General features: G+C 56.9%; 3 protein-coding genes and 1 long non-coding RNA gene across 7 annotated transcripts; 1 reads left to right on the top strand and 3 right to left on the bottom strand.

Annotated features, from left to right (window-relative positions):
• Positions 1–7,760: 7,760 nt before the first annotated feature.
• CRABP1 (cellular retinoic acid binding protein 1) lies at positions 7,761–13,901 on the bottom strand. Its single transcript, XM_035024367.1, has 4 exons — positions 13,762–13,901; positions 13,100–13,278; positions 11,235–11,348; positions 7,761–8,031 (listed from the first exon to the last, which is right to left on the bottom strand). The coding sequence occupies exons 1-4, from the start codon at positions 13,829–13,831 to the stop codon at positions 7,981–7,983; spliced, it is 414 nt and encodes a 137-aa protein (XP_034880258.1). The 5' UTR covers positions 13,832–13,901; the 3' UTR covers positions 7,761–7,980.
• A 21,966-nt stretch (positions 13,902–35,867) lies between these two features.
• LOC118023211 lies at positions 35,868–37,516 on the bottom strand. Its single transcript, XR_004682690.1, has 3 exons — positions 37,200–37,516; positions 36,517–36,598; positions 35,868–36,132 (listed from the first exon to the last, which is right to left on the bottom strand). It is a non-coding gene; the product is annotated as an uncharacterized LOC118023211 (long non-coding RNA).
• A 303-nt stretch (positions 37,517–37,819) lies between these two features.
• WDR61 (WD repeat domain 61) lies at positions 37,820–55,017 on the top strand. 3 transcript variants are annotated; one of them, XM_035024308.1, is made up of 12 exons: positions 37,820–37,876; positions 40,380–40,429; positions 41,206–41,233; positions 42,706–42,811; positions 43,192–43,364; positions 49,308–49,456; positions 49,645–49,738; positions 50,535–50,628; positions 52,020–52,112; positions 52,643–52,723; positions 52,819–52,897; positions 54,768–55,017. In XM_035024308.1, exons 2-12 carry the CDS (start codon positions 40,418–40,420, stop codon positions 54,855–54,857), a joined length of 999 nt encoding a protein of 332 aa, XP_034880199.1. In that variant the 5' UTR covers positions 37,820–37,876; positions 40,380–40,417; the 3' UTR covers positions 54,858–55,017. The 3 variants fall into 3 exon arrangements, with proteins under 3 accessions (XP_034880199.1, XP_034880201.1, XP_034880200.1); XM_035024309.1 differs by having other exon boundaries at positions 37,868–37,946; XM_035024310.1 differs by lacking the exon at positions 52,643–52,723 and having other exon boundaries at positions 37,822–37,876.
• Positions 55,018–56,841: 1,824 nt separating this feature from the next.
• Positions 56,842–66,507, bottom strand: DNAJA4 (DnaJ heat shock protein family (Hsp40) member A4). 2 transcript variants are annotated; one of them, XM_035024307.1, is made up of 7 exons: positions 65,646–66,507; positions 63,521–63,701; positions 61,705–61,809; positions 60,696–60,923; positions 59,489–59,719; positions 57,366–57,466; positions 56,842–57,262 (listed from the first exon to the last, which is right to left on the bottom strand). In XM_035024307.1, exons 1-7 carry the CDS (start codon positions 65,667–65,669, stop codon positions 57,044–57,046), a joined length of 1,089 nt encoding a protein of 362 aa, XP_034880198.1. In that variant the 5' UTR covers positions 65,670–66,507; the 3' UTR covers positions 56,842–57,043. The 2 variants fall into 2 exon arrangements, with proteins under 2 accessions (XP_034880198.1, XP_034880196.1); XM_035024305.1 differs by lacking the exon at positions 65,646–66,507 and adding an exon at positions 64,191–65,422.
• Between the last annotated feature and the right edge of the window lie 1,586 nt (positions 66,508–68,093).

Genomic DNA, 68,093 nt, shown 5'->3' with positions numbered 1-68,093 from the left:
TCCCACAAAACAAGATCATCATCACTCATTTTTTGTTAAACTTCACATCGCTTGAGCATCTTTCCACACTAGTACACGTATGACCACCTCGTTCTGTTACACGGCTAAAGAGAATTCTAAGATTATCGTGCTTAACGGGACCGCCCCGCTGTGGGTGGACGCCGTGGGCTCTCCTCGGCGAGGCCCATGCTCCCAGTCCAGTCTCTGTCCCCTGCTTTGTGCAGAGGGGCAGTGGGAGGGGCGCAGACAGGTCAGGATCTCAGGGCAGGTTAGGGGCAGAGCCAGGGTCTACAACTCTGTTCCCCAATGTGCTCTTGGCATCGAAACATGCTACACGTTTATTTTTTTAAAAACATGGTCAAAGGGAACTTAATATTCTTCTGAACCTCTTCCTGACAGGAGAGAAGAAAACCCAATGTTAACTATTCCACACGTTTCTGAGAATTGGATTTTTTCTCAAACTTTCTCAGAGTTTTCACTTTTCATTATATTCTTTGCAAGAGTTCATGACTCCATAAATATTTCCTATACATTGTTTCTGAAGCGAATGTTGTTTTATGCTGGCATCCCAAAATCCTACTTCCCCTGAGTACAACTGCTCGGAGGACGTGGTCAAATCCCCCTTTAGGAGCACCCCAAGCCCCTCCCTTTCATTCACCATAATTGATGAGCCTCCCTCTCTTGTGGAACCAGTGGAATTATAAACTTGTGGCTGTCATCTATTTTTTTTACTAAGTAAATTTCCCCAAGTCCTGTAGGTAGCTTTCCCAGAAAGATAAATTACCCAGCTGTCAGACACAGGACACGTCATGTTTGCAGAATCCTTGTGAGAATTTGCTCTTTGCCCAGAAATTGTGCTCACTATTCCTACCAAGCAATGGACCATTAAGCCTGCCTCCCATGAGGAAAGGGAGCTTGGTTGGAAGTGACCCCTGTCCATCCAGTCACATCCTTTTTGAAGCGGTTGCCCTCAGAGCTTGGTGCTGAGCTGCCCGCAAGGGTTTCCAAGTCTGCTGCCTCCACCCCGTCCCCTGTCACCGAGGGGCTGGTCGGAAACTCTCAGATTTCTGAGTAAAAAGGAAGAGAACCAGCCGCCCACAGTGTTCGTAACATCTGAATGTTGTTAGCGTTGTCTTGGGCAAAAGACAAAGGGAACAAAGGACAGAGTAGCTCTTTTGTGTGTGTGCGTTTTTTAAAGATTTTATGTATTTATTTGAGACAGACAGAGATAGCAACAGAGACAGTGAGAGAGACAACGAGCAGGGGGAGCATCAGGCTGAGGGAGAAGCAGACTCCCCGCTGAGCAGGGAGCCCGATGCAGGGCTCGATCCCAGGACTCCGGGATCATGACCCGAGCCACCCAGGCATCCCCAGAGTGGCTCTTTTCTGTGTGACCTGCCTCTTGGGTCCTAAAACTCTGGCTTCTATCCTCGAATCAAAAGTAGACCCCTCTCCCGGCCCCTGGACTGTGCCTCCTGAAAGCAGGGCTCCTTGGACAAATGGCTGGTTCCAGGGCCGAAGCAGGAAATGTACCAACCGAACTTGGGGCATCTTGTCACACAAATGGCAAGGAAGTTCTCAAAAGCAACTAGGGTCCTACTAAAAGGCTTCAGAGTGAATTCCAAGAGGCCCCCACTGGCCAAAGATGGACGACCTCTAGCTCCTGTAAGGACAGCAGCAATGAAGTGAAATGAAAATATATTTCAATCGACAAACTCATAGTGACACTCTAAAAAGATAAAGGTTAAAAAAAAAAAAACCCAAAATGCATTGGTTACCTTTGAAGAATGCCAGGAGAACCAACTTATTACTTTGAAAACTAGTAAGTACAGGAAAGAATCAAACATATATTCTGCTTTTCCTATTTAAACTGCACCTCAGGGGCGCCTGGGTGGCTCAGTTGGTTAAGCGACTGCCTTCGGCTCAGGTCATGATCCTGGAGTCCCGGGATCGAGTCCCGCATCGGGCTCCCTGCTCGGCAGGGGGTCTGCTTCTCCCTCTGACCCTCCTCTCTCTCATGCTCTCTGTCTCTCATTCTCTCTGAGATAAATAAATAAAAAATCTTTAAAAAATAAAATAAAATAAAATAAAAAAATAAACTGCACCTCAGGATTACCGCATAGTAGCTGAGGGGGAGTAACTTCTTTTGGAAGAATTCCAGCCCAGAAATGAAGAAATGAGGGAATTAGAATATCCCCATGTTTTAACCTCTAGTGAAACCATGGATCTAGGCAGTGATCACCAGTGGCTGATAGCGTCATAGAAAGAGAGGAAGCGGACGTTACGCGTCCTCTAGGGAAATGCAGCACACCACCTCTGCTGTGTTCTTGCCAGAAAAATCAAACCTGAATCTGACCGAACTTCTAGATGTAACTACCAATTTACAAGAAATACAGCAAACAACACTGTGGAAATGTAATCACCAAAATCCAGACTGTGAGAAACTTTACAGGACAAACAACCAGTCTCTCCAACAAATATACCTAAAAAATAAAATGAGGTAGAAGGGAATTTACAGATCCAAAGAGACTTAAAAGAAAGATCAACCAATCACGACGTATGGTCATTTTCAAACCTGATTGGCAAAGGAAGTTTGAGACAATCAGGAAAATTTGAATATTGACAGGATATTTAATGATATTAGGAATTACTTTTAATCTTTAAGGTATGATAATTGTAGTTATTTTTAAGGTAATTGTCAACTTTCATGTTTTATTTTTATTTTTTTTAAAGATTTTATTTATTTGTTTGACAGACAGAGACACAGTGAGAGAGGGAACACAAGCAGGGGGAGTGGGAGAGAGAGAAGCAGGCTTCCCACGGAGCAGAGAGCCCGATGCGGGGCTCGATCCCAGGACTCCGGGACCATGACCCGAGCCGAAGGCAGACGCTTAACGACTGAGCCACCCAGGTGCCCCAATTGTCAACTTTTAGAGACATACACTGAAATATTTATAGGTGGAATCATAAAATGTCTAGGATTTGCCTCAAAGAAATCCAAGAGAGGAGAGAGTACATGAAACAAGGTTGGCGTCAAAGGCTGTTGACGTGGGGTGGTGGGTGCATGAGGAATGATTATACTATTCTCTCTACCGTGGTGTATGCTTGAAATTTTCTGTAAGAGTTTAAAAAGGGGGGCACTGTAGAGAAGGAACCCCGGATCTCGACAAGCACCTGAAACGATGACCCTGAAGGACTCATTCCCTGGGTGCTAGCTCTCCACACCTGGGATGCTTAAAAGCGGAGGGGCTCGGGATGCCTGGGTGGCTCAGTTGGTTAAGCGTCTGCCTTTGGCTCAGGTCATGATCCCCGGGTCCTGGGATTGAGTCCCACATCGGGCTCCTTGTTCAGCGGGGAGCCTGCTTCTCCCTCTGCCTTCCCCTCCCCCTGCTTGTGCGTGCTCTCTCTCTCTCTGACAAATAAATAAATAAAATCTTAAAAAAAAAAAGGCGGAGGGGCTCTGATGGGTTGGGATAAGCACAGCGGTCTGTCCAGTTTAAGAGTGTGCCGTCAGAGGGGATTTCAGATGCACTCTGGACTGCATGTAATGAACTCTTTGGAGACTTCATGAAGACTACTTTTCACCCAATGACATACTGCATTTCTTTCATCTTAGGGCACAGTGTTCTTAGACTTTAGGTACGAGGGACGTTCTCGACAGGACTGAGGACTCTGCCGGCACTAAAGGGCTGTTGCCGTAAAAGTGCCAGGAAGGGAAGATCCCTGGAGTGCCCTCCTCGTGGGCTGTCTCTGAAAGGCGCGGGTGGGGTCAGGTTGGTGGTTTGCAGGCTGCCTTTGCAAGCTTGTTGCCCCACGTTGTCTCTGATCACATCCTTGCTGTTTACTCCTACATGCCGGCTGCCATGGTGACGAGAGGGGGTTGAAGTAAGGGGACTGAGAAGGATGTTACAATATGAACCGGGGTCTTGCATAAAATATTTCAACATTACTTTTTCCTTCGAGCAAGATGGCACATTGTCTAGTTTCATTGTGCTCGTAGTCATCATGAAGACAAGACTTCCTGGAAATCTGCAATCTGTTGCCTTGGTGTATTAGTTAGGAATGCTTTTACTTGCAAGTATGGAAGCCACTGCATAACTGGCTTAAACAAAGCAGGGCTTTTTCTTTAACCACACAGCAACACCCCCAAAGAGGGGTGGGGACTGTATTACCTCAGTGGCCTCAGGCTGGCATCTCCCAGATTCCCTCGGCCCTTTCCTCAGGGGTATAACATGGCTGCCCCAGCTCCAGGCATTGCGACCTCACGCCACACTCTGAGACAGGAAGCGCAAGTTAGCTTCTCGGGCTCTCCTCCCTCATCAGGAACAGAACGTGTTTCCCAGGAGCCCCTTAGCCGACGTTCCCTTAAGTCTCCCTGCCAGACGCAGCGGCACCGGCGGCTCTAGCTACGCGCAGCACTGCCGTCTGGGGCCTCTGGGGTGGGAGGCGGCCGAGGAGCGGGCTGGGAAGGTCCGGCCACCTGCCCCGAGACCGACGAAGTACCGCGCGCACGCTCCGTGCCCGAGGGGCCGGGGGCGCCGGGGGCGTGGGGGCGCGCTCCCGCGTCCACGGGCCTGCAGGACCGGTGCGGGGGGCTCAGCCGGCCGTCCCGCGGTCAGACGGGCAGCACGTGTCACGGAGCGCGCCAGCCACTCGCCGTGCGCCCCGGGGGCGCAGAGACGTCCCGGCCTCAGGGGCCACGCGGGCGGGGTGGCCGGCAACGACGGCGGCTGGGCCACGTCGAGCGACGACGCCCGCCCGCCGCGGGAGCCCGGGCGCGCGGGTCCGGCCCGGAGGGAGGCGGGCCCGAGCGGGCAGAACCATCCGAGGCCCGGGCGCGGGGCGCGGGCTCGGGCCAGGCGGCGGGGCGCCGGACTCACTGGCGTCGCTGAGCCCCTGCGCACCGAACCCTCAGCCCAGCCAGGCGGGAACCCGCCCAAGGTCTGGCCGCCCGCGGGAGACCCCTGGCCGCCGCCCTCCCGGCTCCGCCAGCAGGCTCGGCCGCCCTGCGGGGCCGCGTGACGCACGCTGGCGCGCGCCCCCGGGGGCACCGGTCCGGGCGGGCACGTGAGCGGCACCGCCCGGCGGGAAGGCGAAACGGCCCGACAGGCGGGAGGGCGGGCTTCCCGGCGGGCCGACCTGCGACCTGCGGCGTCTTGGAGGTTGGCCCCGGGGCAGCGCGAGGCCCGGCGCGGAGGCCTTGAATGCCGGGCGGAGTGCGACCTCCGCGCGCTTCCCCGCGAGGACTGCCGAGGGTGCCCCGGCAAGACGATTCCGGTGCCCGTGACCGCCCACATGCGTGTGTCAGTTACACGCGCCACGCAATGTGTGTAACGCGGATCGCAGCCGCCGTCCCCAGACTGGGTTCCACGGAGCGCTCCTGTCCCTGCACGGTGTTCAGGACAAGTGGGAAACACGGGGCCTTGACTTCAGAGAAACAGGCCACAGCCGATGTGCTGAGCGAACGCCGGTCCTGCGGTGGGCACACCTCGTCATCCAAACCTCCCCGCGCTGGCCTGGGCCTGATGTGAGGGCGAGAGTTGGACGTCTCCAAAAAAGGCTGGTCGGAAGGAGGGGCGCCCGGGTGCCTCAGTAAGCCTCCGACCCTGATTGATGCTCCGGGTGGGGAGATCGAGCCCCGCCCCGGGCTCTGCGCTCAGCTCGGAGTCGGCTGGAGCTTCTCCCCCTGCCCCTCCCCCCGGAAAAAACCCAAAAGGCAACACATGTGCCCCCATGTGACGCGTGGTAGCGAACATGGTGGAGGTGGCTGAATTCCCGGAGTCGGGCAAGTGGAAGGTCCTCTCGCATCCTCGCTTCCACCGGGAGCCTGCCCCTGCCCAGTGTGGGGGCTCTGGAGGAGACTGGGCAGCCCCGGGAGCCAGGCAGCGTGTCCGCCAAGATGGCTGGGCCCGCTCAGTCCATCTGCAGTGAGGAGCACCCAGCACCCTTGGGTGGAGTCCAGGCACGCCAGCCCGTGTCCCTGTACCACGACCTGCCTGTCACACCTTCTCTTTCGTGGCCAGCCTGGTCCCTTCTCTTGCATCAGGTCTGGCATACTTGCGTGCAGGCCGGGCCTCCACATTGCCCCCTCTCCACTGCATACCAATCCAGGTGCTCCCCAACCTTACAGGCCCATGCAACCCCCCTCCCCCAGGGGGGCATCTAGCCCTTGCTCTCTGCCATATGAAGCTGCGGGGTAGGGTACTGTGCACGCACTTGGCAGTTCCTAGCAAAGAACAAAACGGAAGGAATGTCCCAGTGTCCATACCCAGTGACTAGTGGCACTGGGGGTGTTTTCATGAAGGGCTTTGAGAAGTTCTGGGGACCAGCAGAGGTCACTTGGGGTCCTGGGCAGTATGTATAGCCCAGCGTTAGGCTTTCTTCTACTCTGACCCATAATCCAGCCCTGCTCTGATAGGTCAGGGCCCCGTGGCTTTGGCACTGAGAAACAGGGCTGTTAACAGAGCCGTTGGCGCTTTCGTGGGGGGCAACACGACAGAGGCAGTCCACAGAGCCCCAACAAGCAGGCTGCATTCCAGATTCAGCAGGAGACCCCCTCCCCACAGTTCCATGTACGCAGCAGAGTATTTGGGAAGGGCTGAGGGCCCGCAAGAGCAAAGTGGGGTCCTGGACTTCAGAGGTGTGAGGATTTAGGTACATGTGTCCTCATTTACACTCAGGTAGTGGCGCCTGGGCCTTAGATGCCTGCCCCATGAGACTGTGAGCTCTTGGAGGGTCACCTTCTCCTGACCTCAGACACGCCTGCACATTGCCGCTCAGCTAACTGTAGCCTGGCTTTGCCAAGAGCCCATGTGCCTAGGAGAGCAGGGAGAGGTGCCTGCGAAGCCAGGGAACGGTGTAAATGAGGACAGGGACGGTGGCAAGGTCCACCTCAAAGGGGGGAAGCCGTCAGCTGTTAACCCTGTGGGAATGTCGGTTCAGGGATTTTCCCGTTTTTCTCCTAAAGAAACAGAAATCCAGATTTTCATGTGAAATCGGATTTTAAAATGTAAGAGTTGGCAACTGTGGATTTACATGTTCAGATCCATTCGGCACCTGGCTATGTCCGGGGAGGGTGACTCACTGCCCCCTACGTTCCACTGGGTTTGGCCAGTGCTCAGCACAGGTGGATCAGAAATCGAAAGCTGGGCGGTCAGGATACTTAACCCCGTAGTTCCAAACCGAACTCCACCTCCATGCCCCCCCACCCCCCGGTACACTGGGGCCACGGTGTGGACAGTGGCTACCTTCCTCCACATACTGCCACAGCTCCTGCATGGTGGGCTCCCTCCCAGGCTATAGCTCTTCTGTCTGGTGACCCCTCTGTCCCTTCCGTCTGCAGACAAAGGGGAGCAATACCTCCCGTGTTGCTGGTCCGAGGGCCGCCCCATCCTTCGCCGATTTGCTTCATCCTGTCCCTGTAAGTGTCTGTGTAAATAGTCCCTTTATTCTGGCCTCCCCTCAATTAACCTTCTGAATGTGCCCCCCTTTTCCTGCTAGGAGCCACCACTACAGACTAATTCCTTTCGGAAACGACACCGTGAGGTCCAAACACGCCTAGCTCTGCAGTCTGGATCCAGCTGGAGGGAGCCCGGCTTGCCACCCTGCTGTAGGCTCCAAGCAGGGGTCCTAGGCAGCAGGCTGAAGCTGAAGACACTACCCAGCCCAGCGCGGTACTAAGGACAGCAGGGACACGATAACCCCAGGCTGCAACTGAAGACGCAGCTCAAAGAAAGGAAAAGCCTTGCAACGCAGCCAGCCAGTTTAATGACAGGCAAAACCATGCAGATGCCAAACTACAGAGCACCAGGGACTCAGGGGTACAGAGGCCTTGGGGGGAAATACTACAACACCATCACGGGGGAAGTGGGGTCACCTAACGTTGATGTGGGGTGGGGGGGGTCCACTGGCAGCTCAGACCTATGCCATTTCTCAGGGGAACATGCATCCCACCCCAAAATAGGAGCAAGCCGGCCGCCTTCACTCCCGAACATAAATCCTCGTGCAGACCACGTCATCGGCGCCGAACGTCTGCAGAGAAGGAAAAACAATCAGAGCAGATGCCTGTGCAAATATGTTTAAAATGTATCACTAATAAGGCCACTTACTGCCCTGTTAAAAGCCCTTTGTAACCAACGTTCAATTTCCTCTGCCACATGCTCACACTAACTGCTAAGGTCTTTTCTTCTCCCTTAAGCTCCATACACGGGCAGAGAGCAACTGGGGTGTAGAATTATATGCAATTTTCCTTTGTTTCTGGATCCCATGAGTGCTGACATGGGAAATGTTTGGTTTGAAAAATTAAACTGAAAGGGGGAGATGTCACATTGGACATTTCTGAGGCGGTTCTGTCTCTTCAAATGACTTCAGTAGGGCGCAGGGCCTGGGCAGCTGGAGCCCAGGGCTCGCGCGCTGACCAGCCAGACGGGGCGGCGTTGGAGAGAGCGGCTGCCCACCCTCAAGTTATCTGCAAGCTGGAAAACGGGTATGAGCTGCAAAGGCACAGCACTGGCCTGGACCCAGCTCTGCAGCCCCCGGAGCGGGGAAGGGGGCCCGGCGCTTCCTCTCTTGCTGGTGCGGAGTGGAAGGGAGGGGGTGTCAGACAGGGCTGGAATGGAACAGGACGATCCCCAAGGCTCTTTCCAGCCAAAATTCTACGGCTCTTTGTTTGTATGTCTGTTTGCTGTGCGGTGGGCACAAACCTCCCCAGACGGAGGATTTTCTTCTGGCCCCTGAAGTGGGATCGCCTCTAAGTAAACTATCTTAACTCTCCCCCAAACTAGCAATTACTCAGGGGCCTGCTCTCCTGGGCTCTTACACGCAGTTGGAACAGGGAAAGCAATATGTTTGTTTCACACACAAAACCAAACATCAAAAATCCTCCAGTCTGCAGCCCCGATGTGGGCACGTCTGCCGACGTACGCTTTTCTGCAGGAGCGCCCCTTGCTCTCAGATTCTCAAAGGGGCTTGAGGCCCGGGAGAGGCTGAGAGCCTGGCTAGACCTGACCTTCAGCTTCCTGCCCTGGCCCGTCGGCCGGCTGAGAGGCTCTCGGAGCGCGTGCTAGGACGTCCCAACGTGTGTCTCAGGGAAACACTAGTCATGAGTGACACCAGGAAGCAAACAGCCATCAGCAGCTTTTCCAAGTGGGGGCTCCTGGTCACGCAGGCACAGCTGTACCTGCTCCGGACACCTCTGTCTGCAGGAGATGCTGCGCCGGGAGAAGGGCAGGGGGGCAGGCGTTCCCACCGGAATTTACCTCTAGGGGTGCTGACCTCTCAGCTCCAGGGACATGGAGTGTGTGGGATTAGACTCTTCCCATGCACTGTAACCACCCTCGGATCTGACGCCTCCCCCAGGCCCCCAGGCCGACAAGCAGCTTCCAGATACAAGAAGAAATCCCATTTCCAACCTGATCTGAAACATCCTTCTCAGCCGGCACCCATGCCGAAAGATTCCTGAAAGAAACTCTAGACTGTTCCAGAGCGGTTTGAGGGAAGATCCTCCATTTTCACAGAAGGCAACTTACAGCCCCCGGGGGACCATTTACTGTTGGCCCTGGGAGAGCTTATTTCAACTTAACTAGGATAATTTGCCTCTTGTTATAAGGAGATAGCATCTCCCTGCGTTTTGGATTTATTAATGATAACAACCCTTGAAACAAAAGCCCATAGATCAAGTCTCAAATGCCAAGAATTAATGCTCCTTTTGAGGCTTGTCTGGTCGGCTGAGCCAAGGAAGGATGCACGGGTGGAGCTGGGGGGCGGGGGGTGGGTGTTGGAAGTCATGCAGTCCTCGCAGCAGAATGTTTTCTGGTTGCTCGGGGATTACAAGGTTAATAAAATCACACTTTCTCACGGAGCAAACCGAGCCTGCTCGACCCTCAGCCACGCTCCAGAACTCAGAGCTTTGCTGACTCAGGTACCAGCGAACCTTTTGTTCCTTTTTCTCCTAAATTCCATGTCTCGGCCTCAAAGTGCTCCTCCAACCCCATCAAGTAGTCCTTCCCTGGAAACGGCATTCACCAGGTTGCAAAGGAAGCCAGTCCCTTCTCTATGAAAGCAGACAGGACTGGAAGTGAGGGCCGGGAAGGACAAGCGGCCTCAGCTGAAGTAACAGAGACCGCTCCATGCAGGGTCTGCTCACAGGATCAACATGCAGTTTCAGGGCTGAGAGCAGCCCAACCGGGGATCAGACTTTAGCGGCAGCCCTCAGGCCACAGCCTGGGAAGGGAAGGGCCACGCCTCGGTCGCACAGCGTGGCGGCTCGCGTCCCACTCTGCCGGCTCCCTCCTCAGTGCTGCAGGGTGCCATTGGCTAAGACGGGGCAGGCGGGCGTTCTTAGAGGGCAGATGGTAACATATGCCTCGTGGAGAACAAAGGATATCATTTCCAGGGCACCCACACAGCTTTTCCCTTTCCTTGCGTGTGTGCGTGTGTATGTGTGTGTGAGTGCGTGCACATGTGAGCACGTGTGCGTGGAGAGTGTGCGTGTGTGAGAATGTGTGCGTGTGTGCGTGGTGGGGGGCGGGGGCGGGGCAGGGAGAGCCTGCTCTATTCTGAAGTACAAAGAAGAGTGACTGAGCCTTCCCTGTCCTCCCCGACGCCCTCTGCCCCCAACACCTAAAATCAAGGACGAGGCAGTGTGTGATTAAACCGTGGGGGTTTCTAAACTGGCCTCACCAGGTAAAGTTTGTGTGGCCAGGATTGTTTAAAATGTTTTAACCTGAGTGCCTCGAAGGGAGGGCCCACCCTTCCCTGTTCTAAGGCCCCAGCCGCAGACCACGGGACATGCAGAGCCTTCGGCAGCCACAGGACTTGCCTGGCTCCTGAAGGCCACTCAGTTGGTAAGTCTAGCGGTAAAAATGCTCTCTGAGGCTCCCAGTGCTGACGCACTAAAATTCCTGAAATCTTTCCCTGGTAGCAAAATGGGGAACGAGAAGGGGAAAAAAGTCCCTCTGCAGAGTGAAAACCCCTGGGGCCTCCCGAGCCCATGCACTCTGGCCCATTGGGAAGGGAGGCTGGCTCGAGCCGCCACGGAGCCGCCATGGGGACGCTACAGCCTGTCACAGCCCTGCTCCTCCCAACCACGGAACGATGAATGCCTGTGACCTCCACTGTCACCTCAAGCTTTCCGCTCAAATTTTAACGCACGGCCGACGGGGTCCCGCTCTCTGCTGAGGGAGGACGGCACCATCTGGGGACTGTAGGCGTGATTCAGGGGCCCAGGACCTCACCAGGATGAGCTCGTCGTTGGCCAGCTCGCGGGTCCAGTAGGTTTTGGGGCCATCCCCCTCGAGGAGAGTCTGCGTGCAGTGGATCTTGTTCTCATTCTCCCAAGTGGCCAAACTCTGCAGGCAGGAAAACCATTAGTGACATTAATTATGGTCTTGGCAGCAGGAGCGGAGACAACAGTGCGCACGGGAGGGTCTCGGCTGTGGAGAGAAGCAACACATGGTCCCTGTCAGCAGGGCACAGAAGCCTCTGCGGTGCCCTATGGAGTCCAGATTCGGAGGGCCGGCCATGGGTTTATGGGGAATAAATAGACCTCGTGTCCCCCCAGAGCGCCCCCCTCCCCACGCGCACACACACACTCTCCGAACCAGCGGAGCTTTGGGCTCTCATCTCCAGGAATAAAATGCAGAGCATGCAGTGATTCATTGTGTCAAAATGGACTATCCCTTCAAGCAACTAGCATATTAAGGGCAAGAACCTTCCCATCAGAACTGTACCACGCTGGAACCTAAGACACTGTATTTATAGCCACACTGTAGCCAGCAACAGGAGCCCTCTCCACTGCACGGATTTGGGGATAACCCCTTCCTTTCCGTGTGTACAGACTGTTGTGACAAACCTGAGTATCTCTGAGGACAAAAACACTACCACCTTCCAGGGTACGGCCTCTGGAAAACATTCAGACTCAAAACAAATCAACCGTCTTCATGCTCCTGGACGTGGGAGGCGGCACAAAGCAGTGCCCGCCAGCCGGGTGGGGGTGTCCACGTGGAGCACGCACGCACTTGCTTTCTAACGGACACTTGCCAGGCTGTCACGTGAACCTCTGATTTTTTATCGGAGCCGTGGTCTGTGGCAGTGGCCACCGCTGGACGTCCCCAGCTGAGTCCTGCCGACGGCCAGGCCAGCTCCCCGGGACTCCCGGTCACTCTTGTTTTTACAAACAGTGCCGTGGGGCTCAGACCCTGCCCTCTGCAAGCCTGGACATCATTTTCTGGCTGTGCCGATTCTGCGGGCCCAACCGGCCATGTGGGGCCACCCCGGCGGCCGAGTCTCCGTGTCCGGAGGGTCCAACTCTGCAGATCAGAAAGGCCCCCTCAGGAAACCGGAGACTCAGTTCCTCACTTTCTGGAACCTTATTCGTGTTTCTTTGTTTTGAACGCCGGGGAAAGGGAGGGAGACATTTTGTCGCCTTTTGGATAACTGACTGCAGCAGCGACAATTTTCCATCCGCCCTCAGAATACACACTAACCGACCCTTCATTTGTTCAACCAAAAGCGATTTTCGCCACGGCAAGCGGGCATGTACTGTCGCTGGCTTCCGCCACTGTTCATCCCCGGGGCCCAGCGCCGCACAAACACACACTCTTGCCCTTGAGGACTGAGCGAGCACTTGGTCCATCTCCCCAGCCAGCATCGGCCTCGCTTTGGGAAGGACGCCGCCTTTCCTTCAGAAACCAGGCTGAGGGCCGAGCGAGAGGTGCTGGCCCACGACACCGCTGAAACCGGATCCAGGGCGTCCCCTGGGGCCCGGGGACCCGGGGCCCGGGGGGGGGGGAAGCGAGCGCCGCCGTTCCACCCGCGACAGGAGACGTGGCGGCGGCCCGGCCCCCCGCCGCCGCCGCCGGGGTCCCCCGCCCCTCCCGGCGCAGCGCGGAGGAGGCGGCTTGGGGTGGGGTGGGGTGGGGTGGGGTGGGGTGGGCGCGCACTGGGGAGGACCTTCTCGCGAGCCCAGGGCAACCCGCTCGCACGAATCCTCTCTGCGAACCGCCGGCGCACCGCCTTGCAGGGAAAGCGCGCCGCCGGCCGCAAAGGCAGGCAGGGGCGCGTCGGGGACCCCGCAAGCCGCCCGCCTCTGGGGCCTCACCCTGCACTTGCGTCCGTCCACGGTCTCCTCGTCGAAGCCTTCTCCGACCTTGAAGCTGATCTCGGTGGTGCGCACCGTGGTGGACGTCTTGATGTAGAACTGATCCCCGTCCTGGCGGATCTCCACGTGCGGCCTGGACGCAGCCGCCACCGCCACCTTCCTCAGCATGGCGTTCACACCTGCGCAGGGAAGGAGGGCGGCGCCGCGGGCTCGGTCGCAGCGCCCGCCCGGCACTTCCCACCCCCCCGCCTGCAGACGGGGACCTCAAAACACCCGCTCCCCCAGCCCCCGCCCCAACCTTCCGGAGGAGACACAGGCTCGGAGGGTACGCGGCTCTCCCCGCGCAGCACGGTGCATTCGTGGCGGGGCCTGGCCTCACACCGAGTCTCCAGATGTAAAGTCCCTGATCCTCCTTGCACTCCGGAGAGCACCCCCCGGCGCTGATCCAGCACGAGCCGAGGCCGAGCCGTCGGGGAAGGCGCCAAGCCTCCAGCGAACGTCCGCGGGGCGCGCGGCTCCCGGGCGCCGCTCGCCGCTCCTGCCGGGGCGGCCTTGGCTCGCTCCCCTCGCCCTCGCCCCGGGGACTCCCTCCGCCGGGGCTGGGCCCGGGGCACCTCGGCGCCGCGCCTCCTCGTAGGCGCGCACCGACCGCGCCAGCTTACCCAGCGCCTTGAGGAGCTCGTCGAAATTCTCGCTGCTGCGCATCTTCCAGGTGCCGGCGAAGTTGGGCATGGCGAGGCGGCGGGCTGCGGCGGGCGGCGGGCGGACGGACGGGCGCGGAGAGCGGCGGCGCGGCGGGCTCCCTCCCGGCTGCAGGGCGGAGACTGACGCTCGGCCCCCCGCCCGTGCGCCCAGAGTCCCTGGGAGGGAGCCCCCCGCCCGCCCCGCCCCGCGCCCCGCCCCCGCCCGCCCCGCCCCCCGCGGCCCTCCCCGCGAGCCCCGCTCCCCGCCCGCGGTGCCCCCCGCCGCGGTCCGTTCCCCAGCCTCGGTGCGCGCGCCCGGCGCCCTCTCTTCTACAGCCGGGGGTGGGCGCTGGCCCAGAGGGGACAACTGTGGCAGCGGGGCGGTGGGGACGTGGGGAAGCTCTGCACCATTCTCTCTACTTTGGTGCGTGTCTGAGAACTATAATGGAAAGTTAAAATACAGCGGGTGGTGGGCCGGTCAGTGTTGGGAGCCGCGCTCTCCCCACTCCGGGTAGTGCGTTCTGGGCGTGCGCAGCCGCTTTACCCCCACCCCAGTGAGGGATCCTATTCCGCACCCCCACCCCCCCCACACACTGGCGCAGGGCCAATGCGAGCCGGTGGCGGGAAAGCCCCATGCCCATGACCCCCGCCCGGGCCCTGCTAGGAACCAAGGGGCGCGCGGGATGGTGGGCTCTCCGCGCGCGCGGGGCAGGAGGCCGCCCAGGCCTCAGCGCTTCCGGACTGCGGTCACGAGGGCTGGAACCCGGGCTAGGAGCGGCCCGTTCTGCGGGGAAGTGTGGCTCCATACTCTGCAAAGGAGGTCTCCTTCCTTCTCCCATTGCTCCCAAGTGTGCACCATGCTTAAAGCCCCCTTCGGTGTCTCCAGCAAGAGGGTACACACACTTCACCGCGGCCCTGTGAGCCTCCACGGCTGACGCCAAGTTTTCCTTCCAGTCCCTGTCCACTGTGCCATCATCCCTCTACCTTAGCCAAACTGCACAACTCAGGATTCTAGAATCAGCCATGCATCCTCCCACCTGCAGCCTCTGCCCATGCTGAGCCCTCTCCCGGGAATGCCCCTTTCCTCTCCGGGTTCCTAAGATCTTGCCCATTCATCAGAGTCCATCTTTAGGGTGTCTCTTTTGTGATACTCAGTTTCCTAATCAAATATGATTATTTTTCTGTGAACCCGCAGAGTCTGTGTTTGGTTTTGCTCTTGCTTAAGTATTAATCCTGCTATAAACTGAGCTCCTACAGGGCAATGACTTGAGTATTCATCAACGTGTCCTCTCTTGCTCAACCTCAGCCAGGTGGGGCTCAATAAATAAGCATTGATTTGAGAAGGATATGAGTGCTCTGCAGCCGGAGGGCATGTGGGGGGAAGACCCCCACAGGGCTGCAGGAATCCATGCTGACAGCCTGCTGAACAGGGCTCTGGGCGTCTGGAGGGGGCTGGGGCTGGGCTCCTGCCTGGGGCCCTGAGGAGCTGTTTTAGAAAGCAGCTGAGGATAAGAGAGGGGGGAGAGACCGTCTCCAGCTGGAAAGAGATGTGGGCAGGGCTGGCCTTATCAGTGTGAGACCTGAGCAGTCCCACAGGCCCACGTTCACAGAGGGGCCTGGTGGTTGGTTCCATGCTCTGCTCTTGCCATCTTGAAATTCTTAATCATTTTTCAACAATGCATCTTGCGTTTTCATTTTGCAGTGGGATCCACAAATTATGTAGCTGATCCTGAGTGTGGGAGGCAGGGGGTGGGCCTGCTACAGAATCAGACTCACTTCACAGAGGGTCAGGCAGCTCTCCAGTGAGGGGGCAAAACAGGGCTGCCATCCAGCTAATGCAAGCCTCCCCCCAACCAACACTGCTCCCCAGCAAGGCTTCTGCCATCTTAAGACTGGGGCTGGGGAGGGGCAGGAGGTCAGCAGAGTGGGGAGTCAGGACCATGGGGACAGCCTGTGAGAATAGTCAGAGGGCCGTGGATAGGGCGTCAGAGTGACTAGCAGGTCTTGCAGCAGGTGGGCAGAGGGGGGAAGGAGAAGGGCTGGGGGAATCATGGTAAAAGAACCAGAGGGATGGGGCAAGAGGGGCAGGTGAAGGCGGCCCACCCTCCAGCCAGGGCTGCCCTGACAGGAGCACAGCGGGCATTGTCCAGTCATACGTCAAGCATGGGAGCAGGGTCCAGGAATGGGGAGGGCACGGCCACTTCCACATCCGCATGTGAGGAGGTCCTCGGGTCCTTGCAAGCCTACTGTGCTCACTCATGACGCTTGGAGGTGGCCAGAACTTCTTAGAAGCCCCAGACCTCATCGGGGGGCACATGGAAGGGAGGGCAAGCTCCCGCCACCGGCCTGGCTACTTACAGGGGGAACCCAGAGTGAAGAGGGCAGCAAGGACACCACCATCACAGTGCTTCTGTGGACCCAGCCTCAAGATCCATGGAAGGGCCTTGCTGGGTAGAGATCCAGCTCGTGGCCTGGGCCTCCAAACAGGTTGGTGGAGTCACCATCCTCTGAGCCCCGCTGCCATCCCTCCTTCCTTCTCCTGTTTTATTCTCTTTTTTTTTTAAAGATTTTATTTATTTATTTGAGAGAGAATGAGAGAGAGAGAAAGCACATGAGAGGGGGAAGGGTCAGAGGGAGAAGCAGACTCCCTGACAAGCAGGGAGCCTGGTGCAGGACTCGATCCAGGGACTCCAAGATCATGACCCGAGCTGAAGGCAGTCACTTAACCAACTGAGCCACCCAGGCACCCCTCCTGTTTTATTCTCTTGTTCACCACCTCTTTGAGCTGGGAACTGTGCTCAGCACTGGGGGGAGTGTCCACTGAAGATCCAGGTCCTGTCTTGAGGGTCTACTGTTTGACCAGGAGAGAACCTACCACGTCTGTAATCACTCACCCGAGGGGCAGGCAGTTAGCCTGGCCTGGGCTGAGACTGGGAGCCTATCCAGGGGGGTGTGATCAGAAAGAACCACGTGTGGAAAGACAAACCCTGCGTGTACTTGGAACTGCATCTCTCTGCGTGGCTGGAGTGCATAGTCCGAAGGCGGTGAGGCAGGAGATGCCGGGAGGAAGCCGACGCCCAGTGCAGGCAAGCAGCGCGGGAAGAACCGGGGTTACTGAATGCCAGCCATCACAGCAACATGGGGGAGCCTTCTAGAAATTCAGATTCCCAGGCCCCAGCCCTGGAGATTCAGATTCAGTAAGTCAGGGGTAGGGCCCAGGAAGCTGTGTCTGGCGAGCTTTCCAGGAGACTCCCCGTGTACAGTCGAGTGACCGGCTGCATCTGCAGGGGAGGGGAAGTGGGGACGAGAGCCCGGGGTGACTCCCACTGTCTGGGTTGTGCACTTTGTCTCATTTGCTGCTACAGGGAGCTCAGGGGCAGGAGGCCAGGTCTGTGTGGGAAGTGCCTGGTCTGTGTTGTCTGGGGCATCCAGGACCCAGTGGGCAGTGCGGTCCTGGAGTTCGGGAGGGAGGTCTGAGCTGAGATGGGCGTGGGGGTCACCCGTGTGCAGGGGGCAGGTGAAGACACGAGTGTGCCCGAGATGCCGGGGGACAGGACACAGCTCGAGAAGCACAGAAGGCCCTGGTAGAGAATCTCGGTGTTGAGGGGCAGCCGGAGCAGGGGAGGGCAAAGGAAGTGGGAGAGAAACCAGGGTGTGACGTCCTCCTAGCAGCCGGGGGCACCGTGTTTCGCAAAAGGAAGGACGGCCCAACAGAACCAACTGCTCCAAGAGGCTCCTGGAGGCAAGGGCCACCAAATGTCCCCTAGAGTGAGCAGCAAGACAGTCTTGGTGACTAAAGCCAGAGCTGTTTCTGGAGGTGGGGCTCTGGAGGCGGGCTACAGGGGGCCGAGTTCAGAATGGAAAGAGTGAAACAGGAAGCAGAGACCTTCTTTCAGAAAGCACAGGGGGTGTAGGGGAGGGGAGAGAGAGTGGAAGGTAGGAGGGGACGTGGTGTCCAAAGGACTAGCTGGGGTTTTGTCTGTTGGCCTTTGGGGGGAAGAGATTCGGTGTTTACTGTCTCTGAAGGCAGATGCAGGAGAAGTGGAAGATGGTGCGGCTGACAACGGGGAGAGGACGGGGCGCAGAATGCAGGGCCCCGAGCTGGAGGGGGCGGGGGCCAGGGAACCAGAAGCTGGAGGCACCTGTCTGAGTCGGGTCCTTTCCCTGGCCACTAGGAGACGGGCCTCCGCGGGGCTGAGGAGCGGTGCAAGGTGGGGTCCCAGGCGGAGCCTCAGCCGAGTCCCTTCTGGGAACAGGAGAGGTGAGTGGGGCGGCACAGGGCCCCGGGCGCTCCAGCTCTGGGGTGGGGTGTGCTCTCCGCCTGCAGCTCGGGGACCCCAGCGTGCAGCGTGGGGGTGGGAGGGCACGATGGCGGACCTGTGAACCCATGCAGGGGCAGAGAGGACAGCTGCCAGTGGGGGCAGCCAGGATGGGTTGTGGGGCTCGGGGCCTGCACCCCGTGAGGCTGCAGAGTGTGTACCCTGGGGCGGCAGGAAGGCAGGCAGAGGTGAAGGCGCTGGAGTTGAGGAGGAGGAGGGATGCTGAGGCACATGGGTGTGCAGCCTCTCTGGTACCCGTGGAGCCTCCTGCGGAGCCCGCTTTGGCCGGTCCTGTGGGGCCGGGGGGCCGGCTGCGGGAGGAGAAGGGGGGCTGTGCTGCTGGAGTTCTAGCGAGATGCGGCGCGGAGGCCACTCGCCCAGCCGGTGGTCGGCAGCTTCAGGGAAGGCTGCTGAGGTCCGCCTTGGGTAGGACAGCTCGGAGGCTCATAGGGACGGACAGACGGAACTGTGCAGACCATGAGACTCGGGGCAACCACAGGAGACAGCATTCTGGAAGCTTCCCCAGGATGAGGAAGCCAGCTGGCCATAGTCAGGGCTCTGGGGGTAGAGAGCCCACTTGGCACGGGATGAAGCCATGGGGTATCGTGGGTCACAACGTTTGGGTTTGGGGGGCACTGCAGGCCCCAGAGTGCAGTTCTGGTGGGCGGCGGGGGCTGATGACAGATGCTGGGGGGCCGGATGGAATTCTACTCACACGTGCTCTCGGAGGTTGGCAGTGCCCGGTGCGGGCGGCCGGAGGGGGCCCCCAGCCCAGGCCCTTACCGCTTGGCCCAAGGAGCCCAGCTGGCACAGCAGGTAGGCAGAGGCGACTTCCCGGCTGACGGCAGCTGCACACGTCCATGTCACGTCCGTGGGTTCCGGAACATTCCCAGGGGCCCTGTGTGCCTGAGACACGCTCGCACACATGCGCTGACAGTCAGGATCCCCTTTCTGTTTTGGTTGGAAACATCGATCTTTGACTGTCTGGAGCAGAAAGACCCATGGAACAGAAGATCCCTGTGGCTCGCCTGGTGTCCTTGGAGAGATACTGTGGGCCCGGCGTGGAATTCAGAGGTGAGCAGACATGGCCCTGGGATGCACGGCTGCTGGGGAAGATAAAGTTTGGGACCACGCAGTAAGTGCGTTGCAGGGGGAGGGAGGCACTTCAGGGGGGCCCAGGGGAGGACAGCTGAACTTCCCAGGGAAGGAGACATTACACTTAGCAGGGCTCTGAAGGGTCATTAGCGCTCCCACGCGGACCAGGGGGAAAGGGCCTCTGGGCTCCAATGGGGCAAATCCACCAGGAGCCCTCTGTGGACACTGCACCTTGGGGTGCAGGGATCCCAGAGTCCGGGCCAAGCGGGCTGTCATCAGCCCGCTGCAGTTGCCTGGGGGTGTGGCCAATCCCTGGTGTTTCCTCTCCGATGCAGATTCTCAGAAGCAGGCGCTGGGGCCTGGGCCCTCTCTCCAAGACCCCTTTGTTCTCGGGCTGGCAGTTCCTGCCTTTGCAGACCCCATGTTGCCCAGCTCCTCCCAGGCCACTGACCGGCGTCCCTATCCGGGGCATTTCTGCTGAGCTTTGCTACTTTTGCCTGGAGGCAGGCCAGAGCCTCAGCTTCCCGGGGCCGCCGGCCTGGCCCCATGCCCTTAGACGGGCCGAACTCATGCTGGAAGAATGGGGGTCAGAGTTCAGCCCCTGCAAGCTGGGGGCTCTGGAGAGGGTCCCAGTGGGGGTCTTCAGGACAGCTCTCTGTGGTGGGGGCTGGGGCCCCTGTGCTGGGACAATCCGGGAGTCCGCAGAACAGGACAAAGAAGAGCTGATGTCTCTGGACGACTGGGGGCAGGGCCCGTGCCTGCTGGGTGAGTTTCTTCTAGGTTAGTGGAGTGGAAGGAGCACTGGACTGGGAGTCAGGGGGTAGCATCACCGGGGCTGGAGAGGTCCTGGGGACCATGGAGTCCTACAGTAGGAAGAATACAAGTACATTTCCTGAGCTTTTACTAAGAACCAGGCATGGGAGTGAGTGCTTCATTCATTCGTTCAGTCGTTGGTTCGTTCATTCTTTACCACTGTCCTGGGAGAGGCACTCGGTCCTAAATGAGGAAGCTGAAGCACAACCAATAAAGTGCCCAAGGTCACTCAGCCCACTGAGACAGACCTGGGAGGGAGCCCGGGAGGGCCGGCCCCAGATGCGCACCCTCACCAGCCCCTCTGCGGTCTTAGTGGGCAGATGGGGACTCGAGGCCCCGAGGGGGTTTCTGGCCCCTGGCCAAGCAGTGCCCTGCCCACCAGCCCTGGTCGCCACCGAGCGGCTGTGCACCATGGAGCAAGTCACAAGCACCATGAACCTCAGCCTCCTCCTCGGGCGGGGGCTGTCTCTACCTCCAGAGGAAACGAAAGCACTGCCAAGCCTGCTGGTGGGCCAGCGGCAGACACCCCGTCTTGTTGAGCCCCGCAGAACCAAGCTCTGAAGGGGGGCTGAGCTGGAAGGGACCCCCCCCCCCGACTGACCAGGCCCTGTGGTCTGGGGACCAGCAGCAGCAGAGTCCCCTGAGAGCTTGCTGGAAATGCAGAATCCCAGGCTCGAGCCTGACCTGATGAGTCAGAATCTGCATTCTAACAAGACCCCCAGGGTATCTGTATCCTGGTGGAGGGTGAGAAGCCCTCGTGCTTGAAGTGGGCTGCACGCTGGGATCTGAGGACTGCAGGTGAACACTGATGTCTGGGCACCACCCCACCCCCCCGAGATGCCAACATAATCATTTGAGGGTGTGTGGCTTGGACATCAGGTTTTTAAAAGCTTCACAGGCTATGGTAATGTGCAGCCAAATTCAGGAACCACTGGCCTACTGTAGGCATTTACACCAACTCCCTTTTCCATTAAAAAAACGTGTATAGCAGGGGGGCCTGGGTGGCTCAGTCGTTAAGCGTCTGCCTTCAGCTCAGGTCACGATCCCGGGGTCCTGGGATCGAGCCCCGCATCGGGCCCCCTGCTCCTCGGGAAGCCTGCTTCTCCCTCTCCCACTCCCCCTGCTTGTGTTCCTCCTCTCGCTGTGTCTCTCTCTGTCAAATAAATAAATAAAATCTTAAAAAACAACAAAAAAAGTGTATAGTAAATAACAAAACTAGAGCCAGGGGTCGGGGGGGCGGGGTTGGAGGGATGTCCAGGCAGAGTCCCAGAATGACCCAGGCCTCCCGTGGCCGGGCCCCTGCAGGTGGTCCCTGACTGGTGAAGGCAAGATCAGAGCCCTGTTTGGGTGAGCTGAGAATAGCTCTAGTCCTTGGGCTGTGGCATTTAAGGCCTAGGAGGGACTTGGAAACGCTGCCTAAAGCCCGAAGAGGTGACATGACTATTCCAACAAGCCGTGATCTGCAGGTGGCTGTGGGGGTCCCCCACTGGAAAGCTCTCTTGCCCGAAGTCATGAAAGGGGTCATGGCCCAAAAGCATTGGGAGTCCCTGCTGTGAAATCCAAGGTATGTCCAATTCTTCTTCTTTCTTTTAAGATTATATGTTTAAGCCATCCCTACACCCAGCATGGGGCTCGAACTCACAACCCCGAGATCAAGAGTCGCAGGCTCCCCCAGCTGAGGCGTCCAGGTGGCCCTAAGATACGTCAGGTCCTGAGGAACCTCAGGAGAGGCAGACGGGCTGCCGCTGGCTCTGAGGACCGGGTGGCTCTACAGGAGGCCGAAGGGAAGCCACTCCTTGGAAACCAGCAGGAGACCCACAGAGACCCTGCTCCCACATTGGCGCGTGGCCCCCGCCCCAGCTGAGCCGTGCCGCGGCCGTTGGTCAATGTGGTCATTAGCTGGAGCTTTCAGGGCTCCAAGGTCGGACCTTCCACTGATTACATCACCGCCCATCACTGTTTCTCACCGAGCAGTTGAGACAGTAGGAAGTGAGGGAGCGTCAGGGAAAGAACATGGGCTCTGGGGTCCCTGGGACCAAGGCCAGAGACCCTCACTGTGTGCCTTTGAGCGAGACGCTCAGCCTCTCTAAGCCTTGTTTCCGTGTCTGGGAATTGGAGGCGACGGTGATGCTTGTCGACCCCACGTGGTTCTGGAGGGTCACATGAGATGGTGTGCGTGTATTCTGTAAAGAGCAGCGCCTGCGTCAGGCCGATGTCCGTGCGTGGGTCCTGTTCGGGGTGATGCCCAGGACGTCATGCCGCGCACCTGAGTGCAGACGTTTACACACAGGTCCGGGTTTCCTTCTCTGAATCCCTTGGGGCGAGGTGTGTTTCTGATTCCGCACTTTGCAGATTTTCAAAGCCAGTACGAGGCCCGACAGTCGAGCACCTTACTATTACCAGAGAGGACCATGAAGAGCCACACAAAATTAGATGAAGAATCCGTTCGGGTCTGGTTATGCCTCTTAGTACGTGAGGAAGAGCAGCTCTGTTGTCAGAATGCCTGGGGTTCCAGAATTTGGGGAAAGGGGCTGCAGATGGGGGTCCGAACAGCTGTGTGGTCCCATGTGCCTGGGCTCCCCACGCACGTGCCCGGGGACGGAGCATCGTCAGCTGCACAGGGCGGGCCGTGGGCAGAACGCCTCGCTCGGGGCGGCCATGTGGCCACGTCCGCCCGCCCCTCCCCCTCCCGCCCCCGAAGCTCTTCTGTGGCATCAGAGCAGTGGCCACATGCCAGGAGCCCACGGACTCGGTGGCTGCTTTCGTCCCTTCCAGATTTGCTGGGCCTTTGTTCTGTCGTCTGGGGGGGTGCTCACGCATGTGCGGCCTTTGTGCGAGTGTGGTCTCTGGGCTGGGGGGGGGGGTGTGTCCCTGCTCCGTGTGTGACTCGTGGTGTCTGCCCGTGTGGGTCTGTGTGTCTCCAACGTAGGGTCACCAAGTGTCCCCGTTCGCCTGGGACTGAGGGGGTTTCCAGGACACGGGACGTTCTGAGGTCAAGCGAGAAAGTCCTGGACGAACTGGGCTGACCTGGGCCCCCTGTGTCCAGCGGCGTCTGAGGGCCTGGGTGGCCATGCCTCTTGATGGTGCTTTCTGCCCGCGATTCCTACCCATCTGCGCGTCTGTCCGCAGCATGCACGTGTCCACTGTGCATTTGCACTTGTGCGTCTGGGGTGTTCTGTCCGTGTGTCCCCGAGTCCCCCGCCCGAGAGCCCGTGTCTGAAGGGCTTGAGTGGACACGGGGCCCTTCCCGGCTGGCCTGTCCGGTCCTGCCTGTCCCTGCCGTGGGCTCGTTGCCTGGCCAGCCCTCCTGGGGCTCAGCCATCTTCTCTCTCCGTCCCCAAAGCCTGCGTTAGACAGACCAGCCGCTGTCTCCACAGGCCGGGCCCCAGGCCGAGCATTCCCTGTCCCAGCCCCCCCCCCGCGCAGGCTGAGTGGAGACAGCCCGCCGACTCTCCCAGCTCTTCCCTCAACGCGCTGCATCATCCGCGAGCCCGTCCTCTGTCTCCACGCACGCCCTGCCCTTACAAACCCCCACTCTTCCCCAGCCCCCATTCTCGAAGTCGCACCCCTCATCCCCTGCTAGCACGGCCTTCCTTGTGCACCCCCGTGCAGCCCAGCATCCGTCCTCTGCCTCCCACAGTCCAGGGTGGGCTCGCCACAGGCAGCAGGAGCAGAGGAGAAAGAGGGAACTCACCATCTATTGTCCCCCCACCCCCAGGTGCCAGGCACAGGGCTGGGCCCTGAGCTGCATGGTCATTTAATCCCTACACCAGTCCTGCAAGGTAGGTGTCCTCGTGGCTCCTTTTCGGGTAAAGGGGCTGAGGCTCGGGCCCAAAGCCACACAGGAGGTGGTGTTGCTGCTTCCGGAGTCCAGCCTCCGTCCAGCAGGCAGCCCCGCCTTCGTGAGTGCTGGTGTGTGTGTCTGCCAGTCCCCCCGGCCCAGGGGCCTTTTGCCGGCCGGGACCACGTTCCGTCTGCCTTCCAGTCGGCATAGGCCGGGGCACCTAGCGAGCACTTGGTGAAGGTTTGCCGAATGAATGCCTGCTCTCAAAATGACAGCTTCAGCTTTCATTAGCCTGATTTATACAAGTGCTGGGCTGCTCTGGGCTGGGGAACGGCTGGTTATAATTTATCAGGAAACACGGCAACTGTCCCAGCTTCCCTTTCAGTGCAGAAGGAGAGGGTAAATTGATGGCCAACAGCCCTGCTCGGGAGGGGCCCCCAGTCTGGCTCACAGTGCGGAGTCGGTGCCGAGAGGCCCTCTGGCCGTCCCCCACGTGGGCCCATCCACCTGCTGCCTGGAGGTGGCCGGGGGGGGGGGGTCAGCTGCCTCTCATCGATCGCCCTGCTCAGCATGCCAAATGGTGCCTTTGAAAGTCCATAAAGAAAGAGACGCCCGTTCATCCCTGACCGATCTCCCCTTGCTGCCCGTCCTGCGGCACGTGTGGGCCCAGCACAATGCCTGTCCGTCACGGGTGCTCAATCACCGTCGCCCGATTCATGGTCTTTCAGATGAGAGCAACGCCCGCCTCTTTCTCCCTCATCCCCCAGCCCGGCGTTGCCAGGACAATGCTGCGGTGACCCTCCTTAATCGAGACTGACGGATGTGGGGCGTGTGGGTCTCCAGAAACCCCCGGGCTCCTCCAGCTGCCCCAGCCTTCCCAGATGTCTGGGAGCTTCTATTCTCTTCTCCCAATCAATGAGGCAGCTGGGTGAGCCCTGGGAGCCCCACCTGAGGGGCCTCGGCCTCAGGCCTCCGCCGGGCTGGGTCCTCAGACCATACAGCCCCTCCCAGGAAGGCCTCTGAGCATCAGAGCTGGGGCCCTGGGCTTGCTTCTCCCTCCCCCTGCCCCCGACCAGTGCCAAGCTCGGTGAACCCTCTTCCTCTGTGGCCGCCCAGCCTGGGCTGTGAGTGATGAAGAGGGCTTTCCTGGCCTATGATGGTGATTGCATTAGTGATGGTAACGCGAAATTAATCCCAGTAATAAGCCCTACCAGGCTGCTGAAGGAGCCCCACAGCAGCCCCGAATTCCAGCAGCACCGAACTTCCTGCCAGCATGTCCTCATCCGCGGGGCTCCCTGAGGCCCCGCAGGATGTGAATGTTTAATTAACGTCCCTCTCCTGCTCACTGGAGTGTTTGTAAATATAATCCATGGGCCGTATTGTTAGCTCAGCTGAGCATTCCCAGCCCCCCTCCGCCGGCCAGCAACCCCCGGGCTGAGCCTGCCACCGGGCAGCGTGCCCCCTCCCAGAACTGCCCACGACCAGCCGCCCATGCGGGATGGGGCCTCATCCCAGGGGGCCCTGGGCCTGGACACCACCCACCTTCCCTTCCCCAACCCCAGCACGGAAATCACAGGCCTCACTGTTGGGACCAGCAGTTGGCTGACGGGCCTTTGTAGAGAGGCCCCCAGGAGCGCAGGCCTGCTAGGCTGGTTGTTCTGGGGAGCAGGGAGGGACCCCGAGTGGAGGCATGACTTCTCCCCACCCCCCACTTGGAAACAAATACGCTCAAGAAAACGGGGATGGTTACTGAGCACCTTCCCACCAGCGCTAAGGAGGCAGATACCCGCACTCTGCACAGGTCAGATGAGGGAGCGGGAGACCAGGGTGCTTTTCCAGGCTCTGTCGTGGGCTTGCTGACCGCGGCTGGGTCATCAGGCCTCAGTGTTAGCATGTGTCTTGTGCATACGGGAACACCTCACAGGGTTCGGAGAGTGTGGGGGAAACTATGAAGCTCCCCGCACAGCTGAGGATGTGGGGGAGTCAGGGCTGGGAGGATGGACTCTCACGGTGCCGACGGGGAGCCCGATGCCCCAAGAGGGAGCGGGACTCGCCTACCAGCCCAGCCGAAGCGGACACTGACTGTGGGCCTGCTGACGCTCAGCCAGGGCCTTCTTCTGCAACAGAGTTTGGAAGTGAACCATTTCATTCTCTCAGCCCCATGTCTGGTTGGCTTGGTGGTTGTCACAGTGGGAACCATGGGGGGCACGGCTCCCCCAGCCGCAGTGGGTTCACCGGCTGCTGCAGCCAAGGCCCGTGGCCACCTGGTGGGCAGCAGGGGCAGCTGCCTGTCTGGGCACGTCCTCCGTCTTGGGGGTTGCCATGCGCACCCTGGCGGCCTCTGCAACCCCACTAGAGCCCAGGCAGGCTGACCTTGGGGGGCACCATCCAGCACCAGGACCTGGCTCGGGGAGTGGACGGGCTTTCCCTGCCTCACAGGACTGACCCCTGTGTCCTTTCAGCTGCTGCCCTGCTGGGCCTCATCCTCATTCTCCACAAGCACCGCCCCCCCACCAAACACCCCTCTGCAGTGCCCCAGCCTCAGAATCGACACTGGCCCCGGGGGCCTTTGTGATCCAGGCCCCTGCATGCCCCCTTGCCCCACTCTCCCCCGAAGCTGTATGCCCGTCCACGAATGTGCTTCGTGCTGCTCTCCCGTCCCTCGGCCTGGCAAAGCCCCATCACAACTCACACCCAGCTCTCATGCCCCTAGCTCTGGAAGCTTCCCCAGCCCTTGCCCCTGGCCCCTGCGGCCCCTGTCAGACCGCTCTCAGAGCGCTCATCCTATTTATGTACACGTCTATCTTCCCCGCCGGCTGTCCCTCTGCGAGCAGCCTCAGGGCCGGGCGCCCAGCCCAGGCCACAGCACAGAGCTGTGATGGCCCCTGAGCCGTGGGACGTCAGTAGGAGGATTCTGCAGGCGGTTCTTACGCTGGTCGCACATGCACGCTGGCCCATGTCGCAGCTGTTCCTGGGGCTGCACAGTCCCTCCCTCCCTCCGCAGGCCTTTGTCTGCCCTGTTCCTCAGGCCCAGGAGCCGGCGGGGCCCTGACGAGGGGGTGGGAGGGCAGAGGAGAAAGGAGAGGTGGGGGCAGAGCACCGTGCATCTGCAGCCCCCTCCAGATCGATGCAGCTTCCGGGAGCCCGAGTCCAAGGGAAGGCAGCTTAGCGGGCTCCTTATCTATCCCCCTGTCCCGGGCGGGGCAGGTGGCCACGGTGGTCGGGGGCCTTTGTCTGAGGCTTTGGATCAGCCTGTACGCCCTGCCTTCCCCAGGGCGGAAAGAAGCCAAAACGGGATCACAGGAAGCTCTGCGGGGAAGCACCTGGCTTCGCAAGGGGACAGAGGCACTCAGGAAGAGGCTGCTGCCTCCACGAACTGGAGGTGGTCTGGGCCCTGCTGACCGGGGAGGCCCTTCCCCACCTCCTTCCCCTCCTCGAAATGCCACCGTCATTGATTCTGCCTTTGGCTTGTTCCTGATGAGGCTCTGGTGCGTCTGCCCCCTAGCACGAGTGCCCCAGAGACGGGAGAGTGGGCCGGGTACGGTGGGGCGGGGGTCCCGGCCACAGTCACTCCGAGGGGCACAGATGAAGGATGGCGGGTTGGGCTGCCCGTCTTCAGGGACGCTGGGCCCTGTGGTCATTAGAGCCGCCTGCCCCCAGCCCGCGAGGGGGACTCGGACTAGCTCATTACGGATGACCCATCCATCTTGTCTCTGCCCTGACGTATCCATCGCCCCGGGGGGCGGACACAACTGTCCGGGAGGCTTCACCCTCCGTGTGGGGTGGGGGCTGTGGTGGGAGAATGAAGTCCGCTTAGGAAATGCCTTTATTGTTCCAACCACATCAAATCCGCAGAATGCTGCGGGGTTGGGACTGGAGCCTGGGGGGCACCCGGATGGACGTAGGCTGCGTGGCTCTCCTTACACATGGCTTTGGGCAGGTCACTTCTCCTCTCGGGCAGCCTCAGCCTCCCCTCCAGACGGTTTGGGGACTAGCCCCTCCCTTGACCCAGCGTTTGCAAGGTTGGTGGGGGACAAGGGATGGGAACACCAGGGTTGTTGAGCTGAAAACGGCCGCCGTCCTGTGGGCCAGCCTGACCTGGAGGCTCACACCCCAGGCCACACGTCCTGAGTGTGATTTGTGGAGGGGTTGGAAGTGGTCAGGAACCCACGAGCTATTTGATATCCCCCAGTTGTCTGTGGTTCACTCACCCGGACCCAGCGGCCCTCGGGGTACTCGCCAGAGACCCTCCAGCGGGCACATCCCCCCGGGCCCAGACAGGTTTCTCAGCTCTGTGCTGGAGCCTCAGAGCTGCAGATTCCCAGGCTGGACTGGACCTCTCACTCACACGCCACCTGCACCCCAGGAGCACCCGGAGCCCAAGCCGCCAAGGGCCAGGGGCACCGCCTGCGAGCAGCCGCCCTTCATCTGCCTTCCCCTGCACAGCGCTGCGGCCGGGGGCCTCGCCCCCTCCCCAAGGCCCCCGTCTCCAGCCCCCAAGGCTCTCCCGGCGGGACACGGCCAGTTTCCCTCCGCAGCCTGGTCCTGGTCTCCCTTATGCTTTGTCAATGTCCCGCTCCTTAAAAATATGTCTGTGTATTTTAAAAATTAAAATATTTTACAGAAGAAGTAGAAAATGGAGAAGAGAAACTAAACCCACTGTTTGCATCGTTAGTGTCCCTGTCCAGGTCCCCATACCTGCTGCGGTGCGGTCAGACACGTGGGGTCATGCACCCCATTCTTCCCTCCCTTCCGGAGAATCAGCAGTTCCCACGCTGCTGATGGTGTTCACTCTGCTTTTCCCTTAATTTCCCAAACCAATACAACGATGGCTCAGTCTTTGTAGAGCTATCAGTTCTCTCTCAGCAAACTCTGTAAATTCAATTCAAGCCCAACAGGAGACTTTCCATATTTGGCAGGTTTGGCTCTAAATTTTATATTAAGAATAAATATGCAGGATAAGCATGACAACTCGGAAAAGGAAGGACAGAGAGGAGAAACGTGTCCCACCAGATACAGAACACGATCGTACAGCTCTAATATTTTAAAGCCACGGAAACTGGCAGAGGAATAAACCAGCAGATCAGCAGCATCATGCAGCTGCGGGATTGAGGCCCGTAAAGATCTGGGCCCTCAAAGGCGCTCACGAAGCGTCCGGCTGTGCCGGAACAGGGCACCTGTCTGCTTCCCGTTCGCCCTCTGGCTTCCGTCGCCGGTGTGGACGGCTGCATCATCAGGGGGCATGTGTGTCCCCTTCTACTGGACGCTTAGGACGGGCCCACTTTCAACGGTATGAGGGGCGCTGGGATGCAAATGAGCATCTCTACACACTTTTTCTTCTGTGTTTGGGATTATTTCCTTAAGAAATTGTCCCAGAACGGGATGACTAGGACAGAGGGGAGGACCAGGGGAAGGCCCTTGGCAATTATGCCCGAAATGCTTTTCCACGGTGTCGGGCTCTTCGTGGTTTCCTTCCTTCCTTCATTTGTTCACTGGGCACCTCCACTGGTGTGGGGACTGGGGACCCAGGTGAGGCACGAGTGTGCGATCCAGTGGGAGGAGAGACGTGGAAGGGGGACTTTCAGAATCAGGGCAGTGAGTCCCCAGGGGTCAGTGCTGGAGCTCTGTGCCGTGAGTCCACGGTCTCCAGAACGGTCTGGCTAGGTGGCTGTGGGAGGTGGGCCACGGCAGGCCTCAGGTGCCAGACCAAGGGGTCAGGACTGTGCCCTGCGTGCATGGGGGAACATGGAAGGTTGGCAACTGCCCAGTGAGGTCTCCGCCCACCTCGTAGCAGCTCCCTGGCTGCAGGCCTCCCCACAGCTTCTCCGGCTCTGCCCAAACCTGTGAAACAAGAGGGCCCCGTGCACGCACAGGCCAGCCTGCCCTCAGGCTCAGGAGTGGGCAGGAGCCCCGTTCTGCCCCCAGAACCTAGGCTTGGAGTCATCCCCCAGTGGGGTGGAGGTGTCTGCGAGCTCATCACGTCGGCTCCCACCATGGCTGGGCTGCTGGCTGCTGCCGTGACCTTGGGCATGCCTTGGTTTCCCTACCACAGAGTGAGGCGTCTGCGTCAGCTGGTCTGAGAACTCGGTCAGCCTGGGCTGAACACAGAGGGAACCCCCAGCTGCACAGGCTTCATCAGCCTCTGGGGGGACACCCGGCACCGGCCGAGCAGAAACCCCACCTGACTCGTACGGCGTTGCTGGCCTTCCTCCTCCTTATGGCCCATCAGCCGTCTCTGCTCAAACCTGTTTGATCTGGTTCTGTCCACGGAGGTACGCACAGGCCACTTTCTACCCAACACCCAGCCCAAGGTCGGTCCCCGGTCCCCGAGGTCAGTCCCCAGCCCCTGACGTCCCCCAGGCAGCGCAGCCTAGACAGGCCTCATCCATCTTCCCCACCACGCCTGAGACAAAGGGCCTGATGTGTGTGCAGATGGGCCTGCCCCCAGCACCCCCACATCATCCCTCACGACCAGCACCGATAATGGGCCTCCAATGAGTCCCCTGTGGCCGCCCACTGCCTTGGGGGGGGGCAATGACACAGGCAAACACAGGGGCTAATGACAAAGCCAGCCTCTGGGGGAGGGCCTGGGGAGGGGAGGCATGACCACAGCTCCGTGGAGAGCCCCATAACTCATTTCTGACACGGATATATTACGCCTCTCAAGGACCACTTGCCCCGGACACTGAGCTGCCAAATTAATTGACAAGGGGTCTTCCGAGGCGGCCACGGCAGGCCAGCAGCCCCCTCCCCAGAGGCCTGGCCCAAGGAACAGCCTGAGTTCCTCCTGCCCCGCCTGGGCTCTGAGCCCCTGCGGGTCGCCACGGAGGGTCCAACGTGCATTCAGAGCCCATCATCCGGAGCGTGGCCCCGCCCCCCTGGCCTCTGGGTTCTCCCTGCAACCAGGCCCATCTCCCTGACGCCCTGCCCGCCAGTCCCAGTGTCACTGTGTGCCCTGCTGGGTCACATACCAAGGACACGGAGTCCCGGGGACAGCTGTGCCGTGCCCCCGCCCCCGCCCCCAGCCCGTCCTCCCTGCCCGGCCAGCCCAGGGCCCGGACTCCTCCCTTGGCGTAGCCTCAGAGGCAGGGACAGAGCGAATGCGGAGCGTGGGGTGCTGGTCACAGCTGGCCACTCCCGGAAGGCCCGAGGACCTGCATGGGGGGCTGCAGGGGACTGCGCCCAGGGCGTGGGGGCCCAGCGTGAGCCCGCCCCCTGCCCCCGCGCCCCACGCCCCCGCAGACCCTGCCGACCCTGCCGACCCCCACCCCGCCGGCTCTCGGGTCAGCCAGCCCTGTCTCTGGACCTCGGTTTCCCTCTCAGCAAAATGAAAGCTTGAGAGAACTGGTGGTTCCACAGGCCCCTCAGCTTTCAGAGACTTCGGGGGCCACGCACCTTGTTCATTTCATCTTCGTGACAACCCGCGGGCCGTGTCTCCGTCACAGATGAGAACACAGAAGTCTCTCAGAAGTGGCTGAGCCCCGGTTAGGACCGGCCGGACACGAAGTGTGTGTCCCCACCCCGGGCTGCCTCTGGCCACTGCTCTGGCTTAGGCACTGGGGACAGGGGGCCAGGAAACCAGGAGGGACAGGCTTCCCGAGGCCGTTTTGGCCAGGAGGGCAGGTGTGGGGCAGGGGGCTCCAGAGTGGGCAGGCTCACCAACCACCAGGCCCAGGCCCCGGAGAGAGGCACGATGCCAAGGGGCTGTGTGCATCCCCACCCGGAGCTGCCCAGCCCACCTGCCGGCAGGACTCCCTGGAGCCCGCTGCCTGTCCCTCCCCACAACAGGCACCCTCAGCCCCTCCTGCAGTGTCATCCCCACCCTGTTGTCAGCCTGGACGTCACAGACGTCTCTGAGCACTGGGGACAGGCCCTGGGCCCAGGTTATGGAGTCTGGTGCCCTTGTTAGCTCATGGCTGGGCACATCTAGTCCTGTCTCCAGGACCTGCGGGGAAGGTGCAAAAGGAGCCTGTGAGGGAGCTGGGCCCCAGTGACACTGGGACTGGCGGGCAGGGCGTCAGGGAGATGGGCCTGGTTGCAGGGAGAACCCAGAGGCCAGGGGGGCGGGGCCACGCTCCGGATGATGGGCTCTGAATGCACGTTGGGAAGGGGGGCGCCTTTGCCTGCATCCTAGGGTTCTGTGAGGCAGACGTCCACAGGATCTGGTTGCTGGGGGACAGGTTCCACGGATCTGCCCTCACCCTGCTCTCAATCCTCTGACCGCCCCCAACTCTATAAACGAGAGCCCCTGCCTTCCCAGCACTTTCACACCCCCTCCTGCCACCATCTGCGGCTCTCCCTAGAGGACACCGTTTCCAGGCAGCCCTGGGACGGACAGTGCACGGTGTGTTCACCCCATGCACGCTGGGCCAAGGTGGACAGCTCGAGAACGTGCCGGGACCACTGGGTTGCTGGAGCGGGCACAAACGAGCATACTGACCATCCCAGATTCCGTGCGTCATGCTGACAATGTGATCAGTGACATCCACCTGCCCCCAGGAGCCGTCGACACCCCAGCGATCAGTGAGTGCTGTCAACCGGTTTGGCTTTTTTCTCCTCAAGAGCCTGTTATTGAACACTTCCCAGCACAGGGAGGGGAACCTCTCCTCCTTTGAGCCTCTGGTCATCCAGGTGGACCCTTCGACCGGCTCACCAGGCCCCCCACCCCTGTGCCGCTGGCTCACTGCCTCCCCACCCCGTTCCTGCCCCCCTGGGGCCCAGCCTCCTCCGGCAGGCACATTAGGAGCCTCTTGTTCTCACCCTCCCACAGAGGATTTTTTTTTTTTTTTAAAGATTTTATTTATTTATTTGACAGAGAGATAGACAGAAGAGCACAAGCAGAGGGAATGCAGAGGGAGAGGGAGAAGCAGGCTCTGCACTGAGCAGGGAGCCCGATGCAGGACTCGATCCCAGGACCCCGAGATCATGACCTGAGCCGAAGGCAGACGCTTAACCATCTGAGCCACCCAGGTGCCCCCACAGAGGATTTCTTTAGCAGCTGTTTGGTAGCCTGCCTTTGCAGCTTCCTAGGTCAGTAGGTAGATGCCGACGATGCCCAGAAGGTCACAGAGCGGGCCGGCTACGGCAGAACTTTCTGTCCTTCCCCAGAACGGGCCCGTCTCCCCCAGCTGCACTGTGGCCCCACTGGGCCCGACTGTCTGCAGCGTGGGGGAGTCCGCGCTGCCTCCTGCCCGTTTTCAAGGGGTGTAGGGCCTGCAGGCTGGTGGAGGGGGCGCTCCAGCCCTCAGGGACAGAGAGCCTGTGTGGGGACCAGGGGCCTGGGTTCCGGTCCCCACTCTGCCACGGCTTTATTAGGTGCTCCGGATTCACCAACTTTCCTCTTCCACAACATGGGGTAATAGAATCGCCCGGCTCCGGGGAGTCAGACGGGCAGCTCTGACTGGAAGGCTGGCACCTGGGGAGGAAGGTCCAGAGTCCTGCCAAGAGTCACTGTGAGCTCCTTGCGGGCAGGGGTTCCGTGGGCTTCCTTTGTGAATCCCCAAGCTGGTGTTTTGGCCCCCATTTGCTAGGTGAGGGGAGATAGGCCTGCGAGGCCCTTGCCTGGGGTCCCCTAATGACTCAGTGCTGGCTCTGGGGTCTGCAGGAGCTGAGGAGGACAGGGACCCGCCAAGTGGCCGAGAGCAAGTGGTGACTGCCCCCCTCTGGTCAGCAGCAGTAAAGCCACGGGCTGGGGCTCTGCTGCCTGGGCCCCTGTTCCCCATACAGGGGGCCTGCCCGGACCGGCTGCAGGGGCTTCCTGGCTCAGCCTCCCCGGACCAGCTGGTGAAGGAGCGACAGGGCCCCCACCACTGGCCCCATAGCAGTCCTGTCCTACCCCGGCCACACTTCCTTCCTGGGACCTCCTGCTCCCCACCTCCCCCTCTCCCAACACGCTGGGATTGGGAGTGGAACACGAGAGAGCCATCCCCCAGTAGCCTGGGTTTCAACCTCACGGTGCACCTGCTGGCCGAGTGACGCTGGGGAAGTCACTTGGCCTCCCTCGGGTCGGGCTCCTTCCCGGTCAGTCCCGACGGGATGAATCCCTGTGGATTATGGCAGAGGGTTGCTCATCACGGGTATTCTGCACACGTGAGCTTCTCAGCGTCGGGCTCGGTCCACTGTAGCTCTCCAAATGTTTAAAACCAGAACAAAAATGTGGAGGTGCTGGGGTCTCCAATATGGGATTTCTGTGCCCTGATGGTGAGCAACACCGTCTACTGGGATATGGGAAGAATATATTAGACCTTCAGATTATATTTACTTTTATCTCATCCTTTTTAAATCCTGTTTTTGTATTTGTTTTATAATATGTATATTAGCAGGATAGGACATACACATAATTTATAAATAACGTACACATATCAGGGTGCATGGTAAAAAATTTTTAATGATAGGTATGTGGGGTCACTGCTTTAAAGGAGAGAATCCCCACCGCTTTCTAAAAGTTTCCTTCTGAGGAAGTGCCCAGAATAGGTCATTTCCAGGTGAGGCCCGGGAGTCGCCCTGGCTGTCAGCTTCAGATGAACGTGCCCTCAGGTGTTCAGGGAGCCAGTGAAGGAAGGAGACCCTGGGCTCTCGGGCCTTCCCCAAAGGTGGGCTGTGCATTTAGGACTTCCCAGAAAAACAACAGCGTTTTCTCCCCATATCAGCCCTAATGGGAAGGCACTATCGTCGCATTATCCCCATTTTAGGGATGAGGAAACAAGGCCCAGGTTAGGCTGCGGAGTGTAGCTGCCATGAGTGGGCCCAGGAGCCCTGGTGCTAGAGCCCGCATTAACCCCTGTGTGCCCAGCCCAGAACAAGAAAGGCCCGGGAGCCTGTCCGTGGGGGCAAGGAGCACAGAAGGAGGTGCGGGTCCCTGCCAGAGTGGGAGTCTTGGGGCAGAGGGAAGGGCGGAGGCCCTAGAGGGAAGGGCACCAGTGAGATACTGTAGCCTGGGGCGGGGTGGGGTGGGAGACCAGCTGTGGGTCCGGGGGCACCTGGGACGAACATGGGAAAGAGGATGAGGTTCCTGCCATCAGGCTCTGCCAGACGGGCTTCCGAGGAGGGCCACGGAGAGCCCCACACAGGGCAGACACACAGCCCACGGAGTTCCCCGCCCTCGGCCCGTTCTGAGCAGAAAGCAGGACCTTCCCCTGGGCCCCACACCACACCCACGGATCCCTGTGTTTCCTAGGAAGTCAACTCGGGCTTCCTGGAACTGGAACAAAGGCGCTCTCCCTCCTATTGAGGTGGTGAGCTCCCTGTCTTTGGGGGTGTGCTAGCAGAGGCTGGATGACCTTATAATGGGGTTGTGTAGAGGGAGATAGATGTGGGATAGATCTGGAAGGCTCCTTCCCCTTCCGGAATGCTCAGACCAGTGACTCTGAGTGAAGAGGAGAGCTGTAGTGGGGATGGCTCGGGACGCTGTGACTGCTGTGGACTCCCTCCGGGTCCAGCCTGGTTAGAAAGGCAGCTGGCCACTCTCTGGGAACAGCTCCATCCCACCCGCAGCCCTTCAGGACAGGCCTCCCAACCTTGGCCTCCGAAGGATCTGCACCTGAGCTAAGTATTTCACAATTAGCTTGGATTTTCACTTGGTTTTATTCTAAAGCCCTTTCATACCCCCCTGACCTGCGAGACCACAACCCATTGCAGACATTGAAATGCAGTTATACCAGCAACTCTCTCCAGATCTGCTCTGCAGCGGGCATTCAGGGGATCCGTGAGAATTGGTGGATGATAACTGCATCTTTATTTTCCTTCTCCTCTAACTAGAATTTAACACTTCCTGTAATTACGAATGTCAGCAATAAGCCGCAGAAGTTTTAGCAGAACCTGTCATTTTGTCCAATACAAACCATATTTTCTTATCATAGTACAGCTGTTGCGAATCATCCAAAACGCTGTTTATGCTCCTCACTACTCTGACGTTACAGACGTTCTTAGACGTCTGTGTGAAGAGAGCAGCGCATATGTCACTGTTCCAGAAATATTTTGATAGCGTTTTTGATATAACTGCTTTCTTTTGTAAACCTATGCATTTCAGTACATTATACTGAGACAGGATTCGTGGACTTCATGAGATGCCAAAGGTGTTCATGGCGCCCCAAAGCCTTGTCACCCCTGTGTCACAATACTGTTGCTAAGGCATGCCAGGGACCCTCTGGGCGGTGCTCTGGGGCACAGGGGAGAAAGCCGGTGTACGATACCTCTTTTTTTAAATGAATGATTTGGAGTTCCAACACAATTATAGAATCATGGAGCTGGAAAGTCCTTAGAAAGCCTTTATTGCAACGATTTTCGAACGTCCTGGCACAACTCGCGGCAAGAAGTACATTTTCCTTTGCAGCATATTACCTGCGTATGTGAAACAGGTTGCCTGTTTGTTTAACATAATTTTACCATGCGTGATGAACTCTTACATCTTCTATGCTATTTTTTTCAATCTGTTCTATTTCATTTTGGGGAGATGATTCATTGAATTTTTATTCACAACTGTAATGCTTGACAAAAGTTGAGTTAATACCCAGTTTGCTTAAGTTGGAAATGAATAGTAGCAGATTTAGAAGCAAACAGACAGAAGGGTGAAAGCCTTAATATTCTGACAACAGATAAAATTCAAAGGCAAAGAAGTGATCAGTGTGCTTTTAGAATAATCTAGAGGTGGGGGATTTAATGTGCAGAAAAGAAAAAATATCCACATCAGCCCAAATCATACAAATTAAAATCCACTTTACTTACGTAGTTGGAGGCACTTCTGATGGCCACAATTTTATCATTCTTAAAGTGGAGGTCTTCAAGAATACTTCTTTATATTCAAAAGCTAAAAGTCAAAGTAAAGATGGTCCAGTTATCCTGGTTTGGGAGTGGTCACATCATAATCGGTCTATTTTCAAAAACTAGAGAGACCCACAAATTTTGCCAACAAACACAAAGGGGCAGACCGAGCAAAACGAAGCGACGGGTGGTGCAGAAAGACAGCGGATTACTCGTGATTTCTCTAACAGCCAGTGCTTTGCAGACCGGTGAGAAGGCCTTTCTGCGCTTCAGGACCCTGGGTCCCAGGACGGCGCGTTTCATTTTCTGCGGGATGAGCCTGAACAGGGTCCACTCAGCATGTGGGTCAATGCAATGGGAATGCCCCCAGCTTGGAGGTATAATTTGTCCATCCTCTCTCGGCCTTAGGAGCAAATGTCCTGTGGTCAGATATATCCAGAAGGCTTACAGGAACAGCTTGATTTTTAGGACGCGCCCCCTAAGAATTGTGGCAAGTCGGGATGTCTCGAGGCCGCTCGCTTCGACCCAAACCTTCTAAAGTGGGGACACGCGGGGGATGCACCGGGGCTGGACGAAGGTTGCAGGCCCAGGAGCCCCTGGAGCAATCACCGAGGGCCAGACAACCGCCCCGGGAGACGTGCGCGTACCCGGCAAAGCTCCCGCCCCAAGGTGAACCTGACGCCGCCCTGGGAGTAGCCCCCGTGTGGCCAGTTTCCCGAAACCGGCCTGACGGCCTTGACCGTGAAGCTCTGACTTGGCGGAGAAAAGGACGGGGGGCCTTCTTGGCTTCCGGCGCAGTTCTGGCCGCGAGCGGGGCTACCGGTCCGGGGGCGGCGGGCACAGCGCCGGCCGTTGGGGCGCCGCCCCCAGGCAGCCACGGCGCGCGCGGCCGGGAGGACGAGGACGGCGGGGGTCCCGCTCGCCACGCTCTGGTGGGGCTGGTCACGCCTACTAGACGGGACCTATCGCGCACGGGCTGTGACTGGCACTCGGAAACACAAAACTCTGTGTCAGCGGAGTTTTCTTAGGCAGCAGCAGCCCAGGACTCGTCAGGCGGCGCGAAGCTCGGGCGACCGCGCGGAGGCGGCACGAGGGCGAGCGCCTGCCGCGCAGGCGCGGAAGCTCTCCGCGGCGCTGGCGCAGCGTGGCGCCGCGACGGTAGGGGGCGCTGCGGCGCGCGCCTGCGCCCTGGGGCGGGGCCGAGGCCGCGAGAGCCCCGCCCCGCCCCGCCCCGCCCCGCCCCCGCGTGGCTCATCGCTGCGCGACGCCGTCGCCGCGAGCCCCGCGTCACCAGCGCGGCGGCCGTGCCCCCGGCAGGACGGTGGTGAGTCGACGTGCGCGGCCGTCGGCGGCGGCGGGCTCTGGGGCCGCCGGCGGCCGGGGCCGGGGCGCGGGTGAGCGGGCGTGCGCGGAGGGGCCTCCAGGCTGGCTTGCCCGGGGCGCCCCGGGCCGCGCGGGGCCTGGGAGGACAGGCAGGGGCCTCGTCCTGCCTCCCGAGAACGTCGTGTGCAGCCTCGGGGCTGGGGCTGGCGTCCCTGCGGGAGAGGCCTCTCTCACGGTAAAGGGAGGCGTTCCAGGGTCGGCCGTGCTGCCCCGGCAGCGAGCTCCCCGTCACCGTCGTCTTGGGCTCCCGACCTGCCCGAGTCGCAGGGCGTGTGCGGCGCCCTTGGGCACACGGGGGGCGCGCGGTGCCTGCGGCGGAGGCGGCTCCGGGGGCCCTTAGCTCGGCACTTGCTGTTCCACCAGGTGCTGTCGCCTGTGCGCACCGTTTGCCGTCCCCGCGATCGCGGGCGCTGCCTTAGGCTCTCGGAGGCGCTAACAGGGACCCCGGGGGGGGGGGGGGCATGCGGTGAGCTAACGCGTGTGCGCGCGCTCACGGACGCACGCCCTCGTTCTCAGGGGGCTGGCCTCTGGGGAGGGGGCTTCCTGCAAGCCTCCCCACTCTTGGCTGTGTGCCCCCGCGGCTAAACGCGAGGTCGCCTGGACGGGAGGGGCGGGCCTGTGCTTCCCTGGGCTCCTCACTGCCTTCCCTGCTCTGCTCTTGGCTCACAAGTGAGTTAGCACCACCAACTTGACGGAGAGCTTCACAGACGAGGATTGTGTAGGAATTACGAGTTTCCCTGTTACCCCTGGAGCACCGTGGTGGCCTTTTGGGGTTTACAAACCCAAAGCAAGTCACCTGACCGTGGATGCCTTCGGTGTACGGTCTCCTCTGTCCCTGGACAGAATCGAGGGGGCATGAACGTGGATGACAAGAAAAACTGCACTTTGAGGTTCTGTAATCTCTAGCAGAAACTTAGCGTTTCCTCCGGTTACGGATGTAGGCAACAAACCACGGTGTTAACAGCGTGAATTTGTCAGCAACAGAAATCACAGCGGTGTCCGTGTCTTAGGAGACCGTGTAAGCTCGTCACAACATTGAAAGTACTGTGGTGACCAGACTTGCTGCTAGACCTTGTTATGTAAGCTGTTAATAAACAGCTGTCACAAATTTAATTTTCGTATTTTGGTAACATTTCTTTTAGGTGTGCACTTGATCTTTCTTATCCTCAGACTCTGTATCTGCAAGTTTGCACACTAAAATTTATTTGTGGCCCTAAATCATTACTTGCGGCGCTTTTGTGGTCTTTCACGGACATGTGCACGGTGGTGAAAACTTTGAGTCCCCAGACACATTTTCAGCTGCAGCAGAACAAGGGCACGCTCCGCCTTCTTGTGTCACCTCTCTCGTGTAAACAAGGGTCCTTTTTTCAGTCTATTTAGTGTCATGATTGTTGCATTTTTGTGCTTTTTTTGGTAGTATCACTGTTAAAATAGCCCCCAAGCGCAGTGTGAAAGTGTATGTTCCTTAGTGCACCTCGTGTGAGGTTCCTACGGAGAGCGTGCGTGTGTGCAATAAGCTTCTGTTAGGCATTGAAATGATGTATTGATCGGGACCCTAACCCAGGATTTCTCCTGGGAGCAGTGGGGTCCATATTCGCTAATTTGGTGTTCCTGATAACTTCATAGAATATAAGAGCCTCGAGTAACAAGCAGTGACTCTACTTGGTTCCCTTTCTGGTCCTATGCACTTGCAAAGTCCTGAGAAGGGTTTACAAGGCTGCTGGAGGGTCTAGGGCACACACATGAAATATGAAGAACCCTTACAGCCTGAGAAAATACACCTGTTCTTTTTTTTTTTTTTTTTAAGATTTTATTTGTCAGAGAGAGAGAGAGCACAAGCAGGAGGAGTGGCAGGCAGAGAGAGAAGCAGGCTCCCTGCTGAGCAGGGAGCCCAGTGTGGCACTCGATCCCAGGACCCCGGGATCATGACCTGAGCCGAAGGCAGACGCTTAACCATCTGAGCCACCCAGGCATCCCAAAAATATGTCTATTCTTAAAGGAAGTGTGTTTAGTTGAGCTCAGTCCTTGAAGACTTTGGGAGATGTGTCTCATTCACATGCCTGTTGGCTCTCGTGGGCATATTTGGCTGACATCCCTTCAGAGACTCTAACCACTTTGCTCCCACATACTTGCTTGTTGAGTCAAATGAATAAATAATATTTGCAATTAAAAGGACCTGTGGTTTTATCTCTCTGAAGAGCAGCAAGGGATGGAGACTGGTCCCTGTCTATAGTCAGACTTGGGGAGAGGAAAACATGGCATGGGGTAGGTGTTAGTTGACTCCCTGGGCTCCAAGGGAAAAAGAAGATCGTACCACCCTGTAGGGCTTGTGAGGGGGGCCCCTGGGGCTGATCTCTGCTCCAGCAGAGGGTTGCCTTATTGTCTTGGTAAGGGGAACCTCCTGTATCCCCCTCCCCCTTACTGAAGCCCTGATGTTCCCACAGAACCGTCTGGCCTATAGCCTTCATCCTCGGTTAAGGAAATGACCAACCAGGTAAGGCCTGTGGGGAGGAGAAGAACCGCAGCTGGTCTCTTTGGCAGGGTGAAGGCCAGTACGAGGTCTGGGTGTGTAGTCAGGAGACTAGCATCTGATTCCTGCTCTGCTCCGGAAGTGCTGGGGGACACTGGGCACCTAGTCACCACAGGGTTAGGTGGTGCTGTGAGATGTACAGCACCAAGAGGAGGATTATTTTGGCTATCTAAGTCTTTCCACGGTTGACGGGGGGATTGAGGGAAAAAATCTGGACTCGGGAGTCTGGCTGGCTCAGTTGCTGGAGTGTGCGACTCTTGATCTCAGGGTCATGAGTTCAAGCCCCACACTGGGCGTAGAGCTTACTGAATTAAAAAAAAAAAAAAAAACAAGAAAGAAACAAAAATCAGAAAGAGAGAAATCTTTGTAATAGGATTAGGGACAACGGTAACAGTTTAGGCAGGCTGTGTGGTTTTATACAACTGCAAAACAGGCTGGAAATTGGATGCAGAGCCTCCTGTGATCCGAGCAGGGAGTGACGGGATTTATCAGTCCCCTCGGGATGGAGCGAGGAGAGAGTACGGTTTCTGTAAGAACTGATTTTTTTCTGGCACGGTCAACTCTGCAGTCTCACATGAGCAGGAATCAGGAAGCTTGTAGGATGGGTGGAGGGAGGGCAGGCGGGGAGCTAACCCAGTGGGGGGTGGGGGTGAGGTGGGTGCCAGGGGGTGTTTTAGGGAGGGGATGGGATACCTCTGAAGTCTGACCACTGGTTAAATGTGGCGTCTGTTCTTTTTTAGTACAGTATTCTCTTCAAACAAGAGCAAGGTAAGCAGCCTGCCTGTTGAAGGAGATTCACCTGTGGAAACTGTGTCATCCCTGGTGTTTTGGGTCTGCTGACCTGACACGCAGTCCCCAAGTGTACTCAGTTTGCAGAAGAATCAGCAGACGCAGCTGAAAACATATTTACAAGCAAACTGCAACAGAAGCCCCCACACAACTCACTGGAAAGAAAACGTGGGAGTCACATAATAGACTGGGACGCTCCAGGCTGAGGGAAGCTTTTCCACCCGAGAAAGATGCAGCTCTGAGCTTCCCAGCTACCGGGGTGACAGAGGGAACCAGTAGAGCCTCAGAACTTGCCCTGGGGTCTTTACAGTGGTTTCCCCACTTCAGACAAGTGCAGGGGCTCCTGCAGAGACCATGACCTTGCGCAGCAGCGTATGGGGATGGCTGGAGGTGCAGCTTGCCAGGGACGCGGGGCTTCATGTGGGCCTCGTTTCTTCCGCTCTAAGTAGCTGCCATTTAGATGGTCTGAAGTTTAAACCAAAAGCATTCTTCCAAGTTAGCTCAGATGGGTAACTGGCTAGTCAGGCGTGCCAGTCAGCAACCCAGCATGCAGCTCATGCCGTCCGGGCAGCTCGCTGGCGGGCTCGGCTCAGGTGGGCGTCGTCATTGCAGCTGCGTGTGGGTCACAGCTGCTCAGTGCCCAGTATTCATGTCGTGGAGAGGTGTCCCTCAACTGTCCCCACGTGGCGTGAATAAGGCTCCGCGTGCACCTGCGTGTGTATGCACCTGCATGGGGCCTGCAGACCCCACAGTCAGGCCTTCAGATTTAAGGTGGACTTGAGTTCGTAGAGACACCGGCTTTGAATCCCAGTCCTGCTCCTTCTTAGCTTTTGACTTGGGTGAGTTATGTGGCTTCTCCAAGCCTCCGATTCTTTGTCTGTAAAATGAGGATATTAACAGTACCTACTTCATAGGGTTGTTGTGATTAATTGAGATAATATTCATAAAAAGTTAATGTAGTAACTGACTCATTAAGCATAGGAGACATTTGTGACAAGAGACAGCTCGAGTATGCAGGTGCTTATTCTCAGACTGTACTGTTTGCAGTTGAACTGCCTGCTGGCTCCCAAGGGTCCCTAAGACATGAGTCTTACCAAGTTTAGGTCTTTGTTGGGGGGGTGGGGGGCGTCCTGCTGGTTTCTCTAGTTTCAGCCAGGTGATAGGCACTCCTCACTGAGGCACGCAGGTAGCGTGCTGCAGTGGGAAGAGCCTCAGATTGTTCCGGAACTCCCTCCCTCCCTGGTACACCTGTGATCTGGGGCAGGTGTTGTGTGTGCCTCTGCAGTTCTGATAAAAGCAGGAGGGAAAGCACTTGGCAAGACAGTAAACCAGGTGGCCGGTTTCCCGGCCGTGTGACCCCAGAGCTGGGGGGACAGCACTTCAGCCTCCTTGCAGCCCAGGCAGGGTAGCTGTTGCATGAGCATTTTTACCCGAAGTGCTTTCTCTTCTAGCCCATGATGATGCCATTTGGTCAGTCGCCTGGGGGACAAACAAGAAAGAAAACTCGGAGACAGTGGTCACAGGATCCCTGGATGACCTGGTGAAGGTCTGGAAATGGTGAGCACCCTCTCCCCTAACAGCCTTGGAAATTGGGGTCTAGGGTTTTTCTCCTAGACTCCCAAGTTGCAATCAGGAAAGCATTAAGGGTTTTCTAGGCAAGAAGGCAGTAGCATTATGGTGGTTTAAAAAGGCAGCTTATTTTTTCCTGACTTGTTTTCCTCTTACTCAGTGTTAAGGCCTATGGTTTAAGAAAAAAAAGTCCCACAGTTAAAACTTGGCTGCCTTTAGTGTTCTATGCTCGTGGGTTCCTCTCCGATTCTGCATTTCACAGACCGTTGGTAATGGGAGCAGGGGGTGGGTCATGGGGGCCCAGAATTTCAGATGCTGGTAGAGCGTGTTTTGTGTGAAGAAACCCATTTCTCTGTCCCCCGCTGAAGGTCTGATGAGAGGCTGGACCTACAGTGGAGTCTGGAGGGACACCAACTGGGTGTGGTGTCCGTGGACATCAGCCACACTCTGCCCATTGCTGCCTCCAGTTCTCTCGATGCTCATATTCGTCTCTGGGACTTGGAAAACGGCAAACAGATCAAGTCTATAGATGCAGGACCTGGTAAGATTTTTACTTTTAGGGAGGATAATAAACACAATCCCTTTCCAAACCTCTAGGGATAGAAGTTTTACAGTTCAGAATTGTTTGGGTCTGAGGGGGTAATATGGGTGCGTGGACTGCTTAAAATACCTTTAGTGGGGTGGGGGCAGTCCTCCAAGCATTAATGACTCAGCAACGAGACGGGTTTATACGTCTGTTTGGTTTAGGTTTTACTGCCAAATAAATTTTGGTACTAAACCTGTTGAAAAACTCACAGTTTTCAGAGGCTTTAGATTTTAGAATTGCCAGTTTGGGGTTGTGGACCTGAATTCGGATGGTCCAGAGCTTCTCTGTTTGCCATATTCTGATTTGTTACATGCAGTGCCTAATAGAGGTCTCGAATGTAAGGCACTGTGTCCTCTTAGATCTGTATCATGGTAATCTCTGCTAATCATGATTACAGGACCTGATTCCCAGCATTTGATAGATAAGAAACTTCTAGAGTAACATTTTTTTTAAGTACTGTAGGACAGCATAATCTTATCTATTAGCCTTAATAAATATCTGGGGTAATAGGAATTAATAATGATTTCAGTGGGCTGGATTAATGTGGAACGAGCAACACGACATCTCAGGCTTCCTTGCCTTCAGTCTACTTGTAAATGACCGCATAGCATTCACCATCAGCTGGAATGGGCGATGACCCCTAGAGAGCCACCTGCCCTGCCTCTGTGGCACACCCTCCGTGGGTGGGTGCCACAGAAGGTGCTTAGGTGTTTCCTGAACGTAGTCCCCTTGACGGGAGTTCCAGGTGGATTTGGCCTCCCACTGGTTACGCTCAGTAGCCACCACAGGCTGTCTGTGTATTGGAAAGAGTAATAGTCCCACGGCTTATAGGGAAGCTCGGTTATCTAGATACTGAGTGCATTTCCCCTTGGAAGCAATACTTCATGTCTGTGATTCTTACTGCTGGAAATTTTTAAAGAATATGCATGCCTAGACCCTATTTTGCATCCACTGAAGCAGTTTTCAGGTTGTGTGGTTGGGGTTACGTCTGTGAAAAGAGCTACCCGGACACTGACTTCCCAGGTGATTGTCTTTACCTATATCCTTACCTGCTGACATCGCTCATGGAGGACTTGGGGCCCCAGGCCAGCCCCCAGAGTCTGCGAAGACACAAAGCCGGGGAGAGGAGGAAGAAGCAGATCTGTTGCTGCCTTTTTACCTTGGACACCTAAGCCTTCCCCAGACCCATGACGCTGAGGTCATTGTGGGGTTTTGAGGCCCTGGGCACGCTGCAGTTGAAGAGATGAGTTCTGGATTGGTTCCAGGGCAGAGGACCGGTCTGCCCCTAGCTTGCCTTCCCTGACACACAGTGCCCTAAACATCCGGTATCAGCTCCGTGTGTGGCAAGTGCATGTGGAAAGAAACAAGGTACAGAGAATCGTCAGAGGCTTGGATTTACTTTCTCTTTAGACAGGAATCTGGTCCTTACACAGCAGTTACTTGGGTAGTAAAAGCAGGTGCTGCTGTTGACAGCTAAAGAGTAGCTAAACCATCCGAAGGTCACACTGCTCGGGTCATGAGTGTGGGGACACCGACACTTACATTGTGCCTGTCTTGAAAATATGCGTGGAGGATGTGGACCACCACAAACAACAGGGAGAAGGGAAAGAGAACGTCCCTGATCCTGAAGAAGAAAGTGAGGACGTGGAAGGCCGTGAAGACACAGGGGAGCACCTTGTGGGCACACCAGCCGTGCTTCCCGGCACTCAGGCGCTCGGGATGAGCATCCACGCCATGAGACGGGCAAGACGCCCGAGAGTAAACAGCTGCTCTCGGTGACGAGGTGGAGCTTAGTGATTACAGCAAATATCTATTGTGCAAATATTGTAAGTCTTAGAGCGCGGGAACAAAAATTCCTTGAATTTTGAGCATAAGGATATTTGACATGAAAAATCCTGTACTGTAAACCGTCTAATAGGGAAATACGAAAATAATTTAGGAGTGTTATTTTATTAAACTGCAAGGAATTCAGAGCAGATTTTCTAATAACCATTATTCCTTAAACAGTTAATTATAATGGGAATAAGAAAGCATAATCCTGTTGGAATAAATGCTAGTCATTAGTAAGGAGAGGTTAAAAAGCAGCTGTTTGAGAAATTGCTTACAAATGCTTTTTCAGATCTTCTCGGTTAATTGAGCATTCTTGAAGTTAATTTCCTTTTTAAAACATATTTCAGGAGAAAAGCGATAGAGCTGAATTATTTATTACTCTTTTAAATATGTGCGTTGAAATTTGCAAGACACTGTTGTTTTAAAACACCTTGGGAGATGGCGCTGGCCCATCTGTGCTGGGACCCACTGTCTGCCATGCGTCAAGTTCGCAGCGGCCTCTCCTCAGTCCGGTGGGCTGGGAAGGGCCAGCCCTCTGCGAGCCATTCCCAGGAATGAGGCCAGTGACTTGGGAGGGAGCCTTTCTCTGCTTTCCCTTTGATCTGGCGAGCACTGTCCTGTCGGGGCGGGGTGGCAAGACCTCGGGCACGTTGCTGTAAAGAGTGCACGTGGGCAAAGGGACAGGCAGGCAGTGGGCAACTGGATGACTCCCTGGCCTCTAGGCCCTGACCCCAGAGGCCCCCGGAGCTCTTTGGGATTGCGCTGAAGAGCTTCTGAGTAGCCCAGAAAATAAATGCCACGCTACCACCAGTGTGTGTTCCCAGATAGAAATCTCGAGCCATCGCTTGCCCCAGCCGCATAGGAGCCTGGAGACCCCTCCATCCGGCTGAGGACGCACTGCGATGCGCAAACCACACTGGAATAGAGCTCTTGAACTAAGTTGTATGGTGTAACTGAGAAACCAGGTGATTGTTCCAAAACAACAGTGCCTCTTTCCAGTCCTTGTTAATTTGTGGTAAATACTCGGTCATATTGTAGTTTACCTGGAGAGTATTTGTGTAGTCCATCTTCGTTTATTGACCGCTTTACTGAGGTGAGCTTTCACTTCTGTAATTGCACTGTAAAGTTAACCCATTGTAAGTGTTCAATGAGTTTTAGTCTCTGGGGTTGTGCGGTCGCCACTGCAGTTCTGTGCCTCAGAAAGCTCCCTTGTGTCCGTGGAGAGTCCGTCTGTGCTCCGCCCTCAGCCTCAGGCAGCCACCCATCTGCTCTCCATCCCCGTAGTTTGTGTAGGTGGGATCGTGTATCTCCTTTCTGTAGCATCATGTTTCCACAGCTCGTCCACGTTGTGGCATGTCAGCAGTTCCTTCCTGTTTTGTTCTTCCACCCACCACTTGACGGACACTTGGATTCTTTCCCGTTTTCTACTGTGTAAACATTATAGTGCTGTGAACACCTGTGTACTAGTCTTTGTGTGGACATACGTTTTCATTTCTCCTGGGTATGTAGATACCCAGGAGTGGGACTGCAAGGTATTGTGGTAAGTTTGTTTTCACTTAAGAAACTGTTAAATTGGGGCACCTGGGTGGCTCAGTCGGTTGAGTGTCTGCCTTCGGCTCAGGTCATGGTCCCAGGGTCCTGGGATCGAGCCCCGCATCGGGCTCCTGCTCAGCGGGAAGCCTGCTTCCCCCTCTCCCTCTCCCACTCCCCCTGCTTGGGTTCCCTCTCTTGCTCTCTCTCTCTCTCTCTGTCAAATAAATAAATAAATAATCTTTAAAAAAAAAAAAAAAGAAAGAAAAATTTTGAGTTCTGGGGCACCTGGGTGGCTCAGTTGGTTCAATGTCTGCCTTCGGCTCAGGTCATGATCCCAGGGTCCTGGGACTGAGCCCCCATCAGGCTCCATGCTCCACGGGAAGCCAGCTTCTCCCTCTCCCACTCCCCCTGCTTGTGTTCCCTCTCTCACTGTCTCTCTCTGTCTGTCAAATAAATAAATAAAATCTTTAAAAAAAAAAAAAAGAAACTGTCAAACTGTTAAGAAAACAATCCCACTTACAATTGCACCATAACCAATAAGATACCTCTGAGTCAACCTAACCAAAGAGGTAAAGGATCTGCACTCTGAAAACTATAAAACACTGATGAAAGAAATTGAAGACGACACAAAGAAATGGAACAACGTCCCATGCTCATGGATTGGAAGAACAAAATTATTAAAATGTCTATGCTGCCCAGAGCAATCTACACTTTCAGTGCCATCCCTATCAAAATACCATCAGCATTCTTCACAGAGCTGGAACAAATCATCCTAAAATTTGTATGGAACCAGAAAAGACCCCAAATAGCCAAAGAAATGTTGAAAAAGAAAACCAGAACTGGTGACATCACAATTCCGGACTTCCAGCTCTATTACAAAGCTGTCATCATCAAGACAGTATGGTACTGGCACAAAAACAGACACACAGATCAATGGAACAGAACAGAGAACCCAGAGATGGACCCTCACCTCTATGGTCAACTAATCTTTGACAAAGCAGGAAAGAATATCCAATGGAAAAAAAGACCGTGTCTTTAACAAATGGTGTTGGCAAAATGGGACAGCTATATACAGAAGAATGAAACTGGACCACTTTCTTACACCACACACAAAAATAGACTCAAAATGGATGAAAGACGTAAATGTGAGACTGGAATCTAGAGAACATAGGCAGAAACCTCTTTGACCTCAGCTGCAGCAACTTCTTATAAGATACATCTCTAAAGGCAAGGGAAACAAAGACAAAAGTGAACTATTGGGACTTCATAGCACATTCCCATTCATTCCCACAGCAAAGGAAAACAGTTGACAAACCCAAAAGACAACCTACACAATAGGAGAAGTATATGCAAATTTCTTACCAGATAAAGGGCTAGTATCCAAAATATGTAAAGAACTTACCAAAACACCCAAAGAACAGATAATCCAATCAAGAAATGGGCAGAAGACATGAACAGACATTTTTCCAAAGAAGACATCCAAATGGCCAGTAGACAAGTGAAAAAATGCTCAATATCACTCGGCATCAGGGAAATCCAAATCAAAACCTCAATGAGATACCACCTCACACCCAGTCAGAACGGCTAAAATTAACAAGTCAGGAAATGACAGATGTTGGCAGGGATGCAGAGAAAGGGGAACCCTCCTACACTGTTGGTGGGAATGCAAGCTGGGGCAGCCGCTCTGGAAAACAGTATGGAGGTTCCTCAAAAAGTTGAAGATAGAGCTATCCTACAACCCAGCAATTGCACTACTGGATATTTACCACAAAGATACAAATGTAGCGAAAAGAAGGGGCACTTGCACCCCAATGTTCATAGCAGCAATGTCCACAATAGCCAAACTATGGAAAGAGTCCAGATGTCCATCGACAGATGAATGGATAGAGAAGATGTGGTCCATATATACAATGAAATACTATGCAGCCATCAGAAAGGATGAATACTTAGCATTTACATCGGTGGGAATGGAACTAGAGAGTGTTATGCTAAGTGAGTTAAGTCAATCAGAGAAAGACAATTATCATGATCTCATTGATATGTGGAATTTAAGAAACAAAGCAAACGAGCAAAGGGGGGAAGAAAAGAAACAGGCAAACCAAGAAACAGATTCTCAACTACAGAGAACACACTGCTGGTCACCAGGGGAGGTGATGGGGGATGGGGGCAACGGATGATGGGGATGAAGGAGAACACGTATCCTGATGAGTGCCAGGTGATTAAAATTTTAAAAGAAAAGAAACTTTAACTATTTTTCAGAGTGGCTGCACCATTTTATGTTCCCACCAGTATGTGAGGATTTTGGTTTCTCCACATCCTTGTTAACACTTGGTATTGTCCTATTTTTATTAAAAATTTAAGAAGCCCTTAAGCTAAATTGGTAAAGAATTAGCATCTCAACTCATAGGTTTTTGAATCAGGACATTGTTTCTAATTTTTAAAAACTTACCTTTTGATAAAACTTTAAAAGTCTTAAAAATTAAGGTCACACCTTTTCTCACTGTATTTTTTTTTCCTTCTTTTTCTCCTGTTCAGTGGATGCCTGGACTTTGGCCTTTTCTCCTGATTCCCAGTATCTGGCCACAGGAACTCATGTGGGGAAAGTGAACATTTTTGGTGTGGAAAGTGGGAAAAAGGAATATTCTTTGGACACAAGAGGAAAATTCATTCTTAGTATTGCATATGTAAGGAGACATTGCTCTCGTTTCTCTCCCCAACTCCGCAATGTGCACTTCCCGCCTGTGGCAGGCCTCCAAGCGGGCAGCCGCTGTCTGGCTTGGCGGGGCCTGCAGCGAGCAGGAGCGCTGCGTGTTTGGTGGGGATGGCCTAACCATATGAAGTCTCAGATGTCCTCCGCATGTTCTCTGCACAGAGCCCTGATGGGAAGTATCTGGCCAGTGGAGCCATAGACGGGATCATCAATATTTTTGATATTGCAACTGGAAAACTCCTGCACACGCTGGAAGGTATGGCTCATTTTATTTTGTGCAAACTAGGTTATCAGATCACAAAGGACGAATCGGTCTTTTCTTAAAATGCCACTAAATGACAGGTGAGCTTTAGATTTGCAAAATAGTGATCTCAGTTAGAAATCTGAAATGCCTCCAAGTCTTGGTTTTGTCGTCTAGTTATAACCTGGATGTGCTGGTTCTGGTTCCAGTGCTAAGTGCTTATTTTGGTGAACGGGCTTACCTTTTTATGTGTTAATGTATCTCAGCCATATGAGTGTTTCGTTTCTGTCCTGTTTGGCTCTACAGAACTTTGTGATTAGGAAATGACTTTTTGTCAAGAAGTTGAAGGTGGATGACAGCACTGTGCCCGCCCCCTGCGCCCACAGCCTCGGGGTGTGGGCGGGAGGGAGTCTTCTGCTCTGCTTTTCCTACTGGTTTGAATTCTGACCAAGTGAATACATTGCCTCCTTAGTTTGTATCACTTACCCTACAGCACAGGATTTGGTGGGAAACGGCACCCTGTTCGTCTGTACAGATCAGAGTGTATTTCTTCGTGTGTCCATGTCTGTAGCAGAGGAGTTTTTCCCAAGCCTCATGTGCTGAGGTCCAGCTGGTGGGGGAAGGGAACCGAGGAGAAATGGCTCCTGGAGGGGCCTGGGTTATGTGGATGTTTCTAGAACACTGGGAGGAGGGGTCCATGCAGTCATTCCCTGCCCTGACAGAAGCATCAGTGATAGTGGTCATTACCAGGGACGCCATCAGTGGGGAGCCCGTGATTTGCCAGATTAACAAGGGCCTTTGTGAATTTCAGGCCACGCTATGCCCATCCGCTCCCTGACCTTCTCCCCGGATTCCCAGCTCCTTGTCACTGCTTCAGATGATGGCTACATCAAGATCTATGACGTGTAAGTTATCGTGCTGACTCAAGGGTTCTCGCCCGGGACCAGTGCCCTTCCTGTCTCCCGCTGCTTGGAGGAGTCCTGGGTCGGGCAGGGACTTGTGTGCAGGGTCCAGGCATTGCTCCCCCGTCCACACCCCTGTCCTTGAACTTCGAATGTCACGGACTGCCTGCTAGGATCAGTACTTCCTTCCTGTTTGCAGTCATCCCGTCTCTTGTAGGGCTCACGGATTTTAAGTTCCTTCAGGTTAGTCAGTCGTGTACGGAGGAGGAGGCAGAACCACTGGCGGTCGCTGGCCCAGAGTGATGTCAAAAACGTGGACATCCAGCAGGCTCTCCTCCGCCCTGCCAAGGGGGCTGCCGGTTTATCCACCAGCTCGCTGCAGGTCTAGATGAAGGAGGCTTTTTGTGGGTGGTTTTGACCGCAGGTGTGGGAGTGAGGGTCATTCTCTTCAGGTCACGGCTGCCTTTGGTTGTAAGCCTGTGTGAGGCCCCTTCCTCCTGGGCTTCCCCCTCAAGCCTCCCCTGGAAGGGGATTGATTGGTGTCCTTGACCCTTTGACTCAGTACTGCGGTCTGTGGCTCTGGCTCACGGCTTCCCAATGTGGCCTCCTGGTGCCCTGGGTGCACACGGCACGCTTGTCCGCGTCCACCTGCCCCGGTCCTGACCGTCTGTGTGCGTGCCCTCGCGTGGGCCTGTGCGGGCTTTCCCGGAGCCTGCGCTGGGAGCAGGGACACTGAGGACAGGAGGTTGTGTTCAGGGCAGGGGAGCGGGCTCAGGAGGGAAGCCTCTGCCCAGCTGTGCTGGCTCGTCAGTCCCAGGGCCACAGTCAGCCGTGGCCGATGCCTCAGTGCCCGACTCTCTGCACAAGGCCTTCGTGGCTGTGGTTCCGCCTGCCTCCCGACTGCGGGTGACTGGTGTCCCCGGAGGGCAGAGGCGGGTTCCTCTGAGGCCACGCATCCTCCGACCCGCCTGCGATCTGCTCTGCTCCTGGGGTCACCGAACCTCCGTCAGGCCTCGGGATTGTTCTCCTCAGGCCTTTGCTGCTTGGATTTCACTTATTTGAAAGTACAAATGGCTTTCGTAATTAGGCCCATCTTGTTCTTGGTTCGATTAAACATGGTCTGTCCAAGCCACATCTGTTAACGGAGAGTGAACCCTGGCGGCTCCCGGGACAGGAGGCACCGGCCTGTGTGGAAAGGGCGCTGGCGTGCTGGTGGGCTCGGAGCCCGCCACTGTCCTGAGGTGGCCGGCTTGCCCCTGCTTCTGTCTCCCCATCTTAGGGATTGTCTTGCTTGCATCCTACTCTCTGCCATGGGGGAAAGCCACACATTTTGTGCTCGTGTTCCTGTAAGACTTTGTTTCGTCTCCAGTTTGTTTGACACTTTCCCGTTTCAGACAACACGCCAATCTGGCCGGCACGCTGAGCGGCCACGCATCGTGGGTGCTGAACGTTGCCTTTTGTCCCGACGACACTCACTTCGTTTCCAGGTACGTATGATTCTTAGCAGTTTCTTAAATGCTAAGAGATGAAGATTGTCTTTTATGAATTGCCTTAAGATTTGAAGATGGTCTGACCCTTTTTATTCAGGTAGACTTTGTTTTCTGCATTGGTTTTGTGGGTTGTTGGGTTTTTTTTTAAGTTATGCAGGTAGTTGTCCTTTGCTGGAACAAAGGTGGATTCTTCGGAACAGTTCAAGTTTTAGTTTTTCCTTATAAATCTAGGCTTCCACATGTAGTGACTTTTGGGATCCCTGTGTTCCAGTAGTAACTTAAACTATGTAAAGCTGTGCGCAGATGTTGTGCCTTTAGATCCCAGTGTCACTCAGGCCGAGGACAGCCAGCTTCCTAGCATTGCACAGAGTTCCAGAAGCCTCTTCATTCAGAAGCGGCTTCACAGAGACTTTAACAGGCCCCCTCCCACCTGGAAACAGGCACACGTGTCTGAGACTCCTGGTGGGAACCCTGGGATGAGGGCTGGGCAGATGAGAACTTGAGGGAAGTGGCCGCTCTGTGTGCAGGAAAATCCACCAGGGAGGCCAGCACCCGGAGCCCCCTGAAGCCCGTGCTGGTCACGGTGCACACTGGTGGGCAGAGTGTAGGTGAGTCAAGGAGGGTGGAGTTCCCGGTCTGATTCCTTCTGACTTAAAACCAGAATGCAAACTGTTTTGATACTAATGTTCCCTTTTGCACATAGTTCATCTGACAAAAGTGTGAAGGTTTGGGATGTTGGAACGAGAACGTGTGTCCACACCTTCTTCGACCACCAGGATCAGGTACGGCAGAGTTCACATTCGCGTTCCTTGTCTGAGCACCAGCGACACCTGTCCCTGTTCTGACCTGCTGCTGGGCTGCTCTCCCTGCATGGGTGTCCATCAGCCAGCATCCCGCACGCTGTCTGTGCGGTCAGCCTGGCGAGCCGTGAGGTGTGATGTCCCTTTGAGGGTCAGGACACACAGCACTAGCCCCACGGCCGTTCAGTGCCTTCGGAAAATGCCCTGGTGCCCGGGCATGCTGGGCGCACTTTTCCCGGTGCAGCCTGCCATGGCTGGCTCGGAAGGGCCTTCCTCAGGAGTGCCCATTGCCCTGGGGCGCCTGGGTGGCTCAGTCAGTTGAGCGTCTGCCTTCAGCTCAGGTCACAGTCTCAGGGTCCTGGGATCCAGCCCCACGTCGGGCTCAGCGGGAAGCCTGCTTCTCCCTCTCCCAGCCCCCAGCTCATACGCGTGCACTCGCTCTCAAATAGTTCTAAACAAAGTCTTAAAGTGCCCATTGCTCAAACACACAGCGCTTGTCATGTTTGGAACTGTCCACAAAAGCGATGTGATTTCTTTTTTTAATAACATAACTGAAGCCATAAATTCTTACAGGTTGTTTGGGTTTTAGCGACATTGGTAACTTTTGCTTCAGTCTTTAAATGGGGGAGGAGGGGGCTCTATTCTCCCAGGAGCCTTTTTGTTTTTGCCAGTGTGGATGTGAAAGGAACCAGGGCATCCGTACTGTGCCAGGGACCCCCGGGGCTCCAGTGAAAGGAAGGGGTCCATTCAGTCAGTCCGCACGGGGCCTGGGCTCCTGCATTTCTAAGCAGCTGCAGGTGAGGTCCACACTGCTGGTCCCACCACTTTGAGTAGCAAGTCTCAGGAAACTAGTCACTTTAGATAAAATGCCCATGGCAGTAAAAAGTTGGCTTTTAATGTACTTTTAATGTTTCTATGAAAATCCTGTTTTTTTTTTTCATTTTGTCTTATTTTTGTTGTTTAAGTAATCGGTATGTACGTCCAACATGGGGCTTGAACTCACAACCCCAAGATCAAGAGTCACACGTTCTACTGACTGAGCCAGCCGGGCGCCCTGATGGTCTCCTCTTTGGAATGCAGCTTAGTTAACATAAGTGTTCATGCTCTTTCACATCTAGTCCTAAATCATTGCTAATGAAGTTGGGGGGATTTCATCTTGATATTGCACCTCTGGACTTAACGTTTCACTGTGAGAGTAAATCCTCCCTGCCGGCTTGTTTCCCTGCACGTGGGGCTCAGAGCATGCTGCCATCTCAGAAGGGTTGTTTGGGTGGAAGGGAGGTCATCGGTCCACCCCGTGACAACACTGGACTCAGGGCTGGAACCCCCACTCGGAGTCAGAGTGACAGGCTGACCCAAACTCCAGCCACAGCAGTTTTGTCAGGAAGGTGTGACTGCTGATTTAACACAGCAAGTCAAACCAGTGCCCCATGCTGCCTGCTGGTCCAGCTCCGGGGACGGGCAGGCTCCAGAGGCCTCCGGGAACAGACGGAGGATCACGGGCTGGGGGCAGGGCACAGGAGTGAGGTGAGGCCCCCGGGTAGTGGTGGGCCTTCTTTCTGGAGACGTGACATGCCCATGCTGGTTCCCTGCAGATGCCAGCTTCATGGCATGCAGTCACTCCGCAGATTCTGAGACTCTGGAAGGTTTACGGAGTATGGGAGGTGAAGGAGTGATAAACAGTAGCAATGCAAGTGCCTGGTTAAGGACAAGGGCCCCCTTCCCGCTGGCTCAGAAAGCACCACAACAGCCCTGTCTCACTGGTTTTCTAGATTCAGTATAGTGAGAATACAAAAGGATGTTTGTTCATAAACAATAAAGGCATTAGAACTTTTTTATTTTTGATTTACAGGTCTGGGGAGTAAAATACAATGGAAATGGCTCAAAAATTGTGTCCGTGGGCGATGACCAGGAAATCCACGTCTACGATTGCCCCGTGTAAACACCAGAGTCTCGCAGGCTGGTGTGTAGATCACGACATTCCTTGCCTTTCTAGCATTTATTGGAGCAAAAACAAATTTTGTAGATACAGGATCAGTCTTTTCATGTTCTGTTATTGGAAATGCTGTTCATACTTGAACATAAAGTGTTTATAACACCAACACCGTGTTCATGAACGGGCTTTTTCAGCTGCCCTGTTGTGGGTGGGAGAGTGGGAGGAGTACCTGCCCCAGATATGATGCGATCCGGGCAGTCACCGAACCTCCCAGCTGAGAAGTGCAGGCTGGCTCTCCAGAGGGTTGAGCCCCACAGACGTGGGGATGAAGCAGCTCTCGGTTTCAGAATGGGGTCCTGAAGGGAACAGGGTATTTCCCCAGGTGGGAATGTTCTGGAGTCCTGCCTATCTGGGTGTCTATTTGATACCCTGAAGACCTCACCTGCCGCACTCGACTGACTTCAGGCAGGGGTGCGGCCTGCGGTGGAAGAGGCTGCCTCCACGGCATCCACAGTCTCCAGCCCCACCTCCGTTACCCCTTCAGTGGGGCCTGTGTGAAATGGTTCACACTCTGAAGCTTGTTGCTTTTTATTAACGACTTCATATGCCTGTGAGTCAGGTCGCACGTTTGTCCCCCAAACCCATCGCCCTCAGGATGAAGCCCGCGCCCCTCTCCTGCCTCTTGGCCTTGGTGGCCCTCCTGTAACCAGAGCCGTGGACGTTTCCTCCCCCCAGCGTCAGCACTCACCCCCACCCCAGGTACCAGCTCCCGTCCACCAGTGTGAGGCAGGCTGGCACTTAACGCCCTCGATGGGGCTGGAGAAAATGTAAACAACCAGAGCCGTTTGTCTCTCATCCCAGCTCGGGTTTGATTTCGAAAGGACAGATGTACAGGTGGAGTGAGTTTGAAGGAACACCCTCCAGGTCCCATCTCCATGCCCAAGAATCTGGAGCTGAACGGAGACCCCCATCAGCAGTAGCTCTGTGGTGCTAATCAGGAAGTCGCGGCACGGACGGGACTCCCTGGAGTTGTGGTCCATTTGTACATGGGTTTTCACACAGGCTGGGTTGGAAGAGTAGATTTTAGATCGGTCCTGACCAACAGTCAGAGCGGGCGCTACTCTGAGCAAGTGGCACCCGCCCGCATGGGTCCTGCTGGAGCCCAGTCCCCCCCAAGCCGGCGCACCCCGACTGGGGGGGCCTCATGGGCCCCTCCGCCCTCCTGCGGCGGCCCCTGGTCTGCGTCAGACTGTCCGCTTCTGCAGAACCAGGGGAGGGCCGCCCGCTGGGAGTGAAGCAATGAGAACTGTCCCTCTGGGCAGGTGGCCCTCGCCACTGTGCCCAGCAGAGCCCAGGCAGCGCGCTTCTCGCCAGAACCGCGTCCTGAGCAGGAGGCCCCGCGTCCCATGGCCGGGCAGCTGGAGGAGACATCTCTGGGAGGGGGTGCAGACGGACGTCTGCCTCCCCAGCCAGGCTGCCGCTCCTGCGGCCTGAGCCGCAGCCCGGAGGCTCCGTGGCCCACGGGATGTCCTTTACGGTAAGCACTTCGGTGGAAGAGTGTCGCAAAGACTGCCAAGAGAAAATCATCACAACCACAAGCAACAAGGTGCGGGGCCCCAGGCAAACCGTTACGTCGGCGCTGCGTTCAGAGCACTGGTTTGTCCTCTCCACCAGGCCGGGAAGCTTCCGGAAGCTTCCGAGAGATGCTCATGCACCTGCTACAGCCCCAGAGCAGCAGCCCTGCATGGACCAGGCCCTGGGGCCCAGCCCAGGCCACAGATGTGCTTTTGCCTGGAGGAGCGTCATCTAGAGTCTAGATTCAGCAGCCCCGGGAGGGGCGGGGGCAGGGGAGCTGCGCCCGCAGGCGGTGCCCAGCGCCCTGCGAGGGCCGCACTGGCGCCGACCCGGCCAAGCCCCCAGAAGCAAGTGTCAGTGCGGTCACGGGCCTCTCAAACGTGTTCTGAAAACGTAAATAAACAGAGTCCATATGCAGACTGCAGATGATTTACACTTGAAACATTTAAATATAAATTAAGCTATAACTTAAGTGACAACCAAAAGAAAAACGAGAAAAACCAAGAAGACGCTCAGCAACTGAGAGGGCTGAACACACACACAGGACACGCAGACACGAGGCCATTAGGCGATGCCATTTTCATTGTGCCAACGTTACACTCGGGGCGCACGAGTCCTCACGCCGTCTGGCACTGCACCCCGGCCCGCGGCCCGTCGTCGTCCTCCTCCTCGTAGGCCTCCCGCTGCTGCCGCCAGTTCTGCTCGCTGGGGTTGAACTCCTTCAGCTCCACCTGGTCCATGTCGTCCGTGACCCTCACCTGCTGCCGCGGGGGCAGCAGGGCCTCCAGCTGCGCAAGCTTGTCTTGAGGAAGCCAGTGTTTCTCGGGAAAGACGACCTGTGGAGGGCGAGGAGCGTCGGCCAAGAGCAGCGGTAGCGGCTGCCCCTCCCACGGAGGCGCGCCCTGACCCCGCCCGCAGCCACAAGAGTCAGGAACTTACTAGAAACTGGATGATCAGAGTCCCCTTCTCCAGGGGTGCTTTGTAGATGGGCATCCCTTCGTTACGCACACACCTCAGGTCACCATGCTTTATCACCTCGCCTGCCACAGAGAAGGTTCAGTTACGGAGCAGGAAGACGGGGGTGGCCTGGCGGCAGACCCTGCCCAGGCTCGGGGGGGGGGGGGCATGCCTGGGGCAGCATGTCGGGGCCTCCGGCACAAAGCACAGTGGTGTAAAAAACGAACCAGGAATCCGAAACACTGGGGTCTGGGAGCTGGAAGCGGTCCAGCCCACACTCCGGGGTCTCCCACGACGCACTTTCAAAAGGCATCACGGGGTTTAGGCCCCAGAGCTCCAGGGTTCTGGCCACGTCTAAAGATACCATCTCCCCCCAACATAAAGAAGAAAGGGCACAAGGGTCTCTCCAGAAATAAGCTCTTCAGCTCAGCAATGAAAACGCACAGAGAAGCGAGTAAGCGTGCAGAAAGAGTAGGGGTGGGGAGGGACGGCAAGCCCCGCTGCAGTCTCGTCAGGGGGAAGCACTGAGGACCCTCTCTGGGGTCGCGCAGGAGCGCGGGGCCTTCAGCCGTCCTGTGTGTTGGAAAGTTCTCCTGTCTCCGTTCCTACCCCGCATGCTTCTGCCTCTGACTGACTGGGGGCTGGGAAGCCACACGCGGAGGGCCCCCGACCAGCTGCCAGGGCACCCTCCCCACCGACCCTGAGTCTCCGCACCTGACAGCAGAAAGAGGAGACAGCAGCAGGAAAGGAATGAGAACGAAGCCCAAACGAGAAGAGACAGGGTAAAGGAAAAGGACAGGACACAGAGAAACGTAAATGAGCAAAAAGAACAAGAGCAGTCTCCAGCAGAAGGGTCTCTGAAGCCCTGGCCCTGCCCTGTCACGACGCGAGGAACAGGGTCTCTCCTCTGCCCCAGGTCACCGATGGGGCGCTTGCCTGAGCGCAGCAGGACGCCGGGAGCCCAGCCGCCCACCAGCCATGGCCAGGGAGGAAGAGCCCTCCCAAAGCTCCCCGCGACGCCCTCAGGGCCACAATCAGGGCACGGCCGCATGAGCAGGCCCCCAACTCACACCTGCTCGAGACCTGCCATCCCCGAAGTTCTCCACTCAAGTAGGGGAGGAACTGGGGGCCTGGGGAGGGGTCGTGCCTCACGGTTTCACGCGAGTGTTACACTGCAGCGCCCCAACAATGGGCAAATCACGTATGGGGATCCTGGTACTGTGTTTACTTTTACAAGTTTTTATCAGAAAGGCTTGGATGTAGAATCCATATCCTTTTATGTCCAGAGAAGGAGAAAACCGTGCAAAGAGAGAGAAGCGGCAGAGAAACAGAACAAGGCCACGGGAGGGAAGCAAGTGCGGAGGCCAGGCGGCTCTGGGGTCCGCTCAGCTCGCCGGCCGCTGGTGCCCTTGGACAGGCGGCTCACGTCCCACCCAGCCCCGACAGATGCCCCGGTGGTGGTGAGGGGACCAGAGCAGCTCTGCTCCCGGCCAGCGCGTCAGCCACCACCGCCCCTGCCCAGGCGCGCGGACACGGACGAGTGACCTTCATGTTACCAGAGGCGGCTTCAGGTCAGGCGCCCGGCCCGGCCCCTCCCTTCGCCAGTCGGCCTTCCTCCGGCCTTCCCAGCAGGCACTCTGCTGCCCGCAGGGGTGCGGGGCGCTCAGGCCCTGGAGGCCCTCGCGGCCCTCGGGTGCTGCCCCCACCCGCGCGTGTGTGCAGACGGGCGGGTCCCTGCGAGCAGCCGAGGCTAAGCTGACGGGCAAGGTCTTCTCGGGAAAATGGGACTTCACAGTGTCCCCCACGCGTCGTTGGCAGCACCGAAGCTGGAGAAGCATGCAGGCGACAGACCACCACCGCCTGTTACCGCTCTTTTCTCACCAAACTAGGATTTTACAGTTTAAGTTATGGTGCTCGATCCCGAGATTCCTGTTGGAGGCTCTTCCCCCCGACTCTGAATTCTTTTTCCCTCGGAGAATATTTAAACATTTATCATAAAACTCTCCAGTCGTTAGCGAAGACTTTGAACTTGGGAGAAAAGGAAGTGGTGCTAAGCCCCGGCTCGCGGCACCCACCCAGCACAACAGTCAAGGCGGAAACGTTACCCGACTTGGACGTGATGACGAGAACTCGATCGTCCAGCGTTTTTATCGTCTTCTTAAAGCCACAGAGGGCTTCAGAAAGCCGAATTTTCATTTTCATGATCAAGTCGTGGCCTCGTCTCTGAAAGACACTATGATCCTTCTGATCAAGCACAATTATGACATCGCCAGGCTCCAGCTCAGGCTCCTGATCTCCTTCTCCAGGAAACAGTATCTTTTGCCCATCTTTCATACCTATGAGACATCATCCTTTCTGATTAGCATCTCTTAAAAACCGTACTTTCTACAAAGCTGTGAACCCCGCACGCACTCCTTTGGGGGCTTTTACTCATCAAACCTCCCAACCTCGTGGCCACGGGAACCAGAGCAGTGGCTGGGATTGCCACGAGAGGCCACGCCGTCCCGCACACCCGCCACTGCGCGCCCGCGGTCACCACCCGCTTCCTGCTGCACGCACGCGGCTGGCTCTGGCAGCGCGCACAGTCACGGATGCTTCAACAGACACCCTTAAGGGCGCCCTTCTGGGTGTTGATTTGTATACTCTGGTATACAGATGAGGGGAGGGCCATACTTGGGAGAATCTGGGCAGCGGGGAGGGGCCCGTGCAGCAGGGAGGGGGCCGAGTGCACGGGGGGAGGGGCCGGTGCGGCGGGGAGGGGCCCTGCAGAGGAGGGGCCCTGCAGAGGGGCGGGGCCTGTGCAGCGGGGAGGGGCCGGGTGCACAGGGGGAGGGGCCGGTGCGGCAGGGAGGAGCCGGGTGCGCAGGGGGAGGGACCTGTGCGGCGGGGAGGGGCCGGGTGCAGGGGGGAGGGGCCCGTGCGGCGGGGCGGGGCCCGTGCGGCGGGGCGGGGCCTGTGCAGCGGGGAGGGGCCGGGTGCACAGAGGGAGGGGCCCGTGCGGCGGGGAGGGGCCCGCAGCCGCAGAGACCGCAGGAGCTCTAGGGCCAGTGAGCGGGCGAGGCAGTCAGGAGGAAGACGCCCAGTGATTACAAGGGAATGGTTAGAGAAGGGGGGAGGGCGGTTACCCAAGATCAAGGTCACGCACCTCTCGCAGGTGCAGCCCGCGGCAGGTAAGCTGTCGCTGGAGGTGCGAACGGCAGTGAAGCCGGCAGGGCAGGCTGGGGGCACCGGGCCCCGCCCCCGACAGGTCCCAGACACCTGGCCTGCGCGCCCGCGGCCGGCGGCTTGCAGCGCCCAGCTGCGCGGCCTCACCTTTCTCCACGTGCACCTCGAGAATCTTCTTCTCGCGGATGACCTTGGCGCCACTGCAGCTGTTGCAGCGGTCCTTGGGGCTGATGCGCTCGCCCTGGCCCTTGCACTCGAGGCACACGGTCTGGATCTGCTGCACCACGCCCGGCCCGATCTGCTGGATGTGGATCTGCATCCCGCGGCCCTTGCACAGGGGACACTTCTCCACAGACCCCTTCTTCCCACCAACGCCTGGGGGGAGGCACGGGGTGAGAGCCGGCTCCTGTGCCAACGGCCTGTCCCCCAGGCGCCAGGGAGGGCGGTCGGGGCCCCTCGGCGGGACACGGGTATTTTCAACCGTGGGCAGCAACGTACAGAGCCTGGATGATTCCAAGCGAGCAAGGAACATGTTAACATGTGAGCTCACGGGTCTGGGGTCCGTGGCTTTGGCCGTGCCCGGCCAGATTCCCTTCGTGAGCCTCACCAGCTGTGCCCGCAGGTGACCAAGGGGGCTGGGCTGAGAGGCCTGGAGGGCGGCGGCCCCGCTCGGCCACCTCAGGACAACGTGCGTCCGAGGCCACCAGACACGACTTTTCTTGAAAAATCCTATCTTAAAAATTGTGTTAGTTACATTTATGTGTGAGTCAAGGGGCAGCAGACCAGACCAGCTTCACGGGAACACGGGAACACGGGTTCGTCTGCCCGCTTATGCCCAGGGCTGCCGGGGACCTGAAACACTTCCTGTCTGGCCCTTTTGCAGGAAAAGTTTGCTGACCCCTAAGTTGGGTGAACCATCTTGACATTTACATGTTTAAAATAATTATCAACATGTTAAATAAATGTCAGTCAAAATAAAAACGGTACAGGGCAAACCAAAACCAATTTGGCCCTTAGGCCACCAGTCTGCTGTCTGTTGGGACCCTTACATTCGAAAAGATAAAAAATGATTTTTCTCTGAATTATAAAACAATCAGAACTGTTTCCAGATCTAAGGGGTCACAACTATGGGACTCATTCAAACATTCATTTTTACCTTCACATTTCTCACAAATTACATTTTTCTGGAGGGCCAACTTCTTTGTGACTCCATTATACAAATCTTCAAGAGTTACAGACAACTGATGGACAACATTCTTGCCTTGGGGGAAAGGGGAAAGGAGAACAATTAGTAACACGGCAGGAAATACGCCCGTGACCTTGGTTGCAGATCCGTGCCTTCCACCCGCCGCTCGCGACCTCACCTCGGGGCCCCCCGCCAACCACGAGATCGAACATGCTTTGTAGCTGGGAGCCAATCATTCAATCATTTATAGACGTCAACAAAGACTTTCCATCTTTATTTTCTAAGAACAAACCTGAGGCCATCGCAGGGGGGCGGGGGGGGGGGACCCTAAGCAGAGCTGCGGGTTCTCCCGTGAAAGAGGCCCTTTCTTCCCTCACAGGAGGGTGTGACCCGTCTGAGCACTGTTCACTCAAACTCCTCCCCGAGCCCCAGGCTCTTTCCGTTTTGGGCCCTTCTATAATCTGTGGCCAAGTGGGAACTCTTTCCTCTGCTGAAATCCTATCTGTGGGCCCCTGTGTCTTCGGGGTGGGATTCTGTCCGCCCAGTGCCAGGCCAGGGTCGGACAGCCCAACAGCTGCCTGCAGGGCTCTCGGTGGCGGACACATGCCGTCCCTGTTCACTGGCTGTCAGTGTGGACAGACAACTGCACTCAGGACGTGAAGCTGTTCACCGCAAGCCAGTGAGAGTGCTGGGCAGGAGGGGACCCGCGCTTTTCATCGTGTCTGCCGTCAAGCACACGAGCCGCAAACCTTACACGGGGCCAGGGCTTTTCCTAATGAACTCGGGACGTTCGGCACCCTGTGTTCAAGAGTGGACGGCCACGCGTCTGAAGCTCACTCGATTATACCATGACGACAGATACCGCCTTATTCATCCAGGGCCTCTTGCTGATCCAGACCACCCTTCGCAAACCCCAACGCAGAGCTTATTCCTTGTGATTTTACCCAGGATCTTAGTAAGCTTGGCTAGCTATCTGGTTTTCAGGTCCAAAACAGACTGTCCACAGTAGAAACTGGACAGGGGAAAGGGGCAGCTGGGGACCACTGCTAACGGCCAGAGGTGGCAGCCTGTGGCCTGGCAGGAGGGACGAGCTGGAAGAGCAAACCCCACAACTCAGACAGCAGCCCGGGGCCCTCGTTCACCTCCTGGGCATGAAGCTGCTAACCACAACACATTCCAGAGAAAGGCAGAGAGGCTCTCTTACAGAGATGTTCCCACATGAGGGGTGGAAAATCTGAGCGGCCTGAGAAAACGGACACCCTGCAGAGCGCCAGCCAGAAACAGAGTGCACAGGCCAGGTCAGGAGGCCGGGACAGGAGGCGCCATGATGTCACGAGATGAACGTCCTTCCTCCTCCCTGCTCACACCCCATTTGCTCCTGTCGGGTGGTGTCTGCAGGTGTCAGGTGAGTGCTCCAGGTGCTAGGAGGCTCCAGGTAGCCCACATACTACGGGGTGGGTGGGGGGGACTATTTAAAGCTAATGATCCCTGGGGCGCCTGGGTGGCTCAGTCGTTAAGCGTCTGCCTTCGGCTCAGGTCACGATCCCGGGGTCCTGGGATCGAGCCCCACATCGGGCTCCCTGCTCAGCGGGAAGCCTGCTTCTCCCTCTCCCAATCCCCCTGCTTGTGTTCCCTCTCCCGCTGTGTCTCTGTCAAATAAATAAATAAAATCTTTAAAAAAGAAAAAATAAAGCTAATGATCCCTTTTAAGGCATGATCCACCCTGATTCCAATGACACGTAGGATGTGAAAACTATAAAACTTGCTGTCTTTAAAAAGCACTTACCTCTTCTCTCTCTAGCCATCCGTCCCCCGCCCCCAAAGAACATGTCAAAGATATCCATGGGTGAAGAGAAGCTGGGGCTGCCTGAGCCTCCTTCCTTAATCGCCTGTTCACCACCCTGGTCATAAATGTCCCTCTTCTTTGGATCTGAAAGCACTTCATATGCCTGGGATATGAGCTTGAACTTTAAAATAAAAAGAGAGAGAGAGGTGTGAGTTGTTTGTTATGCAGACCCATCACGATGAATGCAAGAACGGAGGTATTCTGCACCCAGCACCCACACTAGCCGCCGGGCACCCCCTGGAGCCCCATCACTCCCCTCGCGGAGCGGGGAAACACGGGGCCTGCGGGGAGGGGACGCTCCTCCCAGCCTTGGCTGCACCCGACAGGAGGTAAAGCAGGGAGGCCAGGGCGTCACCGGCCCCCGATAAAGCCCAGGCTCCCGGCTGCAGCCGCTGGCCTCCCCGGCCTCCCCGGCCTCCCACGCACCAGTCTACCTGCTCGAGACCACAGATGCCTCGGGAGCACCTGTCCGCGTGTGCTCTGCAGACACCGTGTGGACCTGTGCTCCGGCCTGGCCCCCAGAAGCCCCCCCGCCCAGTCTCCCCATCTCAGTTACCGCCAACGCCAAAACCTTGTTTCCCCTCCCCTCCCATCTCATCTGTGAGCAAACCCTCTTGGCTGCCTCCCAGTGTTTGTCTCTGGTCCCTGACATCGCACTCCTGCAAAAGTGTGTCACCGGAATCCAGTTGTGGAAAAAGCATCCGAAAACCCAAATTGAAAGACATTCTGCAAAACTAAGACAGGAGAACTAAATGCAACGTGTGATCCAGGACTGGGGGGAAATGGCTACAAAAGACATTGGAACGACTGGAGAAAGGTGAATTTTTTCCCCAGGGTTAAACTTCCTAAATGTGGTAGGTGTACTGCAGGTAGGTACAAGGAGAAGCCTGTTGAGTATTTGCGGCTGGAAGGCTGGGAGGCGTGCAGGTGAAGCAGACGTCGCCACACGTTTGGGGGGGCAAGCCAGCACGCAATCCCCAAGCTCATCTTTTCTTTCGGTATATGGAAGTTTTTAAAATAAAATTAGAACACTGTAAAATATCCCAAACCCATCCCTTCTTGCCACACCCCACGCCCACTCTGCAGAGGCCACCACCTTGCGCCTGGGTCACTGCCGTCAGCTCCTCAATGGCCTCCCACCTCTCCCCCTCACTCGGAGTCGCAGCCAGGCCCGTGTGGGTACACGGCCAGCCCATCGCCTTGCTAGTGCCACCCCGTGAGCACAGGGCCCGCGCTCAGCTGCGTCCACTGCTGTACCCGGGACCCAAAGGGCCGTCTGCGTGTTAGATGAATGGCTTGGTTCTAGGAGTTCAGGAATGAGTACGGGAGGTAGGGCGCCCTGCAGAGTCCTCTCCAGTGCGTGAGACAGGGTCTCTGTCAACATCCTACAGCACAGCCAGCTCCATAGAACAGAGAAGAAAAGCGCTAGGAGGAAGCACATACGGGGACGTGACAGAGAAGCTAGTTTTCTCAGATCCTGGAGAGCTGTACTAGCCAACGAAGAACTAGGCGATTTAACAAGCCAAGTCCTCGAGCGACATCAGGGTCGTGCCCAGGTGCTTCTCTGTGTTTCTGCGAAGAAGCAGGCCTCACACCACCTCTCCATGGCAGGAAGACTGCGGGGTGGGGAGCAGGTGCCTGGTTCGGGAGCCCAGACCTTCTGGGCCTGTGTGCACGTCAGGGACCAGATGAATATGCTTCCTGAGAACTTCCACTCGAAACACTCCCCAAATACTCTGCACACTTGAAACATACCTAATGATCAACCTGAGAAGCAAAAGCAGTGCCCTGTCCTTGGGCAGTTAATCAGAGGCCGTATCTCCCACAGGGTGGGGGCTCCCATGGCCACAAGCAGGCCCGCCCCGCCCCGCCCCTGTGGTTCCAGCGCCCCCCCCCAGTCCACCCCCGGGTCGGGCCCCCCCCCCCCCCCCCCGCCCCCCCCCCCCCCCCCCCCCCCGAGTCTAACCCGGGTTCGGGCCCCGCCCCAACCCTGTGGCTCCAGCCCCCCACCGAGTCTAACCCGGGTTCCGGCCCTACCCCCTCAGCTGGAGGTCAGTGCTCTCACCAGCTCACTGTTCAGACTGACCATCTGCCCCAGGGCCTTAACGAGATCACCACGCACCTAGGAAAAAATGACTTCGGGATGATGTCGCAACTCGGGAGAGGATTTGTGAGGATATGCAGTGGTGACCAAAGCTACCAGGATGAGCACTATGATCACCCCCCAAAAGGCCGCCTGCAGAGCAGCTCGGGAATAGCAGGGTGATGTGTATGGTGGGTTTTCCTCTATATTCTGATGTTTCCTGTACTGTTCTGCTCTCTTGGGTGATTTTTTAACTTGAAAATCTATTATTCCAAAGAAAAGCCACAGTGAAATTGGCCAAAAGGCCGAATTCCTCGCAAGCCGATGAGGCCAACCGGCAAGAGCACGCCCGCTCGCAGTGCCCCGGCAGAGCACGGCTTCCTGACCGGCCGGGTGCCACAGAGCTGGCCCTACAGACTCCGGGGGCACCTGCCAGCAAACGGGCTGCCTGACGCCTAGCAACACGGGACAACAAGCACAAAACAAAGGCCAGCACCCCCAGCCGGCTCACGTGCCTCCCCGCAGGGTGACAGGATGGCTTAATCTATTTTTGAAGAGACATGAATAATGCAGTGACAAAGTTAGGAAGAACGAAAAGGCCCTACCAGTTCTACCCGTGACAGAGAAGGTGGACCGAACTGCACCCAGACGTGCACGAAAAAGAAAACCGTCTACACTGCGTGCCCAGCACACAGCAGAACCAGAAAGCGGGGATCTGGTGAATGAATGAGTGAGTCTCCTCTCAGGGAGCTGGACGGCAGAGTTTCCATGAACTGTGTCCCCTGGCTCCTCACCCCTTTGATCTCCAACCCCACGTCCACGGAGCTGCCAATCCCCCTTCACCGCAACTGCCCTCCCAAACCGTCTGCACGGGGTGCGCTCCGTTCCCCTGGCCAGCCCCTCACCTTCCAGCACCCGAGCCGCACCCGGACGTCACGGGACCCCCGCCCCAGGCTCACCGTCAGGAGCCTCGCATGGGACACCAATTCGGTGCCTGGCTCTAAGTAAACACTAGCTTGAAGCAAACCAGACAGTCTACTGAGAGAGAGCTGCACAGGGCAACACCCACGGAAATGTCGTAGAGCTCGAGGGCACGTTTTGGACAGCGTCGGGGCGCGGAGTAGACTCGCTCCAAGTGCACGCACACAGCCTGGAACACGCTCCCGGACGGCGCTCGGAGATGAGACTGAAGCCAGGCCCCAGGCCTCCCCGCAAGCCGCCTCTCGCCAGCCTCCCGAGCCGTCAGCCGAGAGAGAAGCCTGGATCCGCTCCGCTTAGAGGAGATCCTCACGCACAGGCTCGGGTGAACCCGCCCGCGAGCACGTCTGTGAATCACCAACACCACGGACAAAACCAGGCCCTCAAAAAGCTACAGTAAGCCCTCTAAATATAAACAAGAGAACGCAAGTGAGTAGCAAACGGTCTTACAGAAAAGCATGTTAAACTTGTGACAGCCGCGCTCGGCACATGTGGCTAAATATAAATCCCCTATCACTGCTGCCAACAGTCAGCCCTCCTGGCAGCCAGCGCCAGCCTGGGAGCGGGCACACACACGGGCGGCACCTCCGGGCATCTAACCGCTAGGCGCCTGATCTGCGGCTTCACCCGCCGCCTGGGTGTCACTGCTGTCCCCTACCCCTGAAGCCCACCTCCCCCAGACCATTGGAGACTGCAGAGTTTTATAAGGAAGCAACGAACAGCAGAAAGAGAACTGGGACGGGCAAGCAGCCTTCCCAAGAACCAGGAGGTGGTCCTGCCAGTCAGCTGCTCGGGTGGGAACCGAGCCTCCCGGGACAGAGAGCAGACCGGCTCTGTTGCGTGAACAGGAATTTTTAATTCAGCTCTCCACCATGCAGAGCGTTCTTCAGCCTATTATTGGTCCTTAGGATCAACTGTGGGTCATTTGTCACAGAAAACCTGGACTATTCCTGTAAAATGATGTGTCAGGGTGGAGATCTCCCTGTCCCTGTTTAATAAATGTGATTATTGGGTGTCTCACGACCTTGACCAGGCAGGAGACAGGCACGCAGACCAAATCCCTCCTTGTTCTCAAGCCCCACACCGGGTTTGTCCCTGGTGATGATGCACCAGCAAGGAAGGAACACAAAACATTCCCAGCCGGTCCCTCCGGCAATCGCACAACTTGGGGTGGCGTGCGCCTTCGTTTCCCGGGTTGCGGGCTGCCCCTCCTACAGAACTGCCCACCCCCCCGACGCTGTGCCAACCGGGCTCCCGTGGGGTGCGGGACACCCCGCAGCAAGCAGGCTTGCGGAGGCGACGGAGGAGTGGGCGGGCTGCAGGGGTCAGCAGGGGTCCCAGGGCCCGGGGGCAGCCCCAACCCCCGACCCAGCCATCTGCCCCCCACCCCAGGCCCCTAACCCCCGCCGCCTGCCCCCACCCCAGCCCCGCGACCCCAGCCCCTGACAGCCC

Source organism: Mirounga leonina, unplaced genomic scaffold (genome assembly GCF_011800145.1).
Source record: "Mirounga leonina isolate KUSES-001 unplaced genomic scaffold, KU_Mleo_1.0 Mir_178, whole genome shotgun sequence".
Taxonomy (NCBI): domain Eukaryota; kingdom Metazoa; phylum Chordata; class Mammalia; order Carnivora; family Phocidae; genus Mirounga; species Mirounga leonina.
The sequence above is the reverse complement of the archived record's forward strand: the minus strand, read 5'-3'. Positions and strand labels throughout refer to the sequence as shown.

Coding starts and splice junctions, on each gene's coding strand:
- CRABP1 (XM_035024367.1), bottom strand. CDS start 13,831: ATGCCCAACTTCGCCGGCACCTGGAAGATGCGCAGCAGCGAGAATTTC. Junction 13,279..13,761: donor CGAGCTCCTCAAGGCGCTGG/GTAAGCTGGCGC, acceptor TTCCCTGCGCAG/GTGTGAACGCCATGCTGAGG. Junction 8,032..11,234: donor CCAACGACGAGCTCATCCTG/GTGAGGTCCTGG, acceptor CCTTCTCTGCAG/ACGTTCGGCGCCGATGACGT.
- WDR61 (XM_035024308.1), top strand. Junction 42,812..43,191: donor CTGGTGAAGGTCTGGAAATG/GTGAGCACCCTC, acceptor CCCCCGCTGAAG/GTCTGATGAGAGGCTGGACC. Junction 49,739..50,534: donor ACTCCTGCACACGCTGGAAG/GTATGGCTCATT, acceptor TGTGAATTTCAG/GCCACGCTATGCCCATCCGC.
- DNAJA4 (XM_035024305.1), bottom strand. CDS start 64,232: ATGTCAGGGACCAGAGACAAACACTGGGAGGCAGCCAAGAGG. Junction 63,702..64,190: donor ACTGGGAGGCAGCCAAGAGG/GTTTGCTCACAG, acceptor TTTATTTTAAAG/TTCAAGCTCATATCCCAGGC. Junction 57,263..57,365: donor CTCTGATCATCCAGTTTCTA/GTAAGTTCCTGA, acceptor CGCCCTCCACAG/GTCGTCTTTCCCGAGAAACA.